Source organism: Rutidosis leptorrhynchoides, chromosome 10, assembly GCF_046630445.1.
Source record: "Rutidosis leptorrhynchoides isolate AG116_Rl617_1_P2 chromosome 10, CSIRO_AGI_Rlap_v1, whole genome shotgun sequence".
In the NCBI taxonomy this organism is placed as follows: domain Eukaryota; kingdom Viridiplantae; phylum Streptophyta; class Magnoliopsida; order Asterales; family Asteraceae; genus Rutidosis; species Rutidosis leptorrhynchoides.
The window spans coordinates 240,608,210-240,680,298 of NC_092342.1; positions in this window are offsets into that span (position 1 = coordinate 240,608,210).

Sequence of the window (72,089 nt, forward strand, 5' to 3'; positions counted from 1 at the left end):
GCATTTTTGTTAAGTAGAAGTATTTTGATAAGTGTATTGAAGTCTTTCAAAAGTGTATAAATACATATTAAAACGCTACATGTATATACATTTTAACTGAGTCGTTAAGTCATCGTTAGTCGTTACATGTAAGTGTTGTTTTGAAACCTTTAGGTTAACGATCTTGTTAAATGTTGTTAACCCAATGTTTATAATAACAAAAGAGATTTTAAATTATTATATTATCATGATATTAGGATGTACAAATATCTCTTAATATGATATATATACATTAAATGTCGTTACAACGATAAACGTTACATATATGTCTCGTTTCAAAATCATTAAGTTAGTAGTCTTGTTTTTACATATGTAGTTCATTGTTAATATAATTAATGATATGTTTACTTATCATAATATCATGTTAACTATATATATAACCATATATATGTCATCATATAGTTTTTTTACAAGTTTTAACGTTCGTGAATCACCGGTCAACTTGGGTGGTCAATTGTCTATATGAAACCTATTTCAATTAATCAAGTCTTAACAAGTTTGATTTCTTAACATGTTGGAAACATTTAATAATGTAAATATCAATCTCAATTAATATATATAAACATGGAAAAGTTCGGGTCACTACACAATTGACCACCCAAGTTGACCGGTGATTCACGAACGTTAAAACTTGTAAAAACTATATGATGACATATATATGGATATATATATAGTTAACATGATACTATGATAAGTAAACATATCATTAAGTATATTAACAATGAACTACATATGTAAAAACAAGACTACTAACTTAATGATTTTTAAACGAGACATATATGTAACGATTATCGTTGTAAAGACATTTAATGTATATATATCATATTAAGAGATATTCATACATGATAATATCATGATAATATAATAATTTAAAATCTCATTTGATATTATAAACATTAGGTTAACAACATTTAACAAGATCGTTAACCTAAAGGTTTCAAAACAACACTTACATGTAACGACTAACGATGACTTAACGACTCAGTTAAAATGTATATACATGTAGTGTTTTAATATGTATTTATACACTTTTGAAAGACTTCAATACACTTATCAAAATACTTCTACTTAACAAAAATGCTTACAATTACATCCTCATTCAGTTTCTTCAACAATTCTACTCGTATGCACCCGTATTCGTACTCGTACAATACACAGATTTTAGATGTATGTACTATTGGTATATACACTCCAATGATCAGCTCTTAGCAGCCCATGTGAGTCACCTAACACATGTGGGAACCATCATTTGGCAACTAGCATGAAATATCTCATAAAATTACAAAAATATGAGTAATCATTCATGACTTATTTACATGAAAACAAAATTACATATCCTTTATATCTAATCCATACACCAACGACCAAAAAACACCTACAAACACTTTCATTCTTCAATTTTCTTCATCTAATTGATCTCTCTCAAGTTCTATCTTCAAGTTCTAAGTGTTCTTCATATATTCTACAAGTTCTAGTTACATAAAATCAAGAATACTTTCAAGTTTGCTAGCTCACTTCCAATCTTGTAAGGTGATCATCCAACCTCAAGAAATCTTTGTTTCTTACAGTAGGTTATCATTCTAATACAAGGTAATAATCATATTCAAACTTTGTTTCAATTTCTATAACTATAACAATCTTATTTCAAGTGATGATCTTACTTGAACTTGTTTTCGTGTCATGATTCTGCTTCAAGAACTTCGAGCCATCCAAGGATCCGTTGAAGCTAGATCCATTTTTCTCTTTTCCAGTAGGTTTATTCAAGGAACTTAAGGTAGTAATGATGTTCATAACATCATTCGATTCATACATATAAAGCTATCTTATTCGAAGGTTTAAACTTGTAATCACTAGAATATAGTTTAGTTAATTCTAAACTTGTTCGCAAATAAAAGTTAATCCTTCTAACTTGACTTTTAAAATCAACTAAACACATGTTCTATATCTATATTATATGCTAACTTAATGATTTAAAACCTGGAAACATGAAAAACACCGTAAAACCGGATTTACGCCGTCGTAGTAACACCGCGGGCTGATTTGGGTTAGTTAATTAAAAACTATGATAAACTTTGATTTAAAAGTTGTTATTCTGAGAAAATGATTTTTATTATGAAATGAAACTATATTCAAAAATTATGGTTAAACTCAAAGTGGAAGTATGTTTTCTAAAATGGTCATCTAGACGTCGTTCTTTCGACTGAAATGACTACCTTTACAAAAACGACTTGTAACTTATTTTTCCGACTATAAACCTATACTTTTTATGTTTAGATTCATAAAATAGAGTTCAATATGAAACCATAGCAATTTGATTCACTCAAAACGGATTTAAAATGAAGAAGTTATGGGTAAAACAAGATTGGATAATTTTTCTCATTTTAGCTACGTGAAAATTGGTAACAAATCTATTCCAACCATAACTTAATCAACTTGTATTATATATTATGTAATCTTGAAATACCATAGACACGTATACAATGTTTCGACCTATCATGTCGACACATCTATATATATTTCGGAACAACCATAGACACTCTATATGTGAATGTTGGAGTTAGCTATACAGGCTTGAGGTTGATTCCAAAATATATATAGTTTGAGTTGTGATCAATACTGAGATACGTATACACTGGGTCGTGGATTGATTCAAGATAATATTTATCGATTTATTTCTGTACATCTAACTGTGGACAACTAGTTGTAGGTTACTAACGAGGACAGCTGACTTAATAAATTTAAAACATCAAAATATATTAAAAGTGTTGTAAATATATTTTGAACATACTTTGATATATATGTATATATTGTTATAGGTTCGTGAATCAACCAGTGGCCAAGTCTTACTTCCCGACGAAGTAAAAATCTGTGAAAGTGAGTTATAGTCCCACTTTTAAAATCTAATATTTTTGGGATGAGAATACATGCAGGTTTTATAAATGATTTACAAAATAGACACAAGTACGTGAAACTACATTCTATGGTTGAATTATCAAAATCGAATATGCCCCTTTTTATTAAGTCTGGTAATCTAAGAATTAGGGAACAGACACCCTAATTGACGCGAATCCTAAAGATAGATCTATTGGGCCTAACAAACCCCATCCAAAGTACCGGATGCTTTAGTACTTCGAAATTTATATCATATCCGAAGGGTGTCCCGGAATGATGGGGATATTCTTATATATGCATCTTGTTAATGTCGGTTACCAGGTGTTCACCATATGAATGATTTTTATCTCTATGTATGGGATGTGTATTGAAATATGAAATCTTGTGGTCTATTATTATGATTTGATATATATAGGTTAAACCTATAACTCACCAACATTTTTGTTGACGTTTTAAGCATTTTATTCTTAGGTGATTATTAAGAGCTTCCGCTGTCGCATACTTAAATAAGGACGAGATTTGGAGTCCATGCTTGTATGATATTGTGTAAAAACTGCATTCAAGAAACTTATTTTGTTGTAACATATTTGTATTGTAAACCATTATGTAATGGTCGTGTGTAAACAGGATATTTTAGATTATTATTATTTGATAATCTACGTAAAGCTTTTTAAAACCTTTATCTATGAAATAAAGGTTATGGTTTGTTTTAAAAATGAATGCAGTCTTTGAAAAACGTCTCATATAGAGGTCAAAACCTCGCAACGAAATCAATTAATATGGAACGTTTTTAATCAATAAGAACGGGACATTTCAGTTGGTATCCGAGCGTTGGTCTTAGAGAACCAGAATTTTGCATTAGTGTGTCTTATCGAGTTTGTTAGGATGCATTAGTGAGTCTGGACTTCGACCGTGTTTACTTGAAAAATGATTGCTTAACAAATTTTGTTGGAAACTATATATTTTTAACATGTGAATATTATGTGATATATTAATCTCTTAACGCGTTTGATATTATGTGATAGATGTCTACCTCTAGAACAAGTCCCATTGACTCACCTAATAATAATGAAGAGTCAAATGTAAATTGGAATGATTCGTGGACTGATTCACAAGTTCCCGAAGAGGAACCGGAAGAAGAGTCGAAACCGGAAGAAGAATCAGAACCGGAAGAAGAATCAGAACCGGATGAAGAAATAGAACCGGTGGGGGAAATAATAAAACGGTTAAGTAAAAGAAAATCCTCAACCAACCGACCAAGGTTAATTATGGTCAATGGTGTTTCCGCCAAGGAAGCAAAATATTGGGAGGATTACCAATTCTCCGATGAATCGGATTCCGACGAGAATTCCGATGATGTTATAGAAATTACCCCAACTGAATTTAAAAAGGCAAAAGAAAATAATAAGGGAAAGGGCATAAAAAATAGAGAAATCTAATTCCAACCCCGATGAACTTTATATGTATCATCAACCCCCGAAGTCCTTAAGTTATAACAATGACCCGGGAACCTCTAAACCACCAGGTTTTTCTAAACCAATGTGGAAAACGACGGCTCGTATTAGAGGAACATCATATATCCCTAGAAACTTGGCAAAACAAACCAAAACCGAAGAAGAAGAAACAAGCGAGTCGTAATAAGATAGTTGTATTCGTGTGGTGTAATATATGTAATATAGTGTGCTTATGCTTTATGATATATGTAAAAATTGCTTGTATTAATAAGTATTTTTTTTATGAATCTAACTCTTGTCTATTTTACAGTATAAAAACACAAAATGGATAGACAATCCAATATTTTAAGAGACCTACCCGGAGACATGATTGATGAAATCTTGTCTAGAGTCGGTCAGAATTCTTCGGCACAACTATTTAAGGCAAGATCAGTTTGTAAGACATTCGAAGAACGTTCCAAGAATGCCTTGGTTTATAGAAGGCTTTCGTTCGAAAGATGGGGGATATCACATTGGGAAATCCATAAGTTACGATGTGTTTACTTTGACGCATATATTGCGGGGAACCCAAATGCTATTTTACGCAATGGGTTAAGAAATTATTTTGACTCAATATATCCGAATATTGGACTTCGTGATTTAGAAAAAGCGATTAACATGCAACATAAAGAAGCATGTTATGCTTACGGATTAGTAATGTTCGCTTCTCACCAAAGTGAGAACAAGAACATCGGGCTACAACTATTAAACAAAACGTTTCCACAAGTGACGGAGTCGGTAATTGGGGTAAGAAATGAGGTTTTTAGATTGTTATGGGACTGTTGGACATTACGCAACCCTCGTCCCTTTGACGACGTTACAACACGCTGTCTTATCAAAGGCCATAACGGTTATGTTCCACAAGACCAAGGATGGGAAGTAGTCCTAGTAAAACCAGAATGCATGACTTGTTTCTGGACGTATGAATTACATGTCTTTATTGCCTTTGCTGAACGACTTGTGTATTAGCTAGAATTATCTTCACAACTATCTTGTATCAAAGTTATTGTGTGTTATATTTCATGCTTTATGTAAAATAAGCGGTATTGTAAGTTTGTAAAATATTGTATAAAAGTTTGAACGCGAAATATTATTATAATCAGTTTTTCATATAGAATTGTAGTAGTTGAATTGTATATTAGCTACTAAGTATGAACTTAACGGGTAGGTACTACCCGAATTTAAACTTATAAAACGCTAATATGAAGAAAAAGCTTTTATAAATGAGTTCATATTATGCTACGAAATACTATTAACTACTCTTAATATTCTGTATGATTAACTTGTTCCATTTGACTATTTTGAAGGAAATGGCACCGACTACTCGACACACCGTGAATATGAATGAAGAGGAATTCTGTACTTTTCTAGCTTCAAACATAGCCGCAGTACAGGCTGCGCTACATACCAACAATAACCTTGGATCTAGCAGTACAGGAAATCGTGTAGGATGCACCTACAAAGAATTCACTGCCTGCAAACCTTTGGAATTTGATGGAACCGAAGGACCGATCGGATTGAAACGGTGGACCGAGAAGGTCGAATCGGTGTTTGCCATAAGTAAGTGTACTGAAGAGGACAAAGTGAAGTACGCTATGCATACCTTCACAGGTTCTGCGTTAACATGGTGGAATACCTATCTAGAGCAAGTGGGACAAGACGATGCGTACGCACTACCGTGGTCAGCATTCAAGCACTTGCTGAACCAGAAGTACCGTCCCAGAACCGAGGTCAATAAGCTCAAGACAGAACTTAGAGGTTTACGAACCCAAGGATTTGATATTACCACGTACGAAAGACGATTCACAGAATTGTGCCTATTGTGTCCAGGAGCATTCGAAGATGAGGAAGAGAAGATCGACGCGTTCGTGAAAGGATTACCGGAAAGAATCCAAGAAGATATAAGTTCACACGAGCCCGCCTCCATACAACAGGCATGTAGAATGGCTCACAAACTAGTGAACCAGATTGAAGAAAGAATTAAAGAACAGACTGCTGAAGAGGCCAATGTGAAGCAAGTCAAAAGAAAGTGGGAGGAAAACGGTGATAAGAATCACCAATACAACAACAACAGCAATTACAACAATAATCGCAACAATTATCCCAATAATCGCAACATCAATCGTAACTACAACAAACGGCCCAACAACAACAACAACAACAACAACAACAACTACAACAATCATCCCAACAACAATAATAACCGCAACAACAACAACAATCAGAAGCAGCTATGCCAAAGGTGTGAAAAGTATCACTCGGGGTTCTGCACCAAATTTTGCAACAAGTGTAAAAGAAATGGTCATAGCGCGGCGAAGTGTGAGGTCTACGGACCAGGGGTTAATAGAACGAAAGGAACAAATAGTGTCAGAATGAGTAATGGCGGAGCAAGTAGTGTCGGAGCAAGTTATGCCAATGTAGTTTGTTATAAATGTGGAAAACCGGGCCACATTATTAGAAATTGCCCGAACCAGGAGAACACGAATGGACAAGGCCGCGGAAGAGTTTTCAATATTAATGCGGCAGAGGCACAGGAAGACCCGGAGCCTGTTACGGGTACGTTTCTTATTGACAATAAATCTGCTTACGTTTTATTTGATTCGGGTGCGGATAGAAGCTATATGAGTAGAGATTTTTGTGCTAAATTAAGTTGTCCATTGACGCCTTTGGATAGTAAATTTTTACTCGAATTAGCAAATGGTAAATTAATTTCAGCAGATAATATATGTCGGAATCGAGAAATTAAACTGGTTAGCGAAACATTTAAGATTGATTTGATACCAGTAGAGTTAGGGAGTTTTGATGTGATAATCGGTATGGACTGGTTGAAAGAAGTGAAAGCAGAGATCGTTTGTTACAAAAATGCAATTCGCATTATACGAGAAAAAGGAAAACCCTTAATGGTGTACGGAGAAAAGGGCAATACGAAGCTACATCTTATTAGTAATTTGAAGGCACAAAAACTAATAAGAAAAGGTTGCTATGCTGTTCTAGCACACGTTGAGAAAGTACAAACTGAAGAAAAGAGCATCAATGATGTTCCCATTGCAAAAGAATTTCCCGATGTATTTCCGAAAGAATTACCGGGATTACCCCCACATCGATCCGTTGAATTTCAAATAGATCTTGTACCAGGTGCTGCACCAATAGCTCGTGCTCCTTACAGACTCGCACCCAGCGAGATGAAAGAACTGCAAAGCCAATTACAAGAACTTTTAGAGCATGGTTTCATTCGACCAAGCACATCACCGTGGGGAGCTCCTGTTTTGTTTGTCAAGAAGAAAGATGATACATTCAGGTTGTGTATCGACTACAGAGAGTTGAACAAACTTACCATCAAGAACCGCTACCCACTACCGAGAATCGACGACTTATTTGATCAACTACAAGGCTCGTCTGTTTATTCAAAGATTGACTTACGTTCCGGGTATCATCAAATGCGGGTGAAAGAAGATGATATTCCAAAGACTGCTTTCAGAACATGTTACGGTCATTACGAGTTTATGGTCATGCCGTTTGGTTTAACTAATGCACCAGCTGTGTTCATGGACCTTATGAACCGAGTGTGTGGACCATACCTTGACAAGTTTGTCATTGTTTTCATTGATGACATACTTATTTACTCAAAGAATGACCAAGAACACGGTGAACATTTGAGAAAGGTGTTAGAAGTATTGAGGAAGGAAGAATTGTACGCTAAGTTTTCAAAGTGTGCATTTTGGTTGGAAGAAGTTCAATTCCTCGGTCACATAGTGAACAAAGAAGGTATTAAGGAGGATCCGGCAAAGATAGAAACTGTTGAAAAGTGGGAAACCCCGAAAACTCCGAAACACATACGCCAGTTTTTAGGACTAGCTGGTTACTACAGAAGGTTCATCCAAGACTTTTCCAGAATAGCAAAACCCTTGACTGCATTAACGCATAAAGGGAAGAAATTTGAATGGAATGATGAACAAGAGAAAGCGTTTCAGTTATTGAAGAAAAAGCTAACTACGGCACCTATATTGTCATTGCCTGAAGGGAATGATGATTTTGTGATTTATTGTGACGCATCAAAGCAAGGTCTCAGTTGTGTATTAATACAACGAACGAAGGTGATTGCTTATGCATCTAGACAATTGAAGATTCACGAACAAAATTATACGACGCATGATTTGGAATTAGGCGCGGTTGTTTTTGCATTAAAGACTTGGAGGCACTACTTATATGGGGTCAAAAGTATTATATATACCGACCACAAAAGTCTTCAACACATATTTAATCAGAAACAACTGAATAAGAGGCAGCGTAGGTGGATTGAATTATTGAATGATTACGACTCTGAGATTCGTTACCACCCGGGGAAGGCAAATGTGGTAGCCGATGCCTTGAGCAAGAAGGACAGAGAACCCATTCGAGTAAAATCTATGAATATAATGATTCATAATAACCTTACTACTCAAATAAAGGAGGCGCAACAAGGAGTTTTAAAAAAAGGAAATTTAAAGGATGAAATACCCAAAGGATCGGAGAAGCATCTTAATATTCGGGAAGACGGAACCCGGTATAGGGCTGAAAGGATTTGGGTACCAAAATTTGGAGATATGAGAGAAATGGTACTTAGAGAAGCTCATAAAACCAGATACTCAATACATCCTGGAACGGGGAAGATGTACAAGGATCTCAAGAAACATTTTTGGTGGCCGGGTATGAAAGCCGATGTTGCTAAATACGTAGGAGAATGTTTGACGTGTTCTAAGGTCAAAGCTGAGCATCAGAAACCATCAGGTCTACTTCAACAACCCGAAATCCCGGAATGGAAATGGGAAAACATTACCATGGATTTCATTACTAAATTGCCAAGGACTGCAAGTGGTTATGATACTATTTGGGTAATAGTTGATCGTCTCACCAAGTCAGCACACTTCCTGCCAATAAGAGAAGATGACAATATGTAGAAGTTAGCACGACTGTATTTGAAGGAAGTCATCTCCAGACATGGAATACCAATCTCTATTATCTCTGATAGGGATGGCAGATTTATTTCAAGATTCTGGCAGACATTACAGCAAGCATTGGGAACTCGTCTAGACATGAGTACTGCCTATCATCCACAAATCGATGGGCAGAGCGAAAGGACGATACAAACGCTTGAAGACATGCTACGAGCTTGTGTTATTGATTTCAGAAACAGTTGGGATCGACATCTACCGTTAGCAGAATTTTCCTACAACAACAACTACCATTCAAGCATTGAGATGGCGCCGTTTGAAGCACTTTATGGTAGAAAGTGCAGGTCTCCGATTTTTTGGAGTGAAGTGAGGGATAGACAGATTACGGGTCCGGAGATTATACAAGAAACTACCGAGAAGATCATCCAAATTCAACAACGGTTGAAAACCGCCCAAAGTCGACAAAAGAGCTACGCTGACATTAAAAGAAAAGATATAAAATTTGAAATTGGAGAGATGGTCATGCTTAAAGTTGCACCTTGGAAAGGCGTTGTTCGATTTGGTAAACGAGGGAAATTAAATCCAAGGTATATTGGACCATTCAAGATTATTGATCGTGTCGGACCAGTAGCTTACCGACTTGAGTTACCTCAACAACTCGCGGCTGTACATAACACTTTCCACGTCTCGAATTTGAAGAAATGTTTTGCTAAAGAAGATCTCACTATTCCGTTAGATGAAATCCAAATCAACGAAAAACTTCAATTCATCGAAGAACCCGTCGAAATAATGGATCGTGAGGTTAAAAGACTTAAGCAAAACAAGATACCAATTGTTAAGGTTTGATGGAATGCTCGTAGAGGACCCGAGTTCACCTGGGAGCATGAAGATCAGATGAAGAAGAAATACCCGCATCTATTTCCAGAAGATTCGTCAACACCTTCAACAACTTAAAATTTCGGGACGAAATTTATTTAACGGGTAGGTACTGTAGTGACCCGAACTTTTCCATGTTTATATATATTAATTGAGATTGATATTTACATGATTAAATGTTTCCAACATGTTAAGCAATCAAACTTGTTAAGACTTGATTAATTGAAATATGTTTCATATAGACAATTGACCACCCAAGTTGACCGGTGATTCACGAACGTTAAAACTTGTAAAAACTATATGATGACATATATATGGATATATATATATATATATATATATATATATATATATATATATATATATATATATATATATAGTTAACATGATACTATGATAAGTAAACATATCATTAAGTATATTAACAATGAACTACATATGTAAAAACAAGACTACTAACTTAATGATTTTTAAACGAGACATATATGTAACGATTATCGTTGTAAAGACATTTAATGTATAGATATCATATTAAGAGATATTCATACATGATAATATCATGATAATATAATAATTTAAAATCTCATTTGATATTATAAACATTGGGTTAACAACATTTAACAAGATCGTTAACCTAAAGGTTTCAAAACAACACTTACATGTAACGACTAACGATGACTTAACGACTCAGTTAAAATGTATATACATGTAGTGTTTTAATATGTATTTATACACTTTTGAAAGACTTCAATACACTTATCAAAATACTTATGCTTAACAAAAATGCTTACAATTATATCCTCGTTCAGTTTCATCAACAATTCTACTCGTATGCACCCGTATTCGTACTCGTACAATACACAGCTTTTAGATGTATGTACTATTGGTATATACACTCCAATGATCAGCTCTTAGCAGCCCATGTGAGTCACCTAACACATGTGAGAACCATCATTTGGCAACTAGCATGAAATATCTCATAAAATTACAAAAATATGAGTAATCATTCATGACTTATTTACATGAAAACAAAATTACATATCCTTTATATCTATTCCATACACCAACGACCAAAAAACACATACAAACACTTTCATTCTTCAATTTTCTTCATCTAATTGATCTCTCTCAAGTTCTATCTTCAAGTTCTAAGTGTTCTTCATATATTCTACAAGTTCTAGTTACATAAAATCAAGAATACTTTCAAGTTTGCTAGCTCACTTCCAATCTTGTAAGGTGATCATCCAACCTCAAGAAATCTTTGTTTCTTACAGTAGGTTATCATTCTAATACAAGGTAATAATCATATTCAAACTTTGGTTCAATTTCTATAACTATAACAATCTTATTTCAAGTGATGATCTTACTTGAACTTGTTTTCGTGTCATGATTCTGCTTCAAGAACTTCGAGCCATCCAAGGATCCGTTGAAGCTAGATCCATTTTTCTCTTTTCCAGTAGGTTTATCCAAGGAACTTAAGGTAGTAATGATGTTCATAACATCATTCGATTCATACATATAAAGCTATCTTATTCGAAGGTTTAAACTTGTAATCACTAGAACATAGTTTAGTTAATTCTAAACTTGTTCGCAAACAAAAGTTAATCCTTCTAACTTGACTTTTAAAATCAACTAAACACATGTTCTATATCTATATGATATGCTAACTTAATGATTTAAAACCTGAAAACACGAAAAACACCGTAAAACCGGATTTACGCCGTCGTAGTAACACCGCGGGCTGTTTTGGGTTAGTTAATTAAAAACTATGATAAACTTTGATTTAAAAGTTGTTATTCTGAGAAAATGATTTTTATTATGAACATGAAACTATATCCAAAAATTATGGTTAAACTCAAAGTGGAAGTATGTTTTCTAAAATGGTCATCTAGACGTCGTTGTTTCGACTGAAATGACTACCTTTACAAAAACGACTTGTAACTTATTTTTCCGACTATAAACCTATACTTCTTCTGTTTAGATTCATAAAATAGAGTTCAATATGAAACCATAGCAATTTGATTCACTCAAAACGGATTTAAAATGAAGAAGTTATGGGTAAAACAAGATTGGATAATTTTTCTCATTTTAGCTACGTGAAAATTGGTAACAAATCTATTCCAACCATAACTTAATCAACTTGTATTGTATATTATGTAATCTTGAGATACCATAGACACGTATACAATGTTTTGACCTATCATGTCGACACATCTATATATATTTCGGAACAACCATAGACACTCTATATGTGAATGTTGGAGTTAGCTATACAGGGTTGAGGTTGATTCCAAAATATATATAGTTTGAGTTGTGATCAATACTGAGATACGTATACACTGGGTTGTGGATTGATTCAAGATAATATTTATCGATTTATTTCTGTACATCTAACTGTGGACAACTAGTTGTAGGTTACTAACGAGGACAGCTGACTTAATAAACTTAAAACATCAAAATATATTAAAAGTGTTGTAAATATATTTTGAACATACTTTGATATATATGTATATATTGTTATAGGTTCGTGAATCAACCAGTGGCCAAGTCTTACTTCCCGACGAAGTAAAAATCTGTGAAAGTGAGTTATAGTCCTACTTTTAAAATCTAATATTTTTGGGATGAGAATACATGCAGGTTATATAAATGATTTACAAAATAGACACAAGTACGTGAAACTACATTCTATGGTTGAATTATCAAAATCGAATATGCCCCTTTTTATTAAGTCTGTGAAACTACATTCTATGGTTGAATTATCAAAATCGAATATGCCCCTTTTTATTAAGTCTGGTAATCTAAGAATTAGGGAACAGACACCCTAATTGACGCGAATCCTAAAGATAGATCTATTGGGCCTAACAAACCCCATCCAAAGTACCTGATGCTTTAGTACTTCGAAATTTATATCATATCTGAAGGGTGTCCCGGAATGATGGGGATATTCTTATATATGCATCTTGTTAATGTCGGTTACCAGGTGTTCACCATATGAATGATTTTTATCTCTATGTATGGGATGTGTATTGAAATATGAAATCTTGTGGTCTATTATTATGATTTGATATATATAGGTTAAACCTATAACTCACCAACATTTTTGTTGACGTTTTAAGCATGTTTATTCTCGGGCGATTATTAAGAGCTTCCGCTGTCGCATACTTAAATAAGGACGAGATTTGGAGTCCATGCTTGTATGATATTGTGTAAAAACTGCATTCAAGAAACTTATTTTCCTGTGCCTCTGCCGCATTAATATTGAAAACTCTTCCGCGGCCTTGTCCATTCGTGTTCTCCTGGTTCGGGCAATTTCTAATAATGTGGCCCGGTTTTCCACATTTATAACAAACTACATTGGCATAACTTGTTCCGACACTACTTGCTCCGCCATTACTCGTTCTGACACCATTTGTTCCTTTCGTTCTGTTAACCCCTGGTCCGTAGACCTCACACTTCGTCGCGCTATGACCATTTCTTTTACACTTGTTGCAAAATTTAGTGCAGAACCCCGAGTGATACTTTTCACACCTTTGGCATAGCTGCTTCTGATTGTTGTTGTTGTTGTTGCGGTTGTTATTGTTGTTGGGATGATTGTTGTAGTTGCTGCTGCTGTTGTTGTTGTTGTTGTTGTTATTGTTGGGCCGTTTGTTGTAGTTGCGATTGATGTTGCGATTGTTGGGATAATTGTTGCGATTATTGTTGTAATTGATGTTGTTGTTGTATTGGTGATTCTTATCACCGTTTTCCTCCCACTTTCTTTTAACTTGCTTCACATTGGCCTTTTCAGCCGTCTGTTCTTTAATTCTTTCCTCAATCTGGTTCACTAGTTTGTGAGCCATTCTACATGCCTGTTGTATGGAGGCGGGCTCGTGTGAACTTATATCTTCTTGGATTCTTTCCGGTAATCCTTTCACGAACGCGTCGATCTTCTCTTCCTCATCTTCGAATGCTCCTGGACACAATAGGCACAATTCTGTGAATCGTCTTTCGTACGTGGTAATATCAAATCCTTGGGTTCGTAACCCTCTAAGTTCTGTCTTGAGCTTATTGACCTCGGTTCTGGGACGGTACTTCTGGTTCAGCAAGTGCTTGAATGCTGACCACGGTAGTGCGTACGCATCGTCTTGTCCCACTTGCTCTAGATAGGTATTCCACCATGTTAACGCAGAACCTGTGAAGGTATGTGTAGCGTACTTCACTTTGTCCTCTTCAGTACACTTACTTATGGCAAACACCGATTCGACCTTCTCGGTCCACCGTTTCAATCCGATCGGTCCTTCGGTTCCATCAAATTCCAAAGGTTTGCAGGCAGTAAATTCTTTGTAGGTGTATCCTACACGATTTCCTGTACTGCTAGATCCAAGGTTATTGTTGGTATGTAGCGCAGCCTGTACTGCGGCTATGTTTGAAGCTAGAAAAGTACGGAATTCCTCTTCATTCATATTCACGGTGTGTCGAGTAGTCGGTGCCATTTCCTTCAAAATAGTCAAATGGAACAAGTTAATCATACAGAATATTAAGAGTAGTTAATAGTATTTCGTAGCATAATATGAACTCATTTATAAAAGCTTTTTCTTCATATTAGCGTTTTATAAGTTTAAATTCGGGTAGTACCTACCCGTTAAGTTCATACTTAGTAGCTAATATACAATTCAACTACTACAATTCTATATGAAAAACTGATTATAATAATATTTCGCGTTCAAACTTTTATACAATATTTTACAAACTTACAATACCGCTTATTTTACATAAAGCATGAAATATAGCACACAATAACTTTGATACAAGATAGTTGTGAAGATAATTCTAGCTAATACACAAGTCGTTCAGCAAAGGCAATAAAGACACGTAATTCATACGTCCAGAAACAAGTCATGCATTCTGGTTTTACTAGGACTACTTCCCATCCTTGGTCTTATGGAACATAACCGTTATGGCCGTTGATAAGACAGCGTGTTGTAACGTCGTCAAAGGGACGAGGGTTACGTAATGACCAACAGTCTCGTAACAATCTAAAAACGTCATTTCTTACCCCAATTACCGACTCCGTCACTTGTGGAAACGTTTTGTTTAATAGTTGTAGCCCGATGTTCTTGTTCTCACTTTGGTGAGAAGCGAACATTACTAATCCGTAAGCATAACATGCTTCTTTATGTTGCATGTTAATCGCTTTTTCTAAATCACGAAGTCCAATATTCGGATATATTGAGTCAAAATAATTTCTTAACCCATTGCGTAAAATAGCATTTGGGTTCCCCGCAATATATGCGTCAAAGTAAACACATCGTAACTTATGGATTTCCCAATGTGATATCCCCCATCTTTCGAACGAAAGCCTTCTATAAACCAAGGCATTCTTGAAACGTTCTTCGAATGTCTTACAAACTGATCTTGCCTTAAATAGTTGTGCCGAAGAATTCTGACCGACTCTAGACAAGATTTCATCAATCATGTCTCCGGGTAGGTCTCTTAAAATATTGGGTTGTCTATCCATTTTGTGTTTTTATACTGTAAAATAGACAAGAGTTAGATTCATAAAAAAATACTTATTAATACAAGCAATTTTTACATATATCATAAAGCATAAGCACACTATATTACATATATTACACCACACGAATACAACTATCTTATTCCGACTCGCTCGTTTCTTCTTCTTCGGTTTTGGTTCTTTTTGCCAAGTTTCTAGGGATATATGATGTTTCCCTAATACTAGCTGTCGTTTTCCACAACGGTTTAGAAAAACCTGGTGGTTTAGAGGTTCCCGGGTCATTGTTACAACTTAAGGACTTCGGGGGTTGACGATACATATAAAGTTCATCGGGGTTGGAATTAGATTTCTCTATTTTTATGCCCTTTCCCTTATTATTTTCTTTTGCCTTTTTAAATTCAGTTGGGGTAATTTCTATAACATCATCGGAATTCTCGTCGGAATCCGATTCATCGGAGAATTGGTAAACCTCCCAATATTTTACTTCCTTGGCGGAAACACCATTGACCATAATTAACCTTGGTCGGTTGGTTAAGGATTTTCTTTTACTTAGCCATTTTATTATTTCCCCCACCGGTTCTATTTCCTCCTCCGGTTCCTCCTCTTCCGGTTCTGATTCTTCTTCCGTTTCTGATTCTTCTTCCGGTTCTTCTTCGGGAACTTGTGAATCAGTCCAATATATATTCGACTCTTCGTTATTATTAGGTGAGTCAATGGGATTTGTGCTAGAGGTAGACATCTATCACACAATATCAAACATGTTAAGAGATTAATATATCACATAATATATACATGTTAATAATATATAGTTTCCAACAAAAATGTTAAGCAATCATTTTTAAAGAAAACACGGTCGAAGTCCAGACTCACTAATGCATAATAACAAACTCGATAAGACACACTAATGCAAATTTTCTGGTTCTCTAAGACCAACGCTCGGATACCAACTGAAATGTCCCGTTCTTATTGATTAAAAACGTTCCATATTAATTGATTTCGTTGCGAGGTTTTGACCTCTATATGAGACGTTTTTCAAAGACTGCATTCATTTTTAAAACAAACCATAACCTTTATTTCATAAATAAAGGTTTAAAAAGCTTTACGTAGATTATCAAATAATGATAATCTAAAATATCCTGTTTACACACGACCATTACATAATGGTTTACAATACAATTATGTTACATCGAAATCAGCTTCTTGAATGCAGTTTTTACACAATATCATACAAACATGAACTCCAAATCTTGTCCTTATTTTAGTATGCAACAGCGGAAGCTCTTAGTATTCACCTGAGAATAAACATGCTTTAAACGTCAACAAAAATGTTGGTGAGTTATAGGTTTAACCTATATATATCAAATCGTAACAATAGACCACAAGATTTCATATTTCAATACACGTCCCATACATAGAGATAAAAATCATTCATATGGTGAACACCTAGTAACCGACATTAACAAGATGCATATATAAGAATATCCCCATCATTCCGGGACACCCTTCGGATATGATATAAATTTCGAAGTACTAAAGCATCCGGTACTTTGGATGGGGTTTGTTAGGCCCAATAGATATATCTTTAGGATTCGCGTCAATTAGGGTGTCTGTTCTCTAATTCTTAGATTACCAGACTTAATAAAAAGGGGCATATTCGATTTCGATAATTCAACCATAGAATGTAGTTTCACGTACTTGTGTCTATTTTGTAAATCATTTATAAAACCTGCATGTATTCTCATCCCAAAAATATTAGATTTTAAAAGTGGGACTATAACTCACTTTCACAGATTTTAACTTCGTCGAGAAGTAATACTTGGCCACTGGTTGATTCACGAACCTATAACAATATATACATATATATCAAAGTATGTTCAAAATATATTTACAACACTTTTAATATATTTTGATGTTTTAAGTTTATTAAGTCAGCTGTCCTCGTTAGTAACCTACAACTAGTTGTCCACAGTTAGATGCACAGAAATAAATCGATAAATATTATCTTGAATCAATCCACAACCCCGTGTATACGTATCTCAGTATTGATCACAACTCAAACTATATATATTTTGGAATCAACCTCAACCCTGTATAGCTAACTCCAACATTCACATATAGAGTGTCTATGGTTGTTCCGAAATATATATAGATGTGTCGACATGATAGGTCGAAACATTGTATACGTGTCTATGGTATCTCAAGATTACATAATATACAATACAAGTTGATTAATTATGGTTGGAATAGATTTGTTACCAATTTTCACGTAGCTAAAATGAGAAACATTATCCAATCTTGTTTTACCCATAACTTCTTCATTTTAAATCCGTTTTGAGTGAATCAAATTGCTATGGTTTCATATTGAACTCTATTTTATGAATCTAAATAGAAAAAGTATAGGTTTATAGTCGGAAAAATAAGTTACAAGTCATTTTTGTAAAGGTAGTCATTTCAGTCGAAAGAACGACGTCTAGATGACCATTTTAGAAAACATACTTTCACTTTGAGTTTAACCATAATTTTTGGATATAGTTTCATGTTCATAATAAAAATAATTTTCCCAGAATAACAACTTTTAAATCAAAGTTTATCATAGTTTTTAATTAACTAACCCAAAACAGCCCGTGGTGTTACTACGACTGCGTAAATCCGGTTTTACGGTGTTTTTCGTGTTTCCAGGTTTTAAATCATTAAGTTAGCATATCATATAGATATAGAACATGTGTTTAGTCGATTTTAAAAGTCAAGTTAGAAGGATTAACTTTTATTTGCGAACAAGTTTAGAATTAACTAAACTATGTTCTAGTGATTACAAGTTTAAACCTTCGAATAAGATAGCTTTATATGTATGAATCGAATGATGTTATGAACATCATTACTACCTAAAGTTCCTTGGATAAACCTACTGGAAATGAGAAAAATAGATCTAGCTTCAAAGGATCCTTGGATGGCTTGAAAGTTCTTGAAGTAGAATCATGACACGAAAACAATTTCAAGTAAGATTTCCACTCGAAATAAGATTGTTATAGTTATAGAAATTGAATTAAAGTTTGAATATGATTATTACCTTGTATTAGAAAGATAACCTACTGTAAGTAACAAAGGTTTCTTGATCTTGGATGATTACTTGGAACGGATTTAGAAAACTTGGAAGTAAACTTGCAATCTTGGAAGTATTCTTGATTTTATGAAACTAGAACTTTTGGAATTTATGAAGAACACTTAGAACTTGAAGATAGAACTTGAGAGAGATCAATTAGATGAAGAAAATTGAAGAATGAAAGTGTTTGTAGGTATTTTTGGTCGTTGGTGTATAGATTAGATATAAAGGATATGTAATTTTGTTTTCATGTAAATAAGTCATGAATGATTACTCATATTTTTGTAATTTTATGAGATATTTCATGCTAGTTGCCAAATGATGGTTCCCACATGTGTTAGGTGACTCACATGGGCTTCTAAGAGCTGATCATTGGAGTGTATATACCAATAGTACATACATCTAAAAGCTGTGTATTGTACGAGTACGAATACGGGTGCATACGAGTAGAATTGTTGATGAAACTGAACGAGGATGTAATTGTAAGCATTTTTGTTAAGTAGAAGTATTTTGATAAGTGTATTGAAGTCTTTAAAAAGTGTATGAATACATATTAAAACACTACATGTATATACATTTTAACTGAGTCGTTAAGTCATCGTTAGTCATTACATGTAAATGTTGTTTTGAAACCTTTAGGTTAACGATCTTGTTGAATGTTGTTAACCCATTGTTTATTATAACAAATTAGATGTTAAATTGTTATATTATCATGATATTATGATATATAATATATCTTAGTATGATATATATACAGTTAAATGTCGTTACAACGATAATCGTTACATATATGTCTCGTTTCGAAATCATTAAGTTAGTAGTCTTATTTTTACATATGTATTTCATTGTTAATACACTTAATAATATATTTACTTATCATTTAACATAATTAACCAAGTGTATCAATATCTTAATATGATTCAAATGTACCTAGTAAGACGTTGTTATAACGATAATCGTTATATATATCGTTTTCGAGTTTCTTAAATTAATAGTCTCATTTTTATGTATATCACTCATTGTTAAAATACCTAATGAGATACATACTTATAATAAAATCATGTTAACTATATATATAACCATATATATGTCATCGTATAGTTTTTACAAGTTTTAACGTTCGTGAATCACCGGTCAACTTGGGTGGTCAATTGTCTATATGAAACCTATTTCAATTAATCAAGTCTTAACAAGTTTGATTGCTTAACATGTTGGAAACACTTAATCATGTAAATAACAATTTTATTTAATATATATATAAACATGGAAAAGTTCGGGTCACTACACAGAATGGGTTCTGCACGACATTTTGCAACAAGTGTAAAAGAACTGGCCATGGTGCAAAAAAGTGTGAGGTCTACGGACCAAAGTTTAACAGAACTAAAGGAATAAATAGTGGCGAAACAAGTAATACCGCCTTTGTTTGTTATGGATGTGGAAAAACGGGCCACATTAGAAGTAATTGCCCGAATCAGGGGAATACTAATGGGCAGAGCCGCGGAAGAGTTTTCAATATTAATACGGCAGAAGCGCAGGAAGACCTGGAGCTTGTTACGGGTGCGTTTCTTATTGATAATAAATCTGCTTATGTTTTATTTAATCCGGGTGCAGATAGAAGCTATATGAGTAGAGATTTTTGTGCTAAATTAAGTTGCCCATTGACGCCTTTGGATAGTAAATTTTTACTCGAATTAGCAAACGGTAAATTAATTTCAGCAGATAATATATGTCGGGATAGAGAAATTAAACTGGGGGATAAAATGTTTAAAATTGATTTAATACCAGTCGAGTTAGGGAGTTTTGATGTAATAATTGATATGGACTAGTTGAAAAAGGTGAGAGCAGAGGTCGTTTGTTACAAAAATGCGATTCGCATTGTGCGTGAAAAAGGAAAACCTTTAATGGTGTACGGAGAAAAGAACAACGCAAAAATAAATCTTATTAGTAGTTTGAAGGCGCAGAAACTAATAAGAAAAGGTTGTTACGTCATTCTAGCACACATCAAGGAAGTTAAACCTGAAGAAAAGAGCATCAGTGATGTTCCCGTCGCAAAGAATTTCCTGACGTATTTCCGAAAGAATTACCGGGATTACCCCCACATCGATTCGTTGAATTTCAAATAGACCTTGTACCAGGAGCTGCACCAATAGCTCGTGCTCCATACAGACTTGCACCCAGCAAAATGAAAGAATTATAAAGTCAACTACAGGAACTTTTAGAGCGTGGTTTCATTCGACCAAGTACATTACCATGGGCAGCTCCTGTTCTATTTTTCAAGAAGAAAGATGGTACATTCAGGTTGTGTATCAACTATTGAGAGTTGAACAAACTTACCATCAAGAACCGTTACCCATTACCGAGAATCGACGATTTATTTGATCAACTACAATGTAGTGATCTGAACTTTTTCATATTTATATATATCAGATGAAATTGATATTTACATGATTAAGTATTTCCAACATGTTAAGCAATCAAACTTGTTAAGACTTGATTAACTGAAATAGGTTTCATATAGACAATTGAACACCCAAGTTGACCGGCGATTCACGAATGTTAAAACTCGTAAAAACCACTTGATGATATATATATGGATATACATATTGTTAACATGAGATTATGATAAGTAAGTATCTCCATAAGTATATTAACAATGAGTTATATACATAAAAACAAGACTACTAACTTAAGGATTTCGAAACGAGACATATATGTAACGATTATCGTTGTAACGACATTTATATGTATATATATCATATTAAGATATATTAATATATCATAATATCATGATAATATAATAATTTAACATCTCATTAGATATAATAAACAATGGGTTAACAATATTAAATGAGATCGTTAACTTAAAGGTTTCAAAACAACACGTACATGTAACGACTAACGATGACTTAACGACTCAGTTAAAATGTATATACATGTAGTGTATTTAGATGTATTAATATACTTTTGGAAGACTTCAAGACATATATCAAAAAACTCATACTTAACGAAAATGGTTACTATTACATTCCCATTCTTTTTTTTATCAAGAATTCTAGTCGTATTCATACCCGTATTATACACAGCTTCAAGACGTACTTACTATGGGTATATACCAATAGGAACTAGCATGAGATTCCACTCTTGATTATGTCATACATGACTAATCAATTTTAACTTCTACCATGAACTAGTCAACTAACTAGAACTCCTTTTAACCCCACTCACCACTTACCACTCATCATTCACTCCATTTCACTTCCAATTCTCTTTCTAATTCTCTCTCAACACACACACACACACACACACACACACACTTATGAATGAATTTTACCAGTAGATAATCATCATCTTCATCAAAAATTACTTCAAGAATCAAGCTATAATCATCTTAGGAAGAACACTTCAAGAACACTTCGAAATCCTTTCAAGTTTACTAGTTTACATCCAAGCTTTCCAATCCATTCCAAGTAATCATCTAAGATCAAGAAACCTTTGTTATTTATAGTAGGTTATCTTTCTTATTCAAGGTAATATTCATATTCAAACTTTGATTCAATTTCTATAACTATAAACTATCTTAATTCAAGTAAAAATCTTACTTGAACTTGTTTTTGTGTCATGATCCTACTTCAAGAACTTTCAAGCCATCCAAGATCCTTTGAAGCTAGATCATTTCTTGTCACTTCCAGTAGGTTTACCTACTAAACTTGAGGTAGTAATGATGTTCATAACATCATTCGATTCATATATATAAAACTATCTTATTCGAAGGTTTAAACTCGTAATCACTAGAACATAGTTTAGTTAATTCTAAACTTGTTCGCAAACAAAAGTTAATCCTTCTAACTTGACTTTTAAAATCAACTAAATACATGTTATATATCTATATGATATGATAACTTAATGATTTGAAACCGGAAAACACGAAAAACACCGTAAAACCGGATATACGCCGTCGTAGTAACACCGAGGGCTGTTTTGGGTTAGTTAATTAAAAACTATGATAAACTTTGATTTAAAAGTTGTTCTTCTGGAAAAATAATTTTTCTTATGAACATGAAACTATATCCAAAAATAATGGTTAAACTCAAAGTGGAAGTATGTTTTCCAAAATGGTCATCTAGACGTCGTTTTTTTCGACTGAAATGACTACCTTTACAAAAACGACTTGTAACTTATGTTTCTGACCATAAACCTATACTTTTTATGTTTAGATTCATAAAATAGAGTTCAATATGAAACCATAGCAATTTGATTCACTCAAAACAGATTTAAAACGAAGAAGTTATGGGTAAAACAAGATTGGATTTTTTTTATTGTTGTAGCTACGGGAAATATTGTAACAATTCTATACAAATCATAACTTAAAAAACTTATATTGTATTATTCATGTATTCTAATATATATTATGTAATCTTGGGATACCATAGACACGTATACAATGTTTTGACATATCATATCGACCCATCTATATAATATATTTTGGAACAACCATAGACACTCTATATGCAGTAATGTTGGAGTTAGCTATACAGGATTGAGGTTGATTCCAAAATAATATATATAGTTTGAGTTGTGATCTAGCCTGAGGCTTGTATACACTGGGTCGTGGATTGATCCAAGATAATTTATATTTATTTATTTCTGTACATCTAACTGTGGACAACTAGTTGTAGGTTACTAACGAGGACTGCTGACTTAACAAACTCAAATCATTAAAACGTAATAAAAAATGTTGTAAATATATTTTGATCATACTTTGATATATATGTACATATTTGTATAGGTTCGTGAATCGATCAGTGGCCAAGTCTTACTCCCCGACGAAGTAAAAATCTGTGAAAGTGAGTTATAGTCCCACTTTTAAAAATCTAATATTTTGGGATGAGAATACATGCAACTTTATAAATGTTTTACGAAATAGACACAAGTAAATGAAACTACATTATATGGGTGAATGATCGAAGCCGAATATGCCCCTTTTTAGCTTGGTAGTCTAAGAATTTGGGAACAGACCCCCAAATTGACGCGAATCCTAAAGATAGATCTATCGGGCCCAACAAGCCCCATTTTGGAATTTGGAATGCTTTAGTACTTCGAAATTATCATGTCCGATGGATGTCCCGGAATGATGGGGATATTCTATATGCATCTTGTTAATGTCGGTTACCAGGTGTTCACTATATGAATGATTTTTATCTCTATGTATGGGATGTATTGAAATATGAAATCTTATGGTCTATTATTATGATTTGATAATATCTAGGTTAAACCTATAATTCACCAACATTTTTGTAGACGTTTTAAGCATGTTTATTCTCAGTTGATTATTAAGAGCTTCCGCTGTTGCATACTAAAATAAGGACAAGATTTGGAGTCCATGCTTGTATGATATTGTGTAAAAACTACATTCAAGAAACTTATTTTTGATGTAATATATTCTTATTGTAAACCATTATGTAATGGTCGTGTGTAAACAGTATATTTTAGATTATCATTATTTGATAATCTACGTAATGATTTTTAAACCTTTATCGATAAAATAAAGGTTATGTTTGTTTTAAAAATGAATGCAGTCTTTGAAAAATGTCTCATATAAAGGTCAAAACCTCGCAACGAAATCAATTAATATGGAATGTTTATAATCAATATGAACGGGACATTTCAGTTGGTATCCGAGCGTTGGTCTTCGAGAACCAGAAATTTGCATTAGTGTGTCTTATCGAGTTTGTTAGGATACATTAGTGAGTCTGGACTTCGACCGTGTTTTCTTTAAAAACGATTGCTTAACACTTTTGTTGGAAACTATATATTATTAACATGTAAATATTATATGATATATTAACCTCTTGATGTGTTTGATATTGTGTGATAGATGTCTACCACTAGTACAAATCCCATCGATTTACCTAATAATAATGAAGAGTCGAATATATTTTGGGAAGATTCACAAATTTCCGAAGAAGAACTGGAAGAGGAGGAATCGGAAGAGGAGGAACTGGAAGAAGAAGAACCGGAAGAGGAGGAACCGGAAGAGGAGGAACCAGAAGAAGAAGATGTTCCGGAGGAAGAAATATCGATACCTACAGTAATTCAGTTAAATAAAAGAAAATCCTCAGCCAACGGACCAAAGTTAATAATGGTCAATGGTGTTTCCACCGAGGAAGCAAAATATTGGGAAGATTACCAATTTTTCGATGAATCGGATCCCGATGAGGATTCCGATGATGTTATAGAAATTACCTCGACCCAATTTAATAAAGCGAAAGAAAATAATAAGGGAAAAGGTATAAAAATAGAGAAACCCGATTCCAACCCCGATGAACTTTATATGTATCGGCAACATTCGTGTTTCCTAAAATGTAACAATGACCCGGAAACCTCTAAACCACCAGGTTTTTCTAAACCTTTGTGGAAAACGACGGCTCGTATTAGAGGAACACCATATATTCCTAGAAAATTAGGAAAACGAACCAAGTTCGAAGAAGAAGAAACCAGTGATTCAGATTAGAGGGTTGTAATCATGTTGTGTATGTATTGTAGTGTGCTTGTACTTTTATGTTCTATGTAAAAATTGCTTGTATTGTTTGTTAATTATCTTTTACGAATCTAATCCTTGTATATTTTATAGTATAAAAACAAAATGGACGTTAAGGGTAGACAACCGAATATTTTAGAAGACCTACCAGAGGATATGATTGAGGAAATCTTGTCTAGAGTTGGTCAGAGTTCATCAACACATTTAGTTATGGCGAAATTAACTTGTCAAACATTTGAAAGACTTTTCGGAAATGCCTTAGTTTATAAAAGGCTTTCCTTTGATAGGTGGGGTATATCACATTGGGGAGACCGTAAGCTACGCAGTGTTTTCTTTAAAGCGTTAAATGCGGGGAACCCAAATGCAATTTTACGCTACGGGTTACGAACCTATTCTGACTCAACATATCCCAATATAGGATTTCGTGAGTTAGAAATGTAGTGACCCGAACTTTTCCATGTTTATATATATTAATTGAGATTGATATTTACATGATTAAATGTTTCCAACATGTTAAGCAATCAAACTTGTTAAGACTTGATTAATTGAAATAGGTTTCATATAGACAATTGACCACCCAAGTTGACCGGTGATTCACGAACGTTAAAACTTGTAAAAAACTATATGATGACATATATATGGTTATATATATAGTTAACATGATATTATGATAAGTAAACATATCATTAATTATATTAACAATGAACTACATATGTAAAAACAAGACTACTAACTTAATGATTTTGAAACGAGACATATATGTAACGTTTATCGTTGTAACGACATTTAATGTATATATATCATATTAAGAGATATTCGTACATCATAATATCATGATAATATAATAATTTAAAATCTCTTTTGATATTATAAACATTGGGTTAACAACATTTAACAAGATCGTTAACCTAAAGGTTTCAAAACAACACTTACATGTAACGACTAACGATGACTTAACGACTCAGTTAAAATGTATATACATGTAGTGTTTTAATATGTATTTATACACTTTTGAAAGACTTCAATACACTTATCAAAATACTTCTACTTAACAAAAATGCTTACAATTACATTCTCGTTCAGTTTCATCAACAATTCTACTCGTATGCACCCGTATTCGTACTCGTACAATACACAGCTTTTAGATGTATGTACTATTGGTATATACACTCCAATGATCAGCTCTTAGCAGCCCATGTGAGTCACCTAACACATGTGGGAACCATCATTTGGCAACTAGCATGAAATATCTCATAAGATTACAAAAATATGAGTAATCATTCATGACTTATTTACATGAAAACAAAATTACATATCCTTTATATCTAATCCATACACCAACGACCAAAAACACCTACAAACACTTTCATTCTTCAATTTTCTTCATCTAATTGAACTCTCTCAAGTTCTATCTTCAAGTTCTAAGTGTTCTTCATAAATTCCAAAAGTTCTAGTTTCATAAAATCAAGAATACTTTCAAGTTTGCTAGCTCACTTCCAATCTTGTAAGGTGATCATCCAACCTCAAGAAATCTTTGTTTCTTACAGTAGGTTATCATTCTAATACAAGGTAATAATCATATTCAAACTTTGGTTCAATTTCTATAACTATAACAATCTTATTTCAAGTGATGATCTTACTTGAACTTGTTTTCGTGTCATGATTTTGCTTCAAGAACTTTGAGCCATCCAAGGATCCATTGAAGCTAGATCCATTTTTCTCTTTTCCAGTAGGTTCATCCAAGGAACTTAAGGTAGTAATGATGTTCATAACATCATTCGATTCATACATATAAAGCTATCTTATTCGAAGGTTTAAACTTGTAATCACTAGAACATAGTTTAGTTAATTCTAAACTTGTTCGCAAACAAAAGTTAATCCTTCTAACTTGACTTTTAAAATCAACTAAACACATGTTCTATATCTATATGATATGCTAACTTAATGATTTAAAACCTGGAAACACGAAAAACACCGTAAAACCGGATTTACGCCGTCGTAGTAACACCGCGGGCTGTTTTGGGTTAGTTAATTAAAAACTATGATAAACTTTGATTTTAAAGTTGTTATTCTGAGAAAATGATTTTTATTATGAACATGAAACTATATCCAAAAATTATGATTAAACTCAAAGTGGAAGTATGTTTTCTAAAATGGTCATCTAGACGTCGTTCTTTCGACTGAAATGACTACCTTTACAAAAACGACTTGTAACTTATTTTTCCGACTATAAACCTATACTTTTTCTGTTTAGATTCATAAAATAGAGTTCAATATGAAACCATAGCAATTTGATTCACTCAAAACGGATTTAAAATGAAGAAGTTATGGGTAAAACAAGATTGGATAATTTTTCTCATTTTAGCTACGTGAAAATTGGTAACAAATCTATTCCAACCATAACTTAATCAACTTGTATTGTATATTATGTAATCTTGAGATACCATAGACACGTATACAATGTTTCGACCTATCATGTCGACACATCTATATATATTTCGGAACAACCATAGACACTCTATATGTGAATGTTGGAGTTAGCTATACAGGGTTGAGGTTGATTCCAAAATATATTTAGTTTGAGTTGTGATCAATACTGAGATACGTATACACTGGGTCGTGGATTGATTCAAGATAATATTTATCGATTTATTTCTGTACATCTAACTGTGGACAACTAGTTATAGGTTACTAACGAGGACAGCTGACTTAATAAACTTAAAACATCAAAATATATTAAAAGTGTTGTAAATATATTTTGAACATACTTTAATATATATGTATATATTGTTATAGGTTCGTGAATCAACAGTGGCCAAGTCTTACTTCCCGACGAAGTAAAAATCTGTGAAAGTGAGTTATAGTCCCACTTTTAAAATCTAATATTTTTGGGATGAGAATACATGCAGGTTTTATAAATGATTTACAAAATAGACACAAGTACGTGAAACTACATTCTATGGTTGAATTATCGAAATCGAATATGCCCCTTTTTATTGAGACGTCCCGTCCCAATCCATAGGGACGAATACAATAACATATGATTACATCGCGAGGTATTTGACCTCTATATGATACATTTTACAAACATTGCATTCGTTTTAAAAGACAAACTTTCATTTACATCGAAAGTTGACAGGTATGCATACCATTTCATAATATCCAAACTATAAATGACCTAATCTGTCATTTACTTAATAATAATCTCTAATGAACCTCAACGACTCGAATGCAACGTCTTTTGAAATATGGCATGAATGACTCCAAGTAATATCTTTAAAATGAGCTAATGCACAGCGGAAGATTTCTTTCGTACCTGAGAATAAACATGCTTTAAAGTGTCAACCAAAAGGTTGGTGAGTTCATTAGTTTAACTTAAACAATCGTTTCCATCATTTTAATAGACCACAAGATTTCAGATTTCCATTTCTCATAAACATACGTCCCATGCATAGAGACAAAAATATCATTCATATGGATTGAACACCTGGTAACCGACATTAACAATATGCATATATAAGAATATCCCCATCATTCCGGGATCCTCCTTCGGACATGATATAAATTTCGAAGTACTAAAACATCCGGTACTTTGGATGGGGCTTGTTGGGCCCGATAGATCTATCTTTAGGATTCGCGTCAATTAGGGTGCCTGTTCCCTAATTCTTAGATTACCAGACTTAATAAAAAGGGGCATATTCGACTTCGATAATCCAACCATAGAATGTAGTTTCACGTACTTGTGTCAATTTCGTAAAACAGTTATAAAAGTTGCGCATGTATTCTCAGCCCAAAAATATAAAGGGTAAAAAGGCAAATGAAACTCACCATACTGTATTTTGTAGTAAAAATACATATAACATCATTGAACAAGTGTAGGGTTGGCCTCGGATTCACGAACCTATATTAATTATATATATTTATATGACGGTCAATATTTGTCTAACAATTTAGGCCAAGTCATAGTGTACCACAATCCTAATGCTCGAGTCAGACTCAACAGTATAGTAACATGTTATATTACTCATGTTTAGTTAAAATTCTAGTAAAAGGTGACGTGTGAAACAACGTATCACAAATGGTTTCATAATCATAAAATAGTATTTTAGTTTTTAGAGAAAGTCAATACAAAAATATTAACTGAAAAGTTAACGGAAAAGTCAAAGTTCAATGTCAAAAGTCAAAGGTTAAAGTAAAAACGAGGTCGCATGCAAAAATACAATAACTTATACAAAAAAATGATTTTTCGGTCAAACATGACTAAACGGCCTTTAGAAAAATTATCGGAGCTCTGATTGATAAACGGCCAAAGATAAAAGTTACACATTACCAAAAAGATTAAGCATAAATTTTACAGAAGTAAACTAAACCTAGACAACTCGTAGTTGCCAACGCGGTTTCGGCGTTTCAAAGTTAATTTTTCAGCTTTAATAAATTTACAAAAGTGACCGAGTAGCCTACTTTGGAGATTTTTAGAAAATTCCTCGAAACTCGGATTGACAAACGGTCAAAGCCTTCAAATTCTCGTTACCACAAAGATATAACATGATTTTTGGCAAAAGTAAACACACATCAGGCCGACCATGACAACTGATACAAAACTGACATTTTTAATAAAAAAGTTTCAGCTCTTTTTTAGAATTTTAAAATGTGACCAAACAGTCAACTTTGACGCTTTTTAGAAAAATCGTCGAGACTCGAATTGACAAACGACCAGAGTCGTTTGTTACATCTTACAGCAAAGAATTCAGTGATATTTTTGTTTTAATCTGAAACAACGCAGATCAACGAGAATTTCAGTTTCCGTAACGACATTTCATCAAAATTTACAAAACTTCTTTTATCCATAACTTGACAACCGTTCAACGAAACGAGACGTGCTTTATATGAAAATTCATCTACTCGACGAGTAGAATCCAAATAACCACTTTTTATTACCCAGAAAATTAGTTCACTAATTATTATCAGCAATTTTAATTACGAAATTAATTATACAATTCATAACTTTCTATCCGTTCATCGAATTCATTCGATATCTAAATGAAAAGTTCTTAATTTTTCGCTAGCTTTCCAATGACATGCATATCTTATACCTTATTTCATCCCTAGTATAACAACCTTTAAGATTCAACATAACCTATCTAAGGGCAATATCAAATATACAAGCATGCATAATCCTATATTCTCGAGCACTAGTCAGGGATACACTATTAGTAAATAAAAGTTAAGTTATGAGTGCTCACGTATCAATATTGAGATTCAATACTGTATTAAAGGTACGTAGACGCGACGGAGACGATAACTACCAATTTGACCTCAAGGGCATACCCATGAACCATACCCATCACCTCCATAGCCATAACTCATAATTTCCTTAGCCCTATCCTACTCATAAAACTTGTCTTGAAATGACCCGCTCATGACCTCGTCGTAATATTTTATGTATAATACTAATAATATCGCTCCTACTAATAATAATAATAAGTTTAATAATAATAATAATAATAATAATAAATAATAAATAAGTATGTATATGTATATTTAGAGAAAATGAGCTCGAGATAGATAAAAAAAAAGTTGGTACGCTTGATATATATAGCAATTTGTAAATCTCACCAACTACCTAATCTATCCGTAATTTGGGGCATTATTAAGTTTACATATCATGTGGAAAAAAAAAACGTGGGAATGATTATATTATATAATATTTAATATAATATATTTAATTTATATAATTAATTATATATTATATTATATTTACGCTCATGGTACAAATATAATTTTTACAAAAATGACACGGACGTGGTCTCACGACTCATGTACCACTTTATGTTTTTCGGGCGCACTTTCGTACGTTTAGAAAACTAGCCTTTTACGTTACGCGACGTGTACCTTTTTCAAAAATTAGACTTACTCATCAATAAATTTCCTTTATAAAAATATAACTTATAAAATTGAGCGTTGTGGTCATTTACTTCTATAAATCAGTGACTCGTTGTTTGTCAAAATATTTTATTTTAAATTAAACGTTTTGTGACATGTACCTTTATTAATAATTAGACTTAATTTAATTAAAAACTAACCCACTTAAAGTGTAACTTTATCTTTTAAGTATTTTGATCATTTCCTTTTATAAATCCTAGTCTCATTGTTTATCAAAACATATATAATAATATTAATTTAAATCAAAACGTTTTATGACTAGTTTGATATTGTAATTCATCTTTTTGTAACATATAAATATATTTTTATTTAAAATATATAAACTTGTACATATTGTATATCATGGAAGTATTAATAAAATAGTATAATAATTAGTTTTTGAAAACTAATAATAGTTCAAAGTTTATTTTAAATTCGTTTAGGAAATCTTATAACACGTAACATTTACACTCTAAACCTATAATTCCTTTATATGCTAACGTTTATTTTAGTTTCCTTAACCTTTCTAAATAAAATAACTTAGTACCGATCGAATCAAATAACAAGGGTTATGAAATTCAATCCTCCACCAACTTTTGTCTAATCCTCAATAATTAACACTTTTGTTCTTATATACAATCACTTTTCCAAATATTCCGAATACCGTTAAAAGTAAGGGTTTTCTAATTCAAAGTGGACCTCATAACAGAGACTCATAATCATAGTTCAATGTATCCGATAATTCAATCATTTGATATTATCTTTTAATCTCGTCGATAAACTTACATCGAACAAATACGTTTATGTAACATAATATTCATTCAATACCTTGATAGCATTTCCAAGTTCATAAAATAGATCTCATAGCTTATATTCATATTAACTAATCCGTTCAATGTTTTATTAATATATCTCAATTTAATAATCACACATGTATATGTATATATATTTATTTACACATAATTGTTCATGAATCGTTTGACATGGTCAAAGGATATTTGATTACAGAAATATAGTTTCAAAACTTTCGAGACTCAACATTACAGATTTTTGCTTATCGTGTCGGATATATATAAAGATTAAAGTTTAAATTTGATCGGAAATTTCCGGGTCATCACATTACCTACCCGTTAAAAGAAATTTCGTCCCGAAATTTGATCGAGGTCGTCATGGCTAACTAATAAAATGTTTTCATGACAAATATGAATCGATAATAGAGTTTTATCATAATTGAGTGATATAGATAAAACGATTTGTTTTTGTGAAGAGCACGAATGAAGCTATCACCTAAGAGTGAAAATGAATAAATGCAGGTTTGACCTAACAGGTGGCGTAGTCAAGATTGATTTCCGAAATTTAAGGAATTTAAAAGAAGATCTCCATAATAAGATTTGATTCGTCGGTAATTAAGGAGATTAGGATCCTCTTTGGTTATACGCGATAATCTGCTTTGATTGCTCTGTCCATAAATCCACCCCCTTCGTTTCCTTACAACTCACACCTTCTATTCTTTCTTCCTCAAATCATATTTTAAAATATTCATTAATATGCTCCATCCCATCCTGATCCTTGATATCCTCTTAACTTTCATATCTGTCATTCTTCTTTTTAATCTGCCACCGGAAGAATCTATTTACTTCTACTATACTCTTGGGTTTATAGTTTTTCTAGTCCTCCCGTGTCTTTATATTGCTTTATGCATTGACATCTACGGTTTATAATTTACGGTTAGTTGTTGGGTTTTATATCTTCCCTTATACTTCGATGTCCCTGCTTCTGTCTTCTATAATCATTGTCATCCATAGTTAACGCTCCCTTCTATTTGTTGCGATCTATACTCCAATTTCTGTTTCGGAGCTTTGTCCTTTCGTTTCTTCTTCTTTCAATTTAACATCTCTTGTAATGGTCCGGAATTCGTAGGTATAGATTTCAGAATGAACATAGTAATTGTTCTAAGAAGGAAATGGTAATGGTAAAATATTGATTTGTTAAATTACCAGAATACCCTGGAAAAGACCGAATCATCAAGAAATAGTTCCTTGATATGTTTAGAGATTAAGTAGAATGTAAGAGTCGTGTAAATGGTATATGATGACGGTATATTTTGTGAATCATCACGTCCATTAGAAACTTAGCATGAATTACTGTAATATAATGACGTTGATCAAGTGTCATTATATTATACTAACCCATGCATCAGTTCCCAACACCACTTCAAAAACATTCATATTCAAATTTTTTTTTTTTTTTTTTTTTTTTTTTTTTTTGAATTTAGAAACTAACACAGTTTATTTTATGTTGCAGATATTACGGAGAGATAAATGATACTTGATAAGAATAGTTGTGAAAATATCTCCAAAGATATGGAGAATATGTATAATGGAAGATACGAAGATATCTTATAATATTTAAGATATGATGATGATGAAGAATATCTGTCTGTGAAGGTTTAGAATAAGAAGTAAGGTGTTTGCTAACGAGTTCAGCAGGCACTGATTTATTTGGATTCTTTGAAGGCAGATTTAGTCCTTGTGATTTGTCCACTGCTTCCTTCATACTTTGCTCAATTCGTTTTTCAGTACCAAATCTTTTTTTTTTTTTTTTTTTTTTTTTTTTTGAGCTTTACCAACTTACTATCTTTTATCATCAAACTTTTGACCGTTTAGATCGTCTACCATGTTTATGTTTCCTCTGCATTTAATGATATAATATCTGAATCACTGGTTATCAATCCGAGGTGGGTTCAGAAGAATCGTGTTTTGGATGATTAAATGCTGGTGGTAATATGATGGAATATGAAAGGTTCCCCAGTAATAACAATGAATAGCAACGTATCTATCGGGTTTAAAATAAGACTAGTCCGACTGAAAAGTCGAAGTTGACTTGTTGGAGCTGTGATAAATTTGGCTACATTAGAAAGGAATCGTGAAGTTGTTTTTGCTAATAACTGATAAAGAATTCGACGCGGGTACGTGTCAAACGATAACTTTGGTTTCGAGAGTTTTTCAGGTACAAAACTTCAGGTAATGTGTGGTTGGATCATCATCTCGATTGTTCATTATTTGAAGTGTCTTCAGGAATTTCGAAGGGTTTTAAATGCAGATTGTCATAGTCAATATCCAAATGATGAAATCTTCCTGAATTTCGAATGATTTTCATATACTTCTGAGTGTTACAAATAAAAGTGGTGTTCTATCACAGTTTTGAAGTCAAAGTATAGTTTTGAAAAATGTAAGAATCTAAGAGTGATAATTTCGGTTATATCTCGAATTGTATTTTGAGATTTCAAAATCAGAATATGTACGTAGATTCGAATGAGTATGGTTGTTTTGATTTCTATAGAAGAATGTATATTGGTATAGTTGATGATTGTCGAATCAGAATTGAAGAACGTAACATATTAATTGTGATTTTATATATCTCTCGGGTATTACCTACCCGTTAAAAAATTTCACAAATAATATTTTGAACAAGAATTCTCATTACAATCTTTATGAAAATACATGTGGGTATATTTTCTTCAGATGTAGTACAGATTCAATAGTTAATATCATACTAAGCTCATTTGATTTTCAGATTGAATTAGAAATGAATTTTTCTCTAAAACATTAGAGATTACATATTCTTTGCGGAGTATTTCACTAATGTAATCAATGCTTCAATATTTATATGTATTTCCTTAGTGAATCATGCTGATGCTCATAGAACTCTTGCTAACTTCGCAAGATACGAATATTGTTTTCCCGTAAATTTCGGGTATATCGAAGATGAAAGTGTATAATCAAACATGTTATTGAATGATATACTTGATTTATTATGAAATAAAATTCATTGAGTTGAAGCAGAGATTGTGGTTAACAATGATTAAGTTGTTAACGAAGAATGTACATCGTAGCAAATTAGTAATATGAATTAACCAGATAGTTAAGTTCCATACATAATAGCTTAGTACAGAAAGATTTATTATGGTTAAAAAAAAATATTATATATATATATATATATATATATATATATATATATATATATATATATATATATATATATATATATATATATATATATATATATATAGAATATACATATAAATTCTTTGGAGAGACTGAGTTAATACTTCATAACTCGTTGATACAATATACTCGTTATTAATTCGTAATGGTTTCCACAGTGATTCTTAAACTGGCGAAACTTGTGAGGTTGGAGGTGCTGACGATTCTAACAATGTTGACAGCATTGACTGTGTTGGTGAGGCTATTGGTACTGCTGATGCTGTTGGTAAAACAAGTCTAGCTTGTACCTTATGTACTAGTCTTGTTAGGGTTTCGGTTCTTCTCTCTATCATCTCTGTCCACTCATCTAGTTTTTGGTTAAGACTAAGATAGATAATCTCTAAAACTTTAGAGATTACATAATCACCACAGAATGTTTCTCCGATGAAGTTATGAATCAATACTTCATCGTTTGTTGTTGTTGGTACTCCTTGGTATCTTTGGTCCGTGTGACGTTGATATCCGATATACAGATTGGGATATTGAGGTGTGTGATGCGGATGTGATTGTTGGTGGTGGTAATGATCCTGTTGTTGATGGTGGTGCTGTTGATGCCGGTGATGCTGCTGGAGCTTATGGTTTAAGGCTTGCCATGTGGATGTTACTGGCGGTACCGGTTATGCTGCTGGTGCTGCTGATAATGTTTGTAACCTTCGCACCGTATTTTCCAAAGCCACCACCCGAGCACGAAGCTCGTTGACTTCTTCTATCACACCGGGATGGTCAGCAGTTCGGACGAGCGGATAGATATAATCTAGAATTTGGTGTAGTATATAATCATGACGAGATACTCTGGAAATGAGAGAGAAAATTGTTTCTCGAATAGGTTCGCCGGTAAGTGCTTCAGGTTCATTGCCAAGAGGGCAATGTGGTGGATGGAAGGGATCACCTTCTTCTTGTCGCCAATGATTGAGGAGGCTACGAACCCATCCCCATTTCATCCAGAATAGATGATGGCTGATTGGTTGATTCATTCCGGTCACACTGTTGTCAGAGCTCGAATGAAACTCCATATCGGAATAGCTGTCGTAATCTGAGGAGTTCGAACTGGTTGAGGGATCCATCTCGTATGATCAAGGGAATGAATTTTGGTATAAAATAGATTGTAGAATTTAGATTTGGTATTCCTCAATACATAATTTACATATGTATATATAATACCAAAATCCCATAGATTTCGGAGAATCTTTGAAAGATGTTAGTCAAAGTTCACAGTAATAAATACGCTAAGATATTAATTAGCAGATATGCTAAGATGTGAATTTCGTCTATACGCTGTTATGCAATAAATGCAGGAAAACGCGTCTAGACTTAAGATGATAAGCAGATAATTTCCTAAGGATGATAAGTAGATGATTTCCGACACAAAATGATAAGCAAAACTTTTGACATGCAGACACGGTCGAAGTCCAGACTCACTAATGCATCTTAACAACTAACAGTAAGACACACTAATGCAAGACCTGGTTCGCTAAGACCACCGCTCTGATACCACATGAGACGTCCCGTCCCAATCCATAGGGACGAATACAATAACATATGATTACATCGCGAGGTATTTGACCTCTATATGATACATTTTACAAACATTGCATTCGTTTTAAAAGACAAACTTTCATTTACATCGAAAGTTGACAGGTATGCATACCATTTCATAATATCCAAACTATAAATGACCTAATCTGTCATTTACTTAATAATAATCTCTAATGAACCTCAACGACTAGAATGCAACGTCTTTTGAAATATGGCATGAATGACTCCAAGTAATATCTTTAAAATGAGCTAATGCACAGCGGAAGATTTCTTTCGTACCTGAGAATAAACATGCTTTAAAGTGTCAACCAAAAGGTTGGTGAGTTCATTAGTTTAACTTAAACAATCGTTTCCATCATTTTAATAGACCACAAGATTTCAGATTTCCATTTCTCATAAACATACGTCCCATGCATAGAGACAAAAATATCATTCATATGGATTGAACACCTGGTAACCGACATTAACAATATGCATATATAAGAATATCCCCATCATTCCGGGATCCTCCTTCGGACATGATATAAATTTCGAAGTACTAAAACATCCGGTACTTTGGATGGGGCTTGTTGGGCCCGATAGATCTATCTTTAGGATTCGCGTCAATTAGGGTGTCTGTTCCCTAATTCTTAGATTACCAGACTTAATAAAAAGGGGCATATTCGACTTCGATAATCCAACCATAGAATGTAGTTTCACGTACTTGTGTCAATTTCGTAAAACAGTTATAAAAGTTGCGCATGTATTCTCAGCCCAAAAATATAAAGGGTAAAAAGGCAAATGAAACTCACCATACTGTATTTTGTAGTAAAAATACATATAACATCATTGAACAAGTGTAGGGTTGGCCTCGGATTCACGAACCTATATTAATTATATATATTTATATGACGGTCAATATTTGTCTAACAATTTAGGCCAAGTCATAGTGTACCACAATCCTAATGCTCGAGTCAGACTCAACAGTATAGTAACATGTTATATTACTCATGTTTAGTTAAAATTCTAGTAAAAGGTGACGTGTGAAACAACGTATCACAAATGGTTTCATAATCATAAAATAGTATTTTAGTTTTTAGAGAAAGTCAATACAAAAATATTAACTGAAAAGTTAACGGAAAAGTCAAAGTTCAATGTCAAAAGTCAAAGGTTAAAGTAAAAACGAGGTCGCATGCAAAAATACAATAACTTATACAAAAAAATGATTTTTCGGTCAAACATGACTAAACGGCCTTTAGAAAAATTATCGGAGCTCTGATTGATAAACGGCCAAAGATAAAAGTTACACATTACCAAAAAGATTAAGCATAAATTTTACAGAAGTAAACTAAACCTAGACAACTCGTAGTTGCCAACGCGGTTTCGGCGTTTCAAAGTTAATTTTTCAGCTTTAATAAATTTACAAAAGTGACCGAGTAGCCTACTTTGGAGATTTTTAGAAAATTCCTCGAAACTCGGATTGACAAACGGTCAAAGCCTTCAAATTCTCGTTACCACAAAGATATAACATGATTTTTGGCAAAAGTAAACACACATCAGGCCGACCATGACAACTGATACAAAACTGACATTTTTAATAAAAAAGTTTCAGCTCTTTTTTAGAATTTTAAAATGTGACCAAACAGTCAACTTTGACGCTTTTTAGAAAAATCGTCGAGACTCGAATTGACAAACGACCAGAGTCGTTTGTTACATCTTACAGCAAAGAATTCAGTGATATTTTTGTTTTAATCTGAAACAACGCAGATCAACGAGAATTTCAGTTTCCGTAACGACATTTCATCAAAATTTACAAAACTTCTTTTATCCATAACTTGACAACCGTTCAACGAAACGAGACGTGCTTTATATGAAAATTCATCTACTCGACGAGTAGAATCCAAATAACCACTTTTTATTACCCAGAAAATTAGTTCACTAATTATTATCAGCAATTTTAATTACGAAATTAATTATACAATTCATAACTTTCTATCCGTTCATCGAATTCATTCGATATCTAAATGAAAAGTTCTTAATTTTTCGCTAGCTTTCCAATGACATGCATATCTTATACCTTATTTCATCCCTAGTATAACAACCTTTAAGATTCAACATAACCTATCTAAGGGCAATATCAAATATACAAGCATGCATAATCCTATATTCTCGAGCACTAGTCAGGGATACACTATTAGTAAATAAAAGTTAAGTTATGAGTGCTCACGTATCAATATTGAGATTCAATACTGTATTAAAGGTACGTAGACGCGACGGAGACGATAACTACCAATTTGACCTCAAGGGCATACCCATGAACCATACCCATCACCTCCATAGCCATAACTCATAATTTCCTTAGCCCTATCCTACTCATAAAACTTGTCTTGAAATGACCCGCTCATGACCTCGTCGTAATATTTTATGTATAATACTAATAATATCGCTCCTACTAATAATAATAATAAGTTTAATAATAATAATAATAATAATAAATAATAAATAAGTATGTATATGTATATTTAGAGAAAATGAGCTCGAGATAGATAAAAAAAAAGTTGGTACGCTTGATATATATAGCAATTTGTAAATCTCACCAACTACCTAATCTATCCGTAATTTGGGGCATTATTAAGTTTACATATCATGTGGAAAAAAAAAACGTGGGAATGATTATATTATATAATATTTAATATAATATATTTAATTTATATAATTAATTATATATTATATTATATTTACGCTCATGGTACAAATATAATTTTTACAAAAATGACACGGACGTGGTCTCACGACTCATGTACCACTTTATGTTTTTCGGGCGCACTTTCGTACGTTTAGAAAACTAGCCTTTTACGTTACGCGACGTGTACCTTTTTCAAAAATTAGACTTACTCATCAATAAATTTCCTTTATAAAAATATAACTTATAAAATTGAGCGTTGTGGTCATTTACTTCTATAAATCAGTGACTCGTTGTTTGTCAAAATATTTTATTTTAAATTAAACGTTTTGTGACATGTACCTTTATTAATAATTAGACTTAATTTAATTAAAAACTAACCCACTTAAAGTGTAACTTTATCTTTTAAGTATTTTGATCATTTCCTTTTATAAATCCTAGTCTCATTGTTTATCAAAACATATATAATAATATTAATTTAAATCAAAACGTTTTATGACTAGTTTGATATTGTAATTCATCTTTTTGTAACATATAAATATATTTTTATTTAAAATATATAAACTTGTACATATTGTATATCATGGAAGTATTAATAAAATAGTATAATAATTAGTTTTTGAAAACTAATAATAGTTCAAAGTTTATTTTAAATTCGTTTAGGAAATCTTATAACACGTAACATTTACACTCTAAACCTATAATTCCTTTATATGCTAACGTTTATTTTAGTTTCCTTAACCTTTCTAAATAAAATAACTTAGTACCGATCGAATCAAATAACAAGGGTTATGAAATTCAATCCTCCACCAACTTTTGTCTAATCCTCAATAATTAACACTTTTGTTCTTATATACAATCACTTTTCCAAATATTCCGAATACCGTTAAAAGTAAGGGTTTTCTAATTCAAAGTGGACCTCATAACAGAGACTCATAATCATAGTTCAATGTATCCGATAATTCAATTATTTGATATTATCTTTTAATCTCGTCGATAAACTTACATCGAACAAATACGTTTATGTAACATAATATTCATTCAATACCTTGATAGCATTTCCAAGTTCATAAAATAGATCTCATAGCTTATATTCATATTAACTAATCCGTTCAATGTTTTATTAATATATCTCAATTTAATAATCACACATGTATATGTATATATATTTATTTACACATAATTGTTCATGAATCGTTTGACATGGTCAAAGGATATTTGATTACAGAAATATAGTTTCAAAACTTTCGAGACTCAACATTACAGATTTTTGCTTATCGTGTCGGATATATATAAAGATTAAAGTTTAAATTTGATCGGAAATTTCCGGGTCATCACATTTATTAAGTCTGGTAATCTAAGAATTAGGGAACAGACACCCTAATTGACGCGAATCCTAAAGATAGATCTATTGGGCCTAACAAACCCCATCCAAAGTACCGTATGCTTTAGTACTTCGAAATTTATATCATATCCGAAGGGTGTCCCGGAATGATGGGGATATTCTTATATATGCATCTTGTTATTGTCGGTTACCAGGTGTTCACCATATGAATGATTTTTATCTCTATGTATGGGATGTGTATTGAAATATGAAATCTTGTGGTCTATTGTTACGATTTGATATATATAGGTTAAACCTATAACTCACCAACATTTTTGTTGACGTTTTAAGCATGTTTATTCTCAGGTGATTATTAAGAGCTTCCGCTGTCGCATACTTAAATAAGGACAAGATTTGGAGTCCATGCTTGTATGATATTGTGTAAAAACTGCATTCAAGAAACTTATTTTGTTGTAACATATTTGTATTGTAAACCATTATGTAATGGTCGTGTGTAAACAGGATATTTTAGATTATCATTATTTGATAATCTACGTAAAGCTTTTTAAACCTTTATTGATGAAATAAAGGTTATGGTTTGTTTAAAAATGAATGCAGTCTTTGAAAAACGTCTCATATAGAGGTCAAAACCTCGCAACGAAATCAATTAATATGGAACGTTTTTAATCAATAAGAACGGGACATTTCAGTTGGTATCCGAGCGTTGGTCTTAGAGAACCAGAAAATTTGCATTAGTGTGTCTTATCGAGTTTGTTAGGATGCATTAGTGAGTCTGGACTTCGACCGTGTTTTCTTTAAAAATGATTGCTTAACATTTTTGTTGGAAACTATATATTTTTTTAACATATGAATATTATGTGATATATTAATCTCTTAACGTGTTTGATATTATGTGATAGATGTCTACCTCTAGAACAAGTCCCATTGACTCACCTAATAATAATGAAGAGTCAAATGTAAATTGGAATGATTTGTGGACTGATTCACAAGTTCCCGAAGAGGAACCGGAAGAAGAGTCGGAACCGGAAGAAGAATCGGAACCGGAAGAAGAATCGGAACCGGATGAAGAAATAGAACCGGTGGGGGAAATAATAAAACGGTTAAGTAAAAGAAAATCCTCAACCAACCGACCAAAGTTAATTATGGTCAATGGTGTTTCCGCCAAGGAAGCAAAATATTGGGAGGATTACCAATTCTCCGATGAATCGGATTCCGACGAGAATTCCGATGATGTTATAGAAATTACCCCAACTGAATTTAAAAAGGCAAAAGAAAATAATAAGGGAAAGGGCATAAAAATAGAGAAATCTAATTCCAACCCCGATGAACTTTATATGTATCGTCAACCCCCGAAGTCCTTAAGTTGTAACAATGACCCGGGAACCTCTAAACCACCAGGTTTTTCTAAACCAATGTGGACAACGACGGCTCGTATTAGGGGAACATCATATATCCCTAGAAACTTGGCAAAACGAACCAAAACCGAAGAAGAAGAAACGAGCGAGTCGGAATAAGATAGTTGTATTCGTGTGGTGTAATATATGGAATATAGTGTTCTTATGCTTTATGATATATGTAAAAATTGCTTGTATTAATAAGTATTTTTTTTTATGAATCTAACTCTTGTCTATTTTACAGTTTAAAAACACAAAATGGATAGACAACCCAATATTTTAAGAGACCTACCCGGAGACATGATTGATGAAATCTTGTCTAGAGTCGGCCAGAATTCTTCGGCACAACTATTTAAGGCGAGATCAGTTTGTAAGACATTCGAAGAACGTTCCAAGAATGTCTTGGTTTATAAGAGACTTTCGTTTGAAAGATGGGGGATATCACATTGGGAAACCCATAAGTTACGATGTGTTTACTTTGACGCATATATTGCGGGGAACCCAAATGCTATTTTACGCAACGGGTTAAGAAATTATTTTGACTCAATATATCCGAATATTGGACTTCGTGATTTAGAAAAAGCGGCTAACATGCAACATAAAGAAGCATGTTATGCTTACGGATTAGTAATGTTCGCTTCTCACCAAAGTGAGAACAAGAACATCGGGCTACAACTATTAAACAAAACGTTTCCACAAGTGACGGAGTCGGTAATTGGGGTAAGAAATGAGGTTTTTAGATTATTACGGGACTGTTGGACATTACGTAACCCTCGTCCCTTTGATGACGTTACAACACGCTGTCTTATCAACGGCCATAACGGTTATGTTGCACAAGACCAAGGATGGGAAGTAGTCCTAGTAAAACCAGAATGCATGACTTGTTTCTGGACGTATGAATTACGTGTCTTTATTGCCTTTGCCGAACGACTTGTGTACTAGCTAGAATTGTCTTCACAACTATCTTGTATCAAAGTTATTGTGTGCTATATTTCATGCTTTATGTAAAATAAGCGGTATTGTAAGTTTGTAAAATATTGTATAAAAGTTTGAACGCGAAATATTATTACAATCAGTTTTTCATATAGAATTGTAGTAGTTGAATTGTATATTAGCTACTAAGTATGAACTTAACGGGTAGGTACTACCCGAATTTAAACTTATAAAACGCTAATATGAAGAAAAAGCTTTTATAAATGAGTTCATATTATGCTACGAAATACTATTAACTACTCTTAATATTCTGTATGATTAACTTGTTCCATTTAACTATTTTGAAGGAAATGGCACCGACTACTCGACACACCGTGAATATGAATGAAGAGGAATTCCGTACTTTTCTAGCTTCAAACATAGCAGCAGTACAGGCTGCGCTACATACCAACAATAACCTTGGATCTAGCAGTACAGGAAATCGTGTAGGATGCACCTACAAAGAATTCACTGCCTGCAAACCTTTGGAATTTGATGGAACCGAAGGACCGATCGGATTGAAACGGTGGACCGAGAAGGTTGAATCGGTGTTTGCCATAAGTAAGTGTACTGAAGAGGACAAAGTAAAGTACGCTACGCATACCTTCACAGGTTCTGCGTTAACATGGTGGAATACCTATCTAGAGCAAGTGGGACAAGATGATGCGTACGCACTACCGTGGTCAGCATTCAAGCACTTGATGAACGAGAAGTACCGTCCCAGAACCGAGGTCAATAAGCTCAAGACAGAACTTAGAGGGTTACGAACCCAAGGATTTGATATTACCACGTACGAAAGACGATTCACAGAATTGTGCCTATTGTGTCCGGGAGCATTCGAAGATGAGGAAGAGAAGATCGACGCGTTTGTGAAAGGATTACCGGAAAGAATCCAAGAAGATATAAGTTCACACGAGCCCGCCTCCATACAACAGGCATGTAGAATGGCTCACAAACTAGTGAACCAGATTGAAGAAAGAATTAAAGAACAGACTGCTGAAGAGGCCAATGTGAAGCAAGTCAAAAGAAAGTGGGAGGAAAACGGTGATAAGAATCACCAATACAACAACAACAGCAATTACAACAATAATCGCAACAATTATCCCAACAATCGCAACATCAATCGCAACTACAACAAACGGCCCAACAACAACAACAACAACAACAACAACAACAACAACAATAGCAACTACAACAATCATCCCAACAACAATAATAACCGCAACAACAACAACAATCAGAAGCAACTATGCCAAAGGTGTGAAAAGAATCACTCGGGGTTCTGCACCAAATTTTGCAACAAGTGTAAAAGAAATGGTCATAGCGCGGTGAAGTGTGAGGTCTACGGACCAGGGGTTAATAGAACGAAAGGAACAAATGGTGTCGGAACGAGTAATGGCGGAGCAAGTAGTGTCGGAGCAAGTTATGCCAATGTAGTTTGTTATAAATGTGGAAAACCAGGCCACATTATTAGAAATTGCCCGAACCAGGAGAACACGAATGGACAAGGCCGTGGAAGAGTTTTCAATATTAATGCGGTAGAGGCACAGGAAGACCCGGAGCTTGTTACGGGTACGTTTCTTATTGACAATAAATCTGCTTACGTTTTATTTGATTCGGGTGCGGATAGAAGCTATATGAGTAGAGATTTTTGTGCTAAATTAAGTTGTCCATTGACGCCTTTGGATACTAAATTTTTACTCGAATTAGCAAATGGTAAATTAATTTCAGCAGATAATATATGTCGGAATCGAGAAATTAAACTGGTTAGCGAAACATTTAAGATTGATTTGATACCAGTAGAGTTAGGGAGTTTTGATGTGATAATCGGTATGGACTGGTTGAAAGAAGTGAAAGCGGAGATCGTTTGTTACAAAAATGCAATTCGCATTATACGAGAAAAAGGAAAACCCTTAATGGTGTACGGAGAAAAGGGCAACACGAAGCTACATCTTATTAGTAATTTGAAGGCACAAAAACTAATAAGAAAAGGTTGCTATGCTGTTCTAGCACACGTCGAGAAAGTACAAACTGAAGAAAAGAGCATCAATGATGTTCCCATGGCAAAAGAATTTCCCGATGTATTTCCGAAAGAATTACCGGGATTACCCCCACATCGATCCGTTGAATTCCAAATAGATCTTGTACCAGGAGCTGCACCAATAGCTCGTGCTCCTTACAGACTCGCACCCAGCGAGATGAAAGAACTGCAAAGCCAATTACAAGAACTTTTAGAGCGTGGTTTCATTCGACCAAGCACATCACCGTGGGGAGCTCCTGTTTTGTTTGTCAAGAAGAAAGATGGTACATTCAGGTTGTGTATCGACTACCGAGAGTTGAACAAACTTACCATCAAGAACCGCTACCCACTACCGAGAATCGATGACTTATTTGATCAACTACAAGGCTCGTCTGTTTATTCAAAGATTGACTTACGTTCCGGGTATCATCAAATGCGGGTGAAAGAAGATGATATTCCAAAGACTGCTTTCAGAACACGTTACGGTCATTACGAGTTTATGGTCATGCCGTTTGGTTTAACTAATGCACCAGCTGTGTTCATGGACCTTATGAACCGAGTGTGTGGACCATACCTTGACAAGTTTGTCATTGTTTTCATTGATGACATACTTATTTACTCAAAGAATGACCAAGAACACGGTGAACATTTGAGAAAGGTGTTAGAAGTATTGAGGAAGGAAGAATTGTACGCTAAGTTTTCAAAGTGTGCATTTTGGTTGGAAGAAGTTCAATTCCTCGGTCACATAGTGAACAAAGAAGGTATTAAGGTGGATCCGGCAAAGATAGAAACTGTTGAAAAGTGGGAAACCCCGAAAACTCCGAAACACATACGCCAGTTTTTAGGACTAGCTGGTTACTACAGAAGGTTCATCCAAGACTTTTCCAGAATAGCAAAACCCTTGACTGCATTAACGCATAAAGGGAAGAAATTTGAATGGAATGATGAACAAGAGAAAGCGTTTCAGTTATTGAAGAAAAAGCTAACTACGGCACCTATATTGTCATTGCCTGAAGGGAATGATGATTTTGTGATTTATTGTGATGCATCAAAGCAAGGTCTCGGTTGTGTATTAATGCAACGAACGAAGGTGATTGCTTATGCGTCTAGACAATTGAAGATTCACGAACAAAATTATACGACGCATGATTTGGAATTAGGCGCAGTTGTTTTTGCATTAAAGACTTGGAGGCACTACTTATATGGGGTCAAAAGTATTATATATACCGACCACAAAAGTCTTCAACACATATTTAATCAGAAACAACTAAATAGAGGCAGCGTAGGTGGATTGAATTGTTGAATGATTACGACTTTGAGATTCGTTACCACCCGGGGAAGGCAAATGTGGTAGCCGATGCCTTGAGCAGGAAGGACAGAGAACCCATTCGAGTAAAATCTATGAATATAATGATTCATAATAACATTTCTACTCAAATAAAGGAGGCGCAACAAGGAGTTTTAAAAGAGGGAAATTTAAAGGATGAAATACCTAAAGGATCGGAGAAGCATCTTAATATTCGGGAAGACGGAACCCGGTATAGGGCTGAAAGGATTTGGGTACCAAAATTTGGAGATATGAGAGAAATGGTACTTAGAGAAGCTCATAAAACCAGATACTCAATACATCCTGGAACGGGGAAGATGTACAAGGATCTCAAGAAACATTTTTGGTGGCCGGGTATGAAAGCCGATGTTGCTAAATACGTAGGAGAATGTTTGACGTGTTCTAAGGTCAAAGCTGTGCATCAGAAACCATCAGGTCTACTTCAACAACCCGAAATCCCGGAATGGAAATGGGAAAACATTACCATGGATTTCATCACTAAATTGCCAAGGACTGCAAGTGGTTTTGATACTATTTGGGTAATAGTTGATCGTCTCACCAAATCAGCACACTTCCTACCAATAAGAGAAGATGACAAGATGGAGAAGTTAGCACGACTGTATTTGAAGGAAGTCGTCTCCAGACATGGAATACCAATCTCTATTATCTCTGATAGGGATGGCAGATTTATTTCAAGATTCTGGCAGACATTACAGCAAGCATTAGGAACTCGTCTAGACATGAGTACTGCCTATCATCCACAAACTGATGGGCAGAGCGAAAGGACGATACAAACGCTTGAAGACATGCTACGAGCATGTGTTATTGATTTCGGAAACAGTTGGGATCGACATCTACCGTTAGCAGAATTTTCCTACAACAACAGCTACCATTCAAGCATTGAGATGGCGCCGTTTGAAGCACTTTATGGTAGAAAGTGCAGGTCTCCGATTTGTTGGAGTGAGGTGGGGGATAGACAGATTACAGGTCCGGAGATTATACAAGAAACTACCGAGAAGATCATCCAAATTCAACAACGGTTGAAAACTGCCCAAAGTCGACAAAAGAGCTACGCTGACATTAAAAGAAAAGATATAGAATTTGAAATTGGAGAGATGGTCATGCTTAAAGTTGCACCTTGGAAAGGCGTTGTTCGATTTGGTAAACGAGGGAAATTAAATCCAAGGTATATTGGACCATTCAAGATTATTGATCGTGTCGGACCAGTAGCTTACCGACTAGAGTTACCTCAACAACTCGCGGCTGTACATAACACTTTCCACGTCTCGAATTTAAAGAAATGTTTTGCTAAAGAAGATCTCACTATTCCGTTAGATGAAATCCAAATCAACGAAAAACTTCAATTCATCGAAGAACCCGTCGAAATAATGGATCGTGAGGTTAAAAGACTTAAGCAAAACAAGATACCAATTGTTAAGGTTCGATGGAATGCTCGTAGAGGACCCGAGTTCACCTGGGAGCGTGAAGATCAGATGAAGAAGAAATACCCGCATCTATTTCCAGAAGATTCGTCAACACCTTCAACAGCTTAAAATTTCGGGACGAAATTTATTTAACGGGTAGGTACTGTAGTGACCCGAACTTTTCCATGTTTATATATATTAATTGAGATTGATATTTACATGATTAAATGTTTCCAACATGTTAAGCAATCAAACTTGTTAAGACTTGATTAATTGAAATAGGTTTCATATAGACAATTGACCACCCAAGTTGACCGGTGATTCACGAACGTTAAAACTTGTAAAAAACTATATGATGACATATATATGGTTATATATATAGTTAACATGATATTATGATAAGTAAACATATCATTAATTATATTAACAATGAACTACATATGTAAAAACAAGACTACTAACTTAATGATTTTGAAACGAGACATATATGTAACGTTTATCGTTGTAACGACATTTAATGTATATATATCATATTAAGAGATATTCGTACATCATAATATCATGATAATATAATAATTTAAAATCTCTTTTGATATTATAAACATTGGGTTAACAACATTTAACAAGATCGTTAACCTAAAGGTTTCAAAACAACACTTACATGTAACGACTAACGATGACTTAACGACTCAGTTAAAATGTATATACATGTAGTGTTTTAATATGTATTTATACACTTTTGAAAGACTTCAATACACTTATCAAAATACTTCTACTTAACAAAAATGCTTACAATTACATTCTCGTTCAGTTTCATCAACAATTCTACTCGTATGCACCCGTATTCGTACTCGTACAATACACAGCTTTTAGATGTATGTACTATTGGTATATACACTCCAATGATCAGCTCTTAGCAGCCCATGTGAGTCACCTAACACATGTGGGAACCATCATTTGGCAACTAGCATGAAATATCTCATAAGATTACAAAAATATGAGTAATCATTCATGACTTATTTACATGAAAACAAAATTACATATCCTTTATATCTAATCCATACACCAACGACCAAAAACACCTACAAACACTTTCATTCTTCAATTTTCTTCATCTAATTGAACTCTCTCAAGTTCTATCTTCAAGTTCTAAGTGTTCTTCATAAATTCCAAAAGTTCTAGTTTCATAAAATCAAGAATACTTTCAAGTTTGCTAGCTCACTTCCAATCTTGTAAGGTGATCATCCAACCTCAAGAAATCTTTGTTTCTTACAGTAGGTTATCATTCTAATACAAGGTAATAATCATATTCAAACTTTGGTTCAATTTCTATAACTATAACAATCTTATTTCAAGTGATGATCTTACTTGAACTTGTTTTCGTGTCATGATTTTGCTTCAAGAACTTTGAGCCATCCAAGGATCCATTGAAGCTAGATCCATTTTTCTCTTTTCCAGTAGGTTCATCCAAGGAACTTAAGGTAGTAATGATGTTCATAACATCATTCGATTCATACATATAAAGCTATCTTATTCGAAGGTTTAAACTTGTAATCACTAGAACATAGTTTAGTTAATTCTAAACTTGTTCGCAAACAAAAGTTAATCCTTCTAACTTGACTTTTAAAATCAACTAAACACATGTTCTATATCTATATGATATGCTAACTTAATGATTTAAAACCTGGAAACACGAAAAACACCGTAAAACCGGATTTACGCCGTCGTAGTAACACCGCGGGCTGTTTTGGGTTAGTTAATTAAAAACTATGATAAACTTTGATTTTAAAGTTGTTATTCTGAGAAAATGATTTTTATTATGAACATGAAACTATATCCAAAAATTATGATTAAACTCAAAGTGGAAGTATGTTTTCTAAAATGGTCATCTAGACGTCGTTCTTTCGACTGAAATGACTACCTTTACAAAAACGACTTGTAACTTATTTTTCCGACTATAAACCTATACTTTTTCTGTTTAGATTCATAAAATAGAGTTCAATATGAAACCATAGCAATTTGATTCACTCAAAACGGATTTAAAATGAAGAAGTTATGGGTAAAACAAGATTGGATAATTTTTCTCATTTTAGCTACGTGAAAATTGGTAACAAATCTATTCCAACCATAACTTAATCAACTTGTATTGTATATTATGTAATCTTGAGATACCATAGACACGTATACAATGTTTCGACCTATCATGTCGACACATCTATATATATTTCGGAACAACCATAGACACTCTATATGTGAATGTTGGAGTTAGCTATACAGGGTTGAGGTTGATTCCAAAATATATTTAGTTTGAGTTGTGATCAATACTGAGATACGTATACACTGGGTCGTGGATTGATTCAAGATAATATTTATCGATTTATTTCTGTACATCTAACTGTGGACAACTAGTTATAGGTTACTAACGAGGACAGCTGACTTAATAAACTTAAAACATCAAAATATATTAAAAGTGTTGTAAATATATTTTGAACATACTTTAATATATATGTATATATTGTTATAGGTTCGTGAATCAACAGTGGCCAAGTCTTACTTCCCGACGAAGTAAAAATCTGTGAAAGTGAGTTATAGTCCCACTTTTAAAATCTAATATTTTTGGGATGAGAATACATGCAGGTTTTATAAATGATTTACAAAATAGACACAAGTACGTGAAACTACATTCTATGGTTGAATTATCGAAATCGAATATGCCCCTTTTTATTAAGTCTGGTAATCTAAGAATTAGGGAACAGACACCCTAATTGACGCGAATCCTAAAGATAGATCTATTGGGCCTAACAAACCCCATCCAAAGTACCGGATGCTTTAGTACTTCGAAATTTATATCATATCCGAAGGGTGTCCCGGAATGATGGGGATATTCTTATATATGCATCTTGTTATTGTCGGTTACCAGGTGTTCACCATATGAATGATTTTTATCTCTATGTATGGGATGTGTATTGAAATATGAAATCTTGTGGTCTATTGTTACGATTTGATATATATAGGTTAAACCTATAACTCACCAACATTTTTGTTGACGTTTTAAGCATGTTTATTATCAGGTGATTATTAAGAGCTTCCGCTGTCGCATACTTAAATAAGGACAAGATTTGGAGTCCATGCTTGTATGATATTGTGTAAAAACTGCATTCAAGAAACTTATTTTGTTGTAACATATTTGTATTGTAAACCATTATGTAATGGTCGTGTGTAAACAGGATATTTTAGATTATCATTATTTGATAATCTACGTAAAGCTTTTTAAACCTTTATTGATGAAATAAAGGTTATGGTTTGTTTAAAAATGAATGCAGTCTTTGAAAAACGTCTCATATAGAGGTCAAAACCTCGCAACGAAATCAATTAATATGGAACGTTTTTAATCAATAAGAACGGGACATTTCAAGAAAGAGCTTCTAACATGCAACATAAAGAAGCATGTTATACTTATGGGTTAGTGATGTTCGCTTCTTATCAAAGTGAGAAAAAGAATATCGGGTTACAACTTTTAAATAAAACATTCCCACAAGTGACGGACTCAGTAGTTGGGGTAAGAAACAAGGTTTTTAGATTGCTACGAGGCTGTTGGGCATTACGAAACCCTTGTCCTTTTGACGACATTACAACATGCTGCCTAGCCAATGGTCATAACGGTTACTTTCCACAAGACCAAGGATGGGAAGTCGTCTTAGTAAAACCTGAATGCATGACTTGTTTCTGGACTTATGAATTACGTGTCTTTATTTTCTTTGCTGAACAACTTGCGTATTAACTAGTTTTATCTTCAAAACTGTTCTGTATCAAAGTGTACTATATTTCATGTTATATGTAATATAGCGAAGTTGTAAGTTTGAAGAATAATTGTATGTGATATATTATTAAAATCAGTTTTTCATATGGAATTGTAGTAGTTGAATTGTATATTAGCTACTAAGTATGAAATTAACGGGTAAGTAGTACCCGAATTTAAATTATAAAACGCTAATATGAAGAAAAAGCTTTTATAAATAAGTTCATATAATGCTACGAGATACTATTGACTACTCTTAAATTCTATATGATTAACTCAATTCTTTTGGCTATTTTTTGAAGGAAATGGCACCGGCGACTCGTCAGAATTTGAACATGAGCGAGGAAGACTTCCGTGTTTTCCTTGCAGCAAACATAGCCGCAGTACAGGCTGCGATGCAAAATAACAATAACTCTGGATCTTGCAGTGGAACTAATTCCACAAGAAATCGTGTAGGATGCACCTACAAAGAATTCACTGCCTGCAAACCTTTGGAATTTGATGGAACCGAAGGACCAATTAGATTGAAATGGTGGACCGAGAAAGTCGAATCAGTGTTTTCCATAAGTAAGTGTACTGAAGAGGACAAAGTTAAGTACGCTACGCATACCTTCACAGGTACTGCGTTAACGTGGTGGAACACCTATCTTGAACAGGTAGGACAAAATGCTGCTTACGCACTACCGTGGTCGGCATTCAAGCAATTAATGAACGAGCAGTACCGTCCTAGAAATGAAGTCAATAAGCTCAAGGTAGAGCTTAGAGAGTTACGAACACAAGGGTTCGACATTACCACATATGAACGACGATTCACAGAGTTGTGCCTATTATGTCCAGGAACGTTTGAAGATGAAGAAGAAAAGATCGACGCATTTATAAAAGGGTTACCAGTAAGGATTCAAGAAGATGTGAGTTCACACGAGCCCGCTTCCATACAAAAGGCAAGTCGAATGGCTCATAAACTCATAAATCAGATTGAGGGAAGAATTAAAGAGCAGGCGGCAGAAGAAACCAACACGAAACAACTCAAGAGAAAGTGGGAAGAAACCAGTGACAAGGGTCACCAATACAACAACAACAACAACAACAACAACAACAATTACAACCACAACCGCAACAATAATCGCAACAATAACCGCAATCCTAACAATAACTATAACAAACATCCCAACAACAACAACTACAACAACCGTTCCAACAATAATAACAATCCCAACAACAACCTCAATAACAACAACGGCAACAAAAACCAAAAATGCCAAAGGTGTGAAGAGTACCACCAGAATGGGTTCTGCACGACATTTTGCACCAAGTGTAAAAGAACTGGCCATGGTGCGAAAAAGTGTGAGGTCTACGGACCAAAGTTTAACAGAACTAAAGGAACAAATAGTGGCAAAACAAGTAATGCCGCCTTTATTTGTTATGGATGTGGAAAAACGGGCCACATTAGAAGTAATTTCCCAAATCAGGGGAATACTAATGGGCAGGGCCGCGGAAGAGTTTTCAATATTAATACGGCAGAATCACAGGAAGACCTGGAGCTTGTTACGGGTACGTTTCTTATTGATAATAAATCTGCTTATGTTTTATTTGATTCGGGTGCGGATAGAACCTATATGAGTAGAGATTTTTGTGCTAAGTTAAGTTGCCCATTGACGCCTTTGGATAGTAAATTTTTACTCGAATTAGCAAACGGTAAATTAATTTCAGCAGATAATATATGTCGGGATAGAGAAATTAAATTGGGTGATGAAACATTTAGGATTGATTTAATACCAGTCAATTTAGGGAGTTTTGATATAATAATTGGCATGGACTGGTTGAAGAAGATGAGAGCAGAGGTCGTTTGTTACAAAAATGCGATTCGCATTATGCGTGAAAAGGGAAAACCTTTAATGGTGTACGGAGAAAAGAACAATGCGAAATTAAATCTTATTAGTAGTTTGAAGGCACAAAAACTAATAAGAAAAGGTTGTTATGTCATTCTAGCACACATCAAGGAAGCTAAACCTAAAGAAAAGAACATCAGTGATGTTCCCGTTGCAAAAGAATTTCCCAATGTATTTCCGAAAGAATTACCGAGATTACCCCCACATCGATCCGTTGAATTTTAAATAGACCTTATACCAGGAGCTGCACCAATAGCTCATGCTCCATACAGACTCGCACCCAGCGAAATGAAAGAATTACAAAGTCAGTTACAGGAACTTTTAGAGCGTAGTTTCATTCTACCAAGCACATCACCATGGGGAGCTCCTGTTTTGTTTGTCAAGAAGAAGGATGGTACATTTAGGTTATGTATCGACTATCGAGAGTTGAACAAACTTACCATCAAGAACCGCTACCCACTACCGAGAATCGACGACTTATTTGATCAACTACAAGGCTCGTCGGTTTATTCAAAGATTTATTTACGTTCTGGGTATCATCAAATGTGGGTGAAGGAGGATGATATTCCAAAGACTACTTTTAGGTCGCGTTACGGTCATTACGAGTTTATGGTTATGCCGTTTGGGTTGACTAACGCACCAGCTGTGTTCATGGACCTCATGAACCGAGTGTGTGGACCATACCTTGACAAGTTTGTCATTATTTTCATCGATGACATACTTATTTACTCAAAGAATGACCAAGAGCATGAAGAACATTTGAGAAAAGTGCTAGAGTTGTTAAGAAAGGAAAAACTGTACGCTAAGTTTTCAAAGTGTGCATTTTGGTTGGAAGAAGTTCAATTCCTCGGTCACATAGTGAACAAAGAAGGTATTCAGGTAGATCCAGCAAAGATTGAAACCGTTGAAAAGTGGAAAACCCTGAAAACTCCGAAGCACATACGCCAATTTTTAGGGCTGGCTGGTTATTACAGGAGATTCATCCAAGATTTTTCCAAAATAGCAAAACCCTTGACTGCATTAACGCATAAAGGGAAGAAATTTGAATGGAAGGATGAACAAGAGAAAGCGTTTCAATTGTTGAAGAAAAATTTAACTACGGCACCTATATTGTCATTACCTGAAGGGAATGATGATTTTGTGATATATTGTGACGCCTCAAAGCAAGGTCTCGGTTGTGTATTAATGCAACGAATGAAGGTAATTGCTTATGCGTCTAGACAATTGAAGATTCACGAGCAGAATTATACGACGCATGATTTGGAATTAGGTGCAGTTGTTTTTGCATTAAAGACTTGGAGGCACTACTTATATGAGGTCAAAAGTATTATATATACCGACCACAAAAGTCTTCAACACATATTTAATCAGAAACAACTGAATATGAGGCAGCGTAGGTGGATTGAATTTTTGAATGATTACGACTTTGAGATTCGTTATCACCCGGAAAAGGCAAATGTGGTAGCCGACGCCTTGAGCAGAAAGGACAGAGAACCTATTCGAGTAAAATCTATGAATATAATGATTCACACTAACCTTACTACTCAAATAAAGGAGGCGCAACAAGGAGTTTTAAAAGAGGGAAACTTAAGGGATGAAATACCCAAAGGATCGGAGAAGCATCTTAATATTCGGGAAGACGGAACCCGGTATAGGGCTGAAAGAATTTGGGTACCAAAATTTGGAGATATGAGAGAAATGGTACTTAGAGAAGCTCATAAAACCAGATACTCAATACATCCTGGAACGAGGAAGATGTACAAGGATCTCAAGAAACATTTTTGATGGCCGGGTATGAAAGCCGATTTAATGACCCGGGAATTTCCGACCAAATTTAAACTTAATCTTTATATAATTTCGATACGATAAGCAAAGTCTATTAAACTGAATTTCAAAACTTTTGAACTGTTATTATATATTAAATTATCCTGTGACCATTCTCGATGATTCACGAACCTTTAATTGTAACTAGAAATGTAAACATAAATAAGTATATATGTAAATAATTATATTAAATATATTAATGAACTATTAAGTAATTTAATTGTTATGAAAGATGACTTTAATTAACTAAAGCTTGTTATTTTGAATATATAGAGTATATTGTATATAAATTGTTCAAACATAAATTGTCAATGTTATCAAGATAATAAAAGTATAATATTATATTTGGGGTTAATTGTTTAATATATATATATAGTTATCTATTTAACATTTAAAACATAATTGCATATATATATATATATATATATATATATATATATATATATATATATATATATATATATATATAGGTATGATTCTATGTATAATTATATGTACATTGTAATAGATATAATGTATAAATATTCAGTTATGTAAATAGAAAACATTACATAAATAATAAATTGTAACATTAATATATTAAAAGAAATTATAAGTTAAAATATAGTTATTGATATTACTATATACTATATAGATTTGAATAATGAAACATATAACTTGTGATTTCTAGTATTATTATTAAGTATTATCATTAAAAATCATTATTTTCATTATTATCATTAATAATATGATCATTATCATTTTTATAGTTATTATTATAATTAACATTATTTATTATCATTAATATTAGTAATATTGAAATCATTATCATTATTATTATTTCTATGTATTATTATTTGATATTATTACCTTTATCATTAAAAATTATTATTTGTATTATCAGTAATAATATTATTATCATTTTTTTTATATCATTAATATTATTTATTATTATTATAATTACTATTAATATAATTATTATTTGTATTTTTAATAATATTAATATATTTATCATTAATATTTATTAAAAATAAGATACACAGAATCACAGAATCTGTTTTAAGTTACTATCACACTATTATTGATTTACAAATTCGTACATATAAGAATCAATCAACAACAGCAAATCCAAATATTGTTAGAGGTACCTTTCTTCTTTATATTTTTTTTAGTTTATTTGTTGTCTGATTGATTAAGCATGTCGACCCATAGGCATTCTCATATCAATCGAGCTGTATTAATTAATCAATCCATTTTCCATCGTCTTTATCAATTACCCAATATCTGGTACTCTTTAATAAATTAAACAGTTAAATCAAGAAAGAAGCCGACGGGTTCTCTGTTCTTGTACCTTTGAAGCAATCTTTTGATTTCTAAACAATTTGCAAAATGTAATAACGCAGTTGTGTTAGTAACCTTTTGAGCAAACTACCTGTAAAATTTCAACTCCCAATCCCTCATATTAAACCTTAATTGTCGAGTCAAAGTTTTAAGTTCAAAAAGTCAACGAAGTGTTCATGGAAAAATTCGATTTTGTTTTAGTGTATTGAGTTAAATTAATGACTCATACAGTTTTTATGGAAGATTTTCAATATTTTTCATGAAGGATTCAAAGCCTAAAACTTCCTCAAATTCATAATCAATTTTTTTTTAAAACCATGAAGAGCACAGCAGCGGCCTGTTTTCCTTTCTTTTATATTTTTTTTTCCTTTTTAATTAGTTTGTAACTAATATAGGTTAATTAAATATTGTTAGAGAATCCTAAAAAAATCGGTTTAATGATTGAAAGTTAAATTGGTTTGGTTTTGGTCGATGGTGTCTGAGTTGAGAAGAAGAAGCATTAGAGGGAAAATATTACGGGTTATATGTAAATAAGGAGGGGTTATAATCAGAAAAATGGGCATCAGCTTGATGGTTTGGGGTGTTAGTGTGCGAGCGGGAGGTCTCTGGTTCGAGCCTGGTTGTGGGCAATTTCTTTTTAGAGCGAATTTTAAAAGGGTAACCTTATTATTTCTTTTACTTTTATTATTATTATTATTATTATTATTATTATTATTATTATTATTATTATTATTATTATTATTATTATTATTATTATTATTATTATTATTATTATTATTATTTATTATTGTTGTTGTTATTGTTAATGTCATTATTATTGTTATTGTTATTATTAGTAATTATTATTATATATATTAAGACTAGTAATATAATTGATACTATTACTAATATTATTACCATTATCATTATTAGTATTATTATTATTATTATTAACATAAATATCATTATTAAAAATATTATTATTATTATTATCATTATTGTTAATTAGAAATATTATTAATGTTACTATTATTATTTTCATAAACATTATCATTTACATCAATCTATAAGTATGAGTATTATTATTATGTATTATTAATATTATCATTATTATTAGTGTTATCAGGTTATTATAAGTATTAATATCAATATTATGAGAATTGTTATTATTACTATTAAAACTATTATCCTAACTATTATTAACAGCAAAATTACCATAATTATTATTGTTATCAGTATTGTTATTTTTAATATTATTATAATTATCAACTACAACTTTTACTTACCTTTGTTAATATGATTTTTCTAAATAAATGTTATGTATATAAAAATATATTTATAGGTAATAATACATAAAAGTATGTATTAATTCTATTAACGAATTTTATACGAATATTCATATATATCAAATCAAGTATTTTTAATATAAAACTAACTGAATATATATATAGTAATATAATTATCTAAACACTAATCATGTTGTATACACAAATTAAATATACATAGTATATAACATAAGTTATAATATAGGAATTTGTTCAATTTCGATTATACGTTTTAATATATACAAATAATATAGGTTCGTGAATCTGAGGCCAACTGTAACAACCCAAACCATCCAACGACAAAACCACGTGAAAACAGCAAAATAAAAAAAAAAAATTCTGAACAGCATGTGGCGCGGCGCGCCATATAGGCCGCGCGGCGCGCCAAAGTGGACTGTCCGGAAAGTCTTTAAATGCGAAAATGTTTAACTAGTTCCCGACGTATTTAGACAAAATGCTTTTAACCGCATGTTCAATATATGAAAACTAGCGCGTTCCATTAATAAAATTTAGTTTACGAAGCGGGGCCCACATCGACCCAAATTACCCTTTAAGTATCAAAATACAATTTTCGACCATAAGACTTTTAATACAAAACAAAGCCGAGCATGACGATTGGGGATACGCTACCCAATCCTAATAAATCCAAAAGCAAGCCTTCTACGCAAACTATGCAAGTCCTCTAATCCTCGCGCTTACCCGAGCCACCATCCGCATGCAATCTATAAAAAGAGTCAACAACGAGAGGGTAAGCTAACGCTTAGTGAATGATAATATACTACATACATATATATGTATAAAATGGACACGCCACAAAATAACAAATACCGCATACCGAGGCATCCATATATAAGGCACTACACTAAGCATACCGTACGATCTCTAAGCAACGAGCTAAAGATGCAACAACAATATAAGTTCACCAACGACGATGTGAACAACGCCAAATAGCTACACCCGGAGGGTTAGCTACAACACAACAATACATTAATATATAACAATATGAACGAACAAGGTTAACACCTTAACCCAATACCGAGAACCAAATACCACAATGAAGATTGGCCGAACTACACGAGCCTTAGTAATCCGAAACCACACGAGATTACTATCTTTACAACACCGAGGTTGGCCGAGCTACACGAGCCTTAGTAATCCGAAACCACACGAGATTACTACCTCAATAAGATGACCGAACTACACGAGTCACCATGAATCCGAACTACACGAGATTCATTTCCACAATACAATAAGATGACCGAAACCACACGCATCATCGTGAATCCGAATACACACGCGATTCACTTCTCAATATTATACCCTTCGCCATTGGGGTTATATCAACCACATCACAACCACGTGTGATAATGTACACGCGAACGCGTACTTCGCCAAAGATGGTCAACCAAAACGCACAACCGTGCCAATTGGACTCATACAAAAGTCCATCAAATCCATCTATATGTGAAGTGAGCTCTATAGCCGAGAATCACTTCACCCGACCCGCACCCATCCTACACATACATATGCACATAGGATATTATCACTCACCTTAAAGTCTTGAGAATGCTTCCAAGTAATCCGCAACTCGCCAATGGAAAGTACCTATTCCATTATCACAATTACAACAATACACTTAGAGTGGATTTACAAATCAACCCAATTCGTCACTTAGTGCAATTTCGACCCAAATGCACTTCCAAGCACAAACCGTGCCCAAAACTAACCAATAATCACTAACACAAGTGAGAATGGTCCTAGTACGCCAATTAAACCCGAACTCAAGTGTTAAACACGTGTCATACCCATTTTGACACTTAAACCCTAATTTTGACCCATTAAGTCAAAATCTCACCATTTACAAGTTTTAACACCAAAACACATTTAACTCGGTTTAATACTTCAACTTAATCCATTTTAAGTTTATAAACCTCATTAAATCGCCAAATGGGTCATAATCACCACCAAACCCTAATTTGACCCAAAGTCACAATTAGTCAACCAAATAACCTTAAATGGGTTTCAATACTTCCATAATCACTAACTTAAGTGATTAAACTCAATTTCAAGTCCTAAACATGGCCAATTAGTTCACCAACCCAAAATCCACCAACAATTAACAATAAACCCAATTACTAGCATCACTAAACCCATTTCATCATCTAAAAGGGTTTTTCATCAAACTAGCTCAAACCCTAACTTGAATATCAAATCAAATAGATGAAATTCGGAGTTTGAGCTTACCAATACCACCACAACGTAGCTAGGAACGAAAGGAACAACTTTAGAACTCGAGCTTTTGATCAATTCGGCCTCCTTCTTCACCAAAACCCTAAATCTCTCTCTAGAATCTCTCTCTCTCTCTAAAATAGTTTGAGAGTGATGAATGGATGTGAAAATGATCCAAAACTGATCCAAACCAGCTAATATGGCTCACAAATCTGGTCCCAAGTGAAATTACCCAAATACCCTTCATTTAAACCAATTAAAACAAAGGATTCTGTCAGCGCCAAATGGCGCGGCGCGCCCCAAACCCGCGCGGCGCGCGATCCTACTGAAACAGTTTCTTTTGCATTTTAATTTATATACAATAAAACTCATACCCTTGAACACCATAATACACAAGTAAGTAAGATAATTATTCGGGTCTTACAACTCTCCCCCACTTAAACTCGATCACGTCCTCGTGATCTTCTCCACTTAACCAATCCGGACCTACTCAACGATCCTCACTCAAGTCCCAATACGAACTTTCCTAGACAATTCTTCCCAATGGATCACTTTTAACAACTAAAATCGTCAACCGTGATTTATCAAAACCACAATCCGAGCACTAAAACCTGCTCAATTTCCCATATCGGGAAAAACTCAACCAACCTCGTACCGAGATATAAATTCCTTAGCGTACCTTTACCACGGACAACGCTAAAAGTGACCCAGTCTCAACCTAAAGTCAACAATCCGAACGTTGGAGATCGAACCACATGAATCCTCACGGATTACTCTTACCACTAAACATCCTTTGTAGTGCGCAATACAACCAATACGCCACTATCCTAACATCATAAGCAACGACTAAAACCAAAAGCGCCCAAAACGACTATGGCAACGCTAATCCTAAGGTGTACAAAATCGACGATCGTCACACCCATAACAACACGTGAGCGAAACACGGCTATCGCATCACTAATCACACAACACACGAAGGCTGGCCGAAAACACACGCGCCTTAGTGAATCCGAACTACACGCGACTCACTACCTTCACCACAACAACAATCGGGAATGGCCGAACTACACGCGCCATAGTGAATCCGAACTACCCGAGAGTCACTATCCCGGAGGAATGATCGAACTACACGAGTCATTTGTGAAACCGAACTACACGAGACTCACTCCTCAATACAATGACCGAAACCACACGAGTCATTTGTGAATCCGAACTACACGAGATTCACTTCCACAATACAATGACCGAAACCACACGAGTCATTTGTGAATCCGAACTACACGAGATTCACTTCCACAACATCGAGGTTGGCCGAACTACACGAGCCTTAGTAATCCGAAACCACACGAGATTACTACCTCAATAAGATGACCGAACTACACGAGTCACCATGAATCCGAACTACACGAGATTCATTTAGTTAAGATGACCGAAACCACACGCGTCATCGTGAATCCGAAACCACACGCGATTCACAATCTCAACATAGGAATGGTACTCGCATTTCCCACCGGTACTCGCATTTCCCGATAGTGTTACACCATACCGACATAACACTACTCCCTTGATGAAGTCAGCGGACCCCGAAGGTCATGCTCCACCAATCACAACACCGGATGAAGTCAGCGGACCCAAAGATCATGCTTCACCGATATAACACCACGCTCATGATGAAGTCAGCGAACCCCGAAAGTCATGCTCCACCAATCACGTATTCCCATGATGAAGTCAGCGGACCCTAAAGATCATGCTTCATCAAACAACCATACCATAATCGAGCAAGAACCACCTATACCAAACATAGGTATCAAACAATAATTCTCCACAAGAGAACCCGACACACACCTCCCTTAACTGGAGGATTTCACCTTGCTCGCCAAACACATCCATTATCTCTCAACGAGATTTACCACGTTACCACCTCGGTGATGATTCAAATCCAAACCATAAGTACAATTTATCCGAAATTGTACTCTACCACAAATCGACCAAACCAGGTCTCGACAACATTTTTTTCGGATCTACCGAAAGCATCATCCGAAATCTCACACTAAAACTTCCTCGTGCGGGAGTGTAACTCCCCCACTTAGAACCACGTTCCATATCCACAACTCGTACAATCGCACAATGCTACCACAGGTAGACTTTACCAACAATTGGGCTCACACGACCCATTACCACATCTTGCTCCAACCTTGAGCACACGAAGGATTTTAACCAACCCTTAATCACTTTGTACGAAAAGTGTACCGCAACACAATCGGAGTCGAACACCACGCTAGTAGGTATAAAAGAGGCACCTAATGTCGCGTCATAAAGACTCCATTACCAACACACATCGAGATTTAAAACACTCGATCTCAAGGGTTCCAACCAACCGACGAACCTCATGGTTCATCAACTTCAACACGAGAGCGAACATGCTCTAACATCCGAACACCAAAACTCATTTCCATGGCTTGGTAGAGACATTTTCCAAATACTAAGGAATGCTTGGTTACGCCAAGTCTTACGCCCTTCGCCCGTCAATCAAACATCAACATAGGGTACTTCCATTAGGAACGTCACCCATAGCATAACATGCACAACAAAGGCACGCAACTCAAACTCAAACGGCATTTAATAAATAATCAGAAGACATATTTATCAAAATTAAATGTACCTTAACGTCTCCTAGCCGCACCCGTCCCCGCTAACTTGGGACATTCCGACTTACGATGTCCTTCTTTTTGGCAATTGAAGCACACCATACCATCACCCTTTGGTACTGAACATTCCCAAGACTTGTGACCCCTCACGCCACAATTGTAACATCTAGCCGCACTAGAATCCGACGTACCCGCTCGCGTACCACCCGTGCTCACACTCGGACCCTTAGCCCTCTTACTCGAAGCACCATAAGAAACGACCCTTCGCTCACTTGAAGGTTCTCCCTTTTTCGATCGTGAATACGACTCGAAACCTCTAGCTAAGTCGAATAATTCCGAAAACAATTTCGCTTGACCCCGGCTAATTTTACTTTTCAAGTCATCATTCAAGGTCCGATAGAAATCTCCCATCAACAAACGATCATTCCCCAAATACTCCGGACAAAAACGAGCCTTCGCCATAAAGGTCGTCTTGAGAGTACTCAAATCCATAGATCCTTGTCGCAAATTTCGCAACTCATTACGCAATTCCCACAAATTGGCCGAAGTCCGGAACTCCTCGAAGAATTCCTCCTTAAAGTCGTCCCACGATAAAGCCATAAACATCTCGCCACCGACAAGATCAATCTTTCCATCCAACCAATCCCTTGCCCTACCCCGCAACAAACTCGTAGCGAGTCTCGTCTTTCTCTCGGGAGGGCAATCAATAGTACGGAAACACCCTTCGACGTCCGAAATCCAAGTTGTGCTTACCAAAGGATCCGGCTTTCCGTCATACATCGGGGGTTTAGTCCTCATGAAGCTCTTAAGATAACGCTCCATTTCACCACTACTTTGAAGTTCGGAATACCTCATTTCCATTCTTTCTTCTAACGCACCCATTTGCTCCGCAACGGCGGCTGCAACCCTAGTGTTAAACTCCGCATCATTCGCCTCGGTCTCGTTTCGCTTCGTCATTCTAAAGAATGCAAACCGATTAGTCCACGAACGTGTAAAACCGTACGCACGACACAGCCCCATCTTGCTAAACACTCATCGTACATCACTTGTTAGACACGATTTGCACCCGTAATAAGGTTTGCAAGTTCTTATTACGCACACATGCCGCATCGACTCGTTAGTACAACGACCGTCTCGCTCGATGATATACACAAACACAACCAAAATTCTACGCGGTACAAACACACGCGAGAATTATTATCACAACACAACAACATATTAATAATATCCGCATTACTAAAATAAACATTAGTCAACCTATAGCCAAGGCACTAACCAAACCCATTCCGACCCGTAATCCTACAAGTCCCGCAACAATTTAAGCACACACAAGTCTAAGTCTAGGCACCTATCTCAAGTTACCTAAATCCCTTAGACCATGCTCTGATACCACTTGTAACAACCCAAACCATCCAACGACAAAACCACGTGAAAACAGAAAAATAAAAAAAAAAATTTCCTGAACAGCATGTGGCGCGGCGCGCCATATAGGCCGCGCGGCGCGCCAAAGTGGACTGTCCGAAAAGTCTTTAAATGCGAAAATGTTTGACTAGTTCCCGACGTATTTAGACAAAACGCTTTTAACCGCATGTTCAATATATGAAAACTAGCGCGTTCCATTAATAAAATTTAGTTTACAAAGCGGGGCCCACATCGACCCAAATTACCCTTTAAGTATCAAAATACAATTTTCGACCATAAGACTTTTAATACAAAACAAAGCCGAGCATGGCGATTGGGGATACGCTACCCAATCCTAATAAATCCAAAAGCAAGCCTTCTACGCAAACTATGCAAGTCCTCTAATCCTCGCGCTTACCCGAGCCACCATCCGCATGCAATCTATAAAAAGAGTCAACAACGAGAGGGTAAGCTAACGCTTAGTGAATGATAATATACTACATACATATATATGTATAAAATGGACACGCCACAAAATAACAAATACCGCATACCGAGGCATCCATATATAAGGCACTACACTAAGCATACCGTACGATCTCTAAGCAACGAGCTAAAGATGCAACAACAATATAAGTTCACCAACGACGATGTGAACAACGCCAAATAGCTACACCCGGAGGGTTAGCTACAACACAACAATACATTAATATATAACAATATGAACGAACAAGGTTAACACCTTAACCCAATACCGAGAACCAAATACCACAATGAAGATTGGCCGAACTACACGAGCCTTAGTAATCCGAAACCACACGAGATTACTATCTTCACAACACCGAGTTTGGCCGAACTACACGAGCCTTAGTAATCCGAAACCACACGAGATTACTACCTCAATAAGATGACCGAACTACACGAGTCACCATGAATCCGAACTACACGAGATTCATTTCCACAATACAATAAGATGACCGAAACCACACGCGTCATCGTGAATCCGAATACACACGCGATTCACTTCTCAATATTATACCCTTCGCCATTGGGGTTATATCAACCACATCAAAACCACGTGTGATAATGTACACGCGAACACGTACTTCGCCAAAGATGGTCAACCAAAACGCACAACCGTGCCAATTGGACTCATACAAAAGTCCATCAAATCCATCGATATGTGAAGTGAGCTCTATAGCCGAGAATCACTTCACCCGACCCGCACCCATCCTACACATACATATGCACATAGGATATTATCACTCACCTTGAAGTCTTGAAGAATGCTTCCAAGTAATCCGCAACTCGCCAATGGAAAGTACCTATTCCATTATCACAATTACAACAATACACTTAGAGTGGATTTACAAATCAACCCAATTCGTCACTTAGTGCAATTTCGACCCAAATGCACTTCCAAGCACAAACCGTGCCCAAAACTAACCAATAATCACTAACACAAGTGAGAATGGTCCTAGTACGCCAATTAAACCCGAACTCAAGTGTTAAACACGTGTCATACCCATTTTGACACTTAAACCCTAATTTTGACCCATTAAGTCAAAATCTCACCATTTACAAGTTTTAACACCAAAACACATTTAACTCGGTTTAATACTTCAACTTAATCCATTTTAAGTTTATAAACCTCATTAAATCGCCAAATGGGTCATAATCACCACCAAACCCTAATTTGACCCAAAGTCACAATTAGTCAACCAAATAACCTTAAATGGGTTTCAATACTTCCATAATCACTAACTTAAGTGATTAAACTCAATTTCAAGTCCTAAACATGGCCAATTAGTTCACCAACCCAAAATCCACCAACAATTAACAATAAACCCAATTACTAGCATCACTAAACCCATTTCATCATCTAAAAGGGTTTTTCATCAAACTAACTCAAACCCTAACTTGAATATCAAATCAAATAGATGAAATTCGGAGTTTGAGCTTACCAATACCACCACAACGTAGCTAGGAACGAAAGGAACAACTTTAGAACTCGAGTTTTTGATCAATTCGGCCTCCTTCTTCACCAAAACCCTAAATCTCTCTCTAGAATCTCTCTCTCTCTAAAATAGTTTGAGAGTGATGAATGGATGTGAAAATGATCCAAAACTGATCCAAACCAGCTAATATGGCTCACAAATCCGGCCCCAAGTGAAATTACCCAAATACCCTTCATTTAAACCAATTAAAACAAAGGATTCTGTCAGCGCCAAATGGCGCGGCGCGCCCCAAACCCGCGCGGCGCGCGATCCTACTGAAACAGTTTCTTTTGCATTTTAATTTATATACAATAAAACCCACACCCTTGAACACCATAATACACAAGTAAGTAAGATAATTATTCGGGTCTTACACCAACCCTGCATTGTTCAGTTGTTCAATATAGCCAGATGTATTTTTACTACAAAATACATTAGGTGAGTTTCATTTGCTCCCTTTAAACTCTATATATTTTTGGGCTGAGAATACATGCAAATGTTTTATTAACTGTTTTACAATAATTATATGCGTGAGTTTCATTTGCTCCCTTTTTAAATGCTTTTGCAATATATATATTTTTGGGACTGAGAATACATGCGCTGCTTTTATAACTGTTTTACGAAATAGACACAAGTAATCGAAACTACATTATATGGTTGAATTATCGAAATCGAATATGCCCCTTTTTATTAAGTCTGGTAATCTAAGAATTAGGGAACAGACACCCTAATTGACGCGAACTCTAAAGATAGATCTATCGGGCCCAACAAGCCCCATCCAAAGTACCGGATGCTTTAGTACTTCAAATCATGTCCGAAGGAGGATCCCGGAATAATGGGGAAATTCTTATATGCATATTGTGAATGTCGGTTACCAGGTGTTCAATCCATATGAATGATTTTTTGTCTCTATGCATGGGACGTATGTTTATGAGAATTGGAAATATGAAATCTTGTGGTCTATTAAAATTATGAAATGATTGTTTATGATAAACTAATGAACTCACCAACCTTTTGGTTGACACTTTAAAGCATGTTTATTCTCAGGTATGAAAGAAGTCTTCCGCTGTGCAATTGCTCATTTTAAAGATATTACTTGGAGTCATTCATGACATATTTCAAAAGACGTTGCATTCGAGTCGTTGAGTTTATCAAGATTATTATTAAGTCAATTATAGTTAGATATATTATAAAATGGTATGCATGCTGTCAACTTTCGATGTAATGAAAGATTGTCTTTTCAAAAATGAATGCAATGTTTGTAAAATGTATCATATAGAGGTCAAGTACCTCGCGATGTAATCAACTGTTGTGAATCGTTTATAATCGATATGGACTTCGTTCGGATGGATTAGGACGGGTCACTTCAGTTGGTATCAGAGCGGTGGTCTTAGCGAACTAGGTCTGCGTTAGTGTGTCTGACTGAGAAGTCGTTAGGATGCATTAGTGAGTCTGGACTTCGACCGTGTCTGCATGTCAAAAGTTTTGCTTATCATTTCGTGTCGAAAATTACCTGCTTATCATTCTTAGAGAATCACTTGCTTATCATCCTCAGTCTAGACACATCTTATTGCATTGATTGCATGATTAGTGTATAGACAAAATGCATATCTTAGCATATCTGCTAATTCATATCTTAGCGTATCTGTTATTGTAAACTTTGCCTGACATTTTCTGTAGATTCCCCCGTAACGTATGGGATTTTGGTATTATATATGCATATGTAAATTATGTATTGCAGGGTACTAATCTAAATCCTATAATCTATTTCTTATCAAAAATCCTTCATCTGATCGTACGAGATGAATCCCTCAACCAGTTTGAGTCCCTCAGATTTCGATAGCTATCCCGATAGTTATCTCGACAGCTATTCCGACATGGATATCCACCTAAGCTCCGAAAGCGGTGTCACCAGAATGAATCAATCAATCAACTATCCCCAATTCATCTGATGGGTTCGTAGTCGACTTAATCAATGGAGACACGAAGAAGGCGATCCCTTCCACCAACCGAATTCACCTCTTGACGAAGAACCCGAAGCATTTACCAGTGAACTAGTCCGAAACACCATTTTCACCCTCATTTCCCGAATAACTCGCCATGATTATATTCTATATAAAATTCTAAACCTCATTCATTCGCTCGTCCGAACCGACAATCATCCCGGCGTAATAGAAGAAGTCAATGAGCTTTGCGCTCGAGTAGTGACCTTGGAAAATATGGTGCAAAACGTACCTGCTTCAACAACATCACCGGCACCAACAGTATCACCAATATCAACACCAGTACCACCAACAACCCAAGTTTCACCATCACATGCCTCAACATCGCAATCTACACCTCGAGCATAATTTTCGTTCTACATCTTGTCCTACATCGATTATCTTCGTTCTACGTATCGTTTTACATCCTTGATCTTCGTTCGACATGACGATTATGTAATCTCTAATATTTTAGAGATTATGTATTCTTATTCTAACGGTAAAGCAAATGAGATTAATATCATATTAACCCATTAAATCCATGATTACGTCTGAAGAAAATAGATATGTATATATATTTTCACAAAGATTGTAATTAAAAATTCTTTTGTACAAACTGTTAATGATGAAAATATTTTAACGGGTAGGTAATACCCGAGGAAATATTTAGTTTTCACATTATTAAATTACTCTATACATTCTTCGAATCTGATTCAACAGTCGTTTACTATCCTACTTACATCCACCGATCTACAAATCCGTTCACCACAGAATAACCATATTCATCCAATTTCATATTGGGATTTTGATTTATCAGAATCCAACAAGTGGCATAATGAAGAAAACATTTGGCAAAATAAAATTTGTTAGAAACAAACAAATTAACTATGAGAAATTTTGTTAAGAATCCACGCTAACTGTTCCTAGCTAATTGTTCCTAGCTAATTGATTACATTTTATTTATCGCAATTTAATTATCGCAATTTACATTCTTGCAATTTTATTTATCGTCATTTAATTTCTGTTATTTACTTTACGCACTTTATTTATCGTTATTTAATTTCTGTAATTTATTTTACGCACTTTAAATATCGGGACACGTATACAAGGTTTTGACATATCATATCGACGCATTTATATATATTATTTGGAATAACCATAGACACTCTGTATGCAGTAATGAACGAGTTCTCTATACAGGGTTGAGGTTGATTCTACAATAATATATATAATTTGAGTTGTGATCGAGTCTGGGACATGTACATGGGTCACGATACGTATTAATTAATTCGAATAATATATATTAAGCTATATATGAAATATTGGACTATTACTGTGGACTATCGACTGTGGACTAATAACATTGGACAATTAAAATGAATTAAAATATTGATTATAACATATGAAACTAAACATCTCTTTAAGTTTGCCACTTGATTTCATCTTAAACCTCATTTGTATCTTGACGATTACAATCTGCATTCAAACCTTTCATAATTTCTGAAAACACCTCAATCGAGAGGATGAACCAACCGCATTTAATCTACGGAAGAAAAGATTTATGCATATAGTTATGCACCTGAGAAACTCTCGACAACTGAGTAAAAGTTTAACACGTAGCCGCGTCAGATCCTTTGGCATTTATTAGCAAAAATAACTTTGCAATCCCTTTTCAAAGTAGCCAATTTTATCACAGCTCCAGCAAGTCAACTTCGAATTTTCATTTGAAGTAGCCTTACTATAATCCTGATATATACAATTACCCTTTTGATACCGGAGAATTCTTTTATATTCCACCACATTACCAGCAAATGTACCAGCAACCTTGTCGCTCCTTAGTTTAAATCCCTCCGAAAAATCACTATATTTATCTATTGAAGTCTCGTCATGTACTCATCCACATCTTGTAACGAGGACTGGCATAACAATTACCGGAAATCAGCAATCAGTACTTTGAAAACTCACAGCATATCTACATCAACAGTTATAGGTATGACATTTATCTCTTAGAATTATGATATCTCATTCTGAAATTCTGAAAAGCACTCAGTCACAAATCAATACTTTGAATGTTGAAAAAGCTGAATGAAGCAGCAGAAACCATAGACAACCGTAAACGACCTTAATCATCGAAAGTTTGATGATAAAGAATAGTATGTTGGAAAAGCTCAGAAAAGTTGGAACTAGAAAACAGATTGAGCTAACCACGAAGGAGACCAAGGACAAATACAAGGACCATACCATATATTCAAAGAATCCAGGTAATTCTGGATCCGATGAAAACTTCAACGAATATCTTGCTCCGTACTCATGTTAAATTCTTGCGGAAAATCTTCCTCATCAACCATCGAACTTAGAAATTCCAAAATATCATCATAAATATCTTCGATATTTCTGAAGATATTTTCATAAATATTCTCGTCCGAAATTATTTATCTCTTCGTGCTATCTATATTACATCATAAAGGAAACTACTTTAGTTTCTAATTTTTTTTTTTAAAATTCGAGTTTAAATTATGAATGTTTTTGAAGTAGTGTTGGGAATTGATGCATGAGTTACTATAATATAATGACACTTGATCAACATGATTATATTACAGTAAGTCATGCTGAGTTTCTAATGGGACGTGATGATTCACAGATCCTAACGTCATCACGCGCCATGTTACATGACTCTTTCATTCTACTTAACTTCTGAACATATCAAGAAAATATATTCTTGATAGTTCTATTCTCAGTGATTCTGGAAATTTGACAAATCAAATCGTTCTAATATGTTCTTTCTTGTTTAAGAACATGATGTTCATTCAAAACTCCATATTTATGAATTCTGGACTGTTACTCGCTTTACTAGAGGTCGAGAAGATAATAGAAAGGCAAGGAGCTCCAAAATATAAGAGAAAATATAAAGTCCAATAACAACACGGAAGTTACAAACCGTGGATATTAATACGAATAAGCAATATAAATACACGGTATAATTAAGAATAGTATCACCCCAAGGTAATAGTAGAAGTAATCAGATTCTTCTGGTGGAAGATTGAAAAGAAGGATGACAGAAAAGATAATTAAAAAAATATCAAGGATTAGAACTGGATTAAGCATTTTTACAATCTTTTGGATGTATGAACTAAGAAACAAAGTATAAGAATGGTGAGAATAATGGAACGGAAGAGTTTAATTTATAATGGAAATATCAGACAGAGAATTGAGGCAGATCACCGTATTTAATTATAGAGATCTTAATTTCTTTAATCGCCGAAGAATCAAATCTTTTAGATTTCGAAGATTTTCTTTATATCCCTTGAATTCCGGAATTCAACCAAGGCAACGTCATAAGATAAAATGAAACATCATTTATTCATTTCACTCTTTTGTGATAGCTTCATTCGTGCTCTTTGAATAATCGAATTATTTTATCTGTATTATTCAATAATGATAAAACTCTATTTATCAGCTCATATTAGTCAGGAAAACATATTTATTGTTAGCCATGATGACCTCACTCAAATTTCGGGACGAAATTTCTTTAACGGGTAGGTACTGTGATGACCCGGGAATTTCCGACCAAATTTAAACTTAATCTTTATATAATTTCGATACAATAAGCAAAGTCTATTAAACTGAATTTCAAAACTTTTGAACTGTTATTATATATTAAATTATCCTGTGACCATTCTCGACG